Raw genomic sequence first — 72,089 nt, 5'->3', positions numbered from 1 at the left:
TTTCCTGTTCATGCTATTATACCCTATTTCTTTCACACACCTACTCCCAAATTCTATCCAAATAGTCCCTTGCTTAGCCCATCATTTCTCTTGGAAGCTTCACTCACCCTCATTTCTCACTTCTCTCCTCTTTTCTCAAGACATTCCAATCTCTTCTCTTCCTATATATACTCACTTTCTTCCTTTCCCCGATGTTATTGCATTAGGACTTTTCAACTCTAACCTGCAGTAAGAATAACATTAACTTACCTTGTAACATTCGTACCATTTTCGCCACTTGAACTTCATTACCTTATTCGATTAATGCGTTCCATGTGATGCGAAGTCGGTTGTGGGGATACACATACCCGTTGATACAACCACATATGAGATATCATACGCATACGCATATATTTTCTAACGCCTTGCTCACAAGTACATCCAAATACTTTTCAAACCTATCCTAATCCTAAAACAGTGATGCGCCTTCCTTCTCTTTGCCGATCTAGTCCGCTTAATTCTTCACGATCTTCTAGAGCTCGCAACCACTCCGCATACTCCAAATCCCCCTTAGGCTACTCTAATTGCCCATCTTCCTCTTATGTCTAACTTCGAAGGATTTCTAATACACTTCCCAGGGAGGTCACCCATCCTAGTATTTTTCTCACCCCAGCACGCTTAACCTTGAAACTATGATAAAAGTCGGTGTGTTAGTGCTGATATAATTGTACCCACCTTACTGTATGACCTTCATCACCTAATCTCGAGCAAGTTGAGATCTTAGAAAATTCCAAAACATTCTCGTAACGCATCTCCCTCCGAATTAGAAAGGATCTCTTATTCTTCCGACTACACAATTACTACCTTGGCCTTTTTCAATCCTCAATATCCAACTCTCACCTGTATGTATGACTACTTTCCCTCCTAGATTTTAAAATTCCCCATGGTGACGAAAACACCTTAGTCGTCGTTGCTTATAAATACTTGGTTGTTGGCCCCTTTGATTTCTGCTAGCCGTTATTAGGTAATAATCTACAGCAAATGCACATACATAGGAAATTTCAATAAAGTCTCATATGTCTCATATACCTGTAGTTGATCGGTCTTTAGTCTGATCTGGTGATCTATAAAGTGAATTGTGCTCCTCATCATCGTCTACCCACCATCCGCTCGTCTGGCCTTCATCATCTCTCTCATCTGAGTCCGATGAATATATATAACCGGGAAACACCTGGTTTATCAACGGCCAAGATAGGGGGCTGGAGTAATCTGTAACACTTACCGGGGTAGCTGGTCTAACGTAGTGCTCTGCCATAGGAGCAACTGGTACGACCTCGGGGATCTCTTCCTCTGGTGTCCCATACGAATACTCAGACGGATCTGTGTCATAACTGTCCCCTGGGGGGGACCTCCTCCCTGGATGTCAAAACTCTGGAGGAATCGTCGCTGGGTCCTCCGAGGGATCAGTCTCAATGGAATAACTGAGGCTCCTCCTGCTCGGTCCTGGAGCCTGGGGTCATGAATCTACTCTAGGGGCCTTCATAGCACCCCCACTATCTGAAGCTGATCTCTTTATCTCTTATCAGTCCGCACCTACATACAGGAAAAGCAAGCTATAGACTCATAACGTCACATATCAGAATGAACCTGTCTCCTGAGGAGTCACAGTTAACCAAAACATAACAAAATATGCAAACCAACAAGGCTGCCACTATAAACAGGAATATCCAAAACGTACTATGTAAATATAGCTAACCAAAGTCCATATACAACCCACACATGTCTACAGACCTCTAAAAGTATAACAGTAAAATATGACGGGACAGGGCCCCGCCGTACCCCTGGATATGCATAAGTCTACATCAAAGGATCTGTACTAAAACGACTCAAGCTCCTGAACAATGGAGCCCTCCAAGCAGCTGAGTAGAAGTCCTAGGCTGGAGGATCACCAAACTGAGTGTCTGTGCCTACGGGCATGAAACGCACCCCTCGAAGAAAAGGGGTCAGTACGGAAAATGTACTGAATATGTAAAGCATAAGAACATCAAGTATAGATGAATCATGAAAACCAGTAACAATAATTGAATGCATCTCTGGCTAACATCTGAGTCTGCGTAACTCTATATGACTGAAACTGACTCTATGGCGTATGATAGGCTTAGATTATAATATAACTGATAGTGCTGTGGAACGTACAGCCCGATCCATATATAATATAATAATGCCGAGGAACGTACGGCTCGATCCATATATAATATAATAATGCCAAGGAACGTACGGCCCGATCCATATATAATATAATATATATATAAATGCATGTAAGACTCAGAAAAGGATACTCCAAACTCCTCTGGTGACATAAAAAGCTAGTATGATAAGTCTCTGGGAGTTATGGACATAAAACATAGGAGGCCAAGGATACAAATGTCTCTACACTATCTAAGAATAGAGTCTTTGGAACTCGCTTGCTCATTGTGTTCATTCATAAGATAAGGATCATGCCAAAATGAAAGAAAGGGATAGCCTTAACATACCTGACAATCTACCTAATCACCCAACATCCACTCCTCAAGTCCGTATGTCTACAATCACGACGATAATATCACGATTAGACCATTTACACCACTTACTATCTAATTTGTATACGAACGGAACTTAATGAAATTCGGGCAGCATTTCCTTTATAAACTGGAAAATCCCAAGAATCCAATTCAATTGAATCATCAACAACATCAAAAAAAATACCAACCATTATTATACATCATAACTCAGCTGATTCCATCCATTCAATCCAACTAAAACAACCCCCGATCCATAAATCTCAACAAAACAACAAACGAGTTTATAATGCTATTTTCTCCGTTCTAATCCGTTAAAACCTTAATTAAACTTATTAACAATGAAAAAGGTACCTTACTCTTACCTTAAGTATGCCGCAACCACGTCAACACTCTTCTTTTTGGCTGATTTTTAGCTCAAACCGAAGGTAACGCGACGTACAACGCTTTTCTCTTCATGAGCTTCAGGATTCAGGGCTCGGATTTTGATCAAAATGGCTTTCTTAGCCTAGAAGTTCTCTCGCTCTCTCTCTCTAATATTATTGGAAGCTCCTAGATAAAAATTACCAGCCCTCAAAAGCAATTTCCATATATATTAAGGTTAATGGGCCTCATGGGCCGAAATATAAATGTTTGGGTCGGGTCTCAACTTACTGCCCCACCAGCCCAACTTGCATCGTCCATAACCCCTATCCCAATATCATTTTGACGAGCGGTTTGTTTCTTTGGAAACTAGACTCGATGAACTTCATTTTATGCTTTTGAAACACCTTAAAACTCCTCATATACTAAGAGATATGCCTCTAACAATATGGGCTAAAAATGTGGTCCGAGATTTTACTGAAGTTGTTCTGATTCATTTCGTTTAGATTCGTTTAACTTCTAATCCTCTTCCAACCCTCATGTAACCCCTTATACATACATATAAGTACTCATATACATCCATAACAATCCATACACACATCTTGAAGGGTCCGGAGAATCACAATAACCTCAAACATAGCTAAAGAACTCACAAAGCTTTGACGAAACTCCAGCCGCAAAAGTACATTTATAATCTCAAATACTTTAAAAGGGTACTCACATTACCTCGTATACGCACTCATAACACGATTTCAAATCCTTTAGGTTGCCATGTCACCTCGAGATACTTAAGGAAACCATATATATATATATAATGATATTCTTACTAACTCGATTAACTTTCCTTGAACTTTCTTAACTCATTCATTCTTGTCTTAAGTCAAGTAGCACAGACTCTTACAGGGTGTAACAAGACTGTCTATGTACGTATGTGTGACATGTTTTAAAGATAAAAGTTAGCATGCATGACTCCGCCTTAAGAGGCAATCAGTTGCAGGTTATCCCTTTATCTTATATTCTTGCATCCCTTTATCATGTTATTGTGTATGCCTTACATACTCAGTACACTATTCGTACTGACGTCCTTTCTTTTATGGACGCTGTGTTCATGCCCACAGGTAGACAGGGAGGCGGCCCAAATTCTTAGGAGTTATATCAACTTATACAAGAGCACCCCACTACTCCGGAGGTGCATCTTATTGATGCATTCTTTTGTGTTCATATTTGGGTATGGCGGGGTCCTGTCTCGTCCTTATGTCTCAGTACTCCAGTAGAGGCTCGTAGATACGTATGGGTAGGTAGTAAATGTCTCATGAACACACCAACGTATGCTTTGTATATCATTTTGGTAGCTTCGTGGGTTGATGTATATGTATATGTTTTGTAAATGTTAATGACCATCTTATGAAGAGTTTTGTCTTCAGAATGATATATGTCCAGGTTGGGTATGATAGATAGCATTGTGAGTGGTGCTCGGTAGCCAACTCCGGGAACCCATCATGGCCTACTAGTTAGGTCGTGACAGCATTCATAAAGGAATGCAGCAAGTGCAGGTCAGTATAATACAACGGTACTGGTAGGCATCATCGGCCGACTAAGTATAGCTAACACATTTAGATAATAAAGCAGATTAACCAACAAGTATAAGTCAAACATAAAAGAAGCCAAGTATACGTTGTCACCTAAGTAGACCACCCAATCCCAAGTGTGCCAAGTCTCAATATATCAACTCCAAATCCAACATCACCAGTATAACATCAAATCATCTCCAAATGAAGTCATGAGTGCAATGTAATGCAATAATGTATGAATGCAATGTAATGCCATGCAAATGCTGTGTACACATGTACTCCGGACGGAAATATTGACATTTCGGTAGAACAACCCAAGGTGACTCATGAAGTCTAAGTACCACTCATCCCAGATCTTGCCCAACAGACAGACGGGACCCCGAATATTTCCCCACGGGGGGTTTTCACTGGCACCACTCTGGGGGACCCGCGGAGTCCATGCACTCACTCAATCCATGATTTCGGAATGAACCGGATATCGGACTCTAGCGTCACTCAAGTAAAAATCGAGCCTAGCTCATCACAGTGTTTCATCAAGTATCATCAGTATCTCAACAGTATATCATAAAGAATGAGAGTGCGTGCAATGCATGTATGATCATCAATAATCATGCTCAATATCACAAGTATCAACAATGGGTACCCCAACAATATATCCGAATCACAAGCACCAACTGTGGGTACACCAACAATATATCAAAGTCACAAGTACCAACAGTGTGTACGCCAACAACATCGTAATCAATTAGGTAAAACAGAATCCAATATCTACCAATAACTCATGGCATCAAGCCAACACAATAGAACAATCAAATCACAACAAAACGGGGTGTCTAGCCCCAAACACATAATAGGGCCCAACCTAAGGCAATATCCAACCCAACTTCATACTCGAAGGTTCACATGCTGTCTCCGACAATATAATCTAAATATATGCTTCGCTATACGAACCCTCACCAAGGGTAAGCCATAACCTACCTTGGATGGCCGAATCGCAAACACAAACAACTCACTCCTTTGCCTTGCCTTTCCGCTGAGCCTCAGAACCAAAGTAGTCTAAGCATATCCGAAACCTAAATTAGAAATCATGAAGAATGATACTAATATCGCTATCATTCAATTTAGGTCAATTCTAACCCTAGAATTTGGGGAAACGGGGCCCACAAGGCAAAAAGGGATATTCGGAAGCAAAATATCAAATTAAACACCAGGTGATCATAACCCAACCACTAATTGTCAATTTGACTCATGAAATCCCCTAATTTCGAAATTGGAGCAAAACCCTCAAATTTGGATATAAACCCTAACTCTTTGATTCAAGAATTCAGCTCTAATAATGGAAGATAAGTGATTAATAACCTTAGATGCATCAAAATCTAACATAAACCCCATCAATTTCACTATTAATAAGCTTAGAGAGAATGTTCATCAAAACCCAATTTCATCTTCCATTACTAAGGGATTATTAAGAGAAGGGGGAATCTATGATGATTAGGATTAATGAAATAGTAAAGGGATTAGCAAGATTTACCTCCAAGAGTTTTCTCCAAATATCTCTAAGAACAGACCCCAAAGCTCTAATTTCGAAATGGAAATAAATGAGGGACTAAAGGCTTTTAACATTTCATTAATTATACCCACTGCCCGTCACCTGCTTTGGCGATGCTGGGACCGCTCCAGCGGTCTCTTGACCCCTTCAGCGGTCAAACCCAAATGGCTTGGACCGCTCCAGCAGTACTGCTGCCGCAGTGCTGGTGCTGCCAAAGCGGGCACTAGACACCAGAATTTCACCCAAGTTTCACAATTCGATCTGATTTTTTGACTAATTCCCGAGGCCATCTGCTCACATACCATGCACATAAACACACATAAAAACACGCTACGAATGTGCCCGTGGCCTCGGAATTCCCAAAGGAGGTCTCGTTGACCGAGTCAACCCCCGATACCTTATTTCCAATTTCCTAACCCAAGTCCCAAAATACATACGAGTGCATTGGGAATCGAACTAAATACACACACAAATTCTAAATGACCATCCAGACGTCTCGGAATCGACAGATTTTTGAAAAAAGTCTGTTTACCCAAAAGTCAACTTTGGGTAAACTATTTTTCACTTTAAGTTCAATTTCACCAAAAAGTTATCCGAATCTGGTCCTCTTGGGTCAAAACTGATCTAATCTATGCTCGAGAAAGGGCAAAATATCGGAAAGACTATAACTACCAAACGGGTCGTTACATCAGCTACTAATTGAACCGTCGCTCGTCCTCGAGTGAAGAAAAGAAAAGAAGCGGGAAATACCTAAATCAGTAAACAACTGGGGATATAGGCTACGCTTGTCAGACTCGGTCTCCTAAGTAGCCTCCTCAACAGGGCGGTGCTTCTGTTGCACCTTTACATAAGCAATCTCTTTCGACCTCAACTTTCGAACTTGCCTATCTAAGATCGCAATAGGCTCCTCCTCGTAAGTCAAATTCTTATCAAGCAATATAGAATCCCAACGAACAATGTAGGTACCGTTGGCATGGTACTTCTTCAGCATCGAAACATGAAAAAACGGATGAACTCCTGTCAAGCCTGGCAACAATGCCAAATCATAAGCTACATTACCCATACGGTCAACAATCTCAAACGAACCAATATACCTGGGGCTCAACTTGCCCCTCTTACCGAACTTCATAACACCCTTCATGGGTGAAACCTTCAATAGAACCTGGTCACTAATAGCAAACTCCAAATTCCGGACCTTCCGGTCCGCATACATCTTTTGCCGACTCCAAGCTGCCAAAAGCTTGGCCTGAATAACTCTCACTCTATCAAGGGACTCTCTCAATAGATTCGTACTCCAAGGTCGAGCCTCAAAACCATCAAACCAACCAACCGAAGATCTACACCTCCAACCATACAAGGCCTCAAAAGGCTCCATGCCAATACTACAATGATAATTGTTGTTATATGCAAACTCTACCACTGGCAAGTGTTGATCCCAATGACCACCGAAATCAATAACACACACTCTCAACATGTCCTCGAGCACCTGGATGATCCGCTTGGACTGGCCATCCATCTGGGGATGAAAAGCTATGCTAAGATCCAATCGGGTACCCAACTCCTCATGAAATGCCCTCCAGAAATGGAAAGTGAAAATAGTACCCCGATCATATACAACAGATATAGGGACCCCATGCAATCTCATAATATCCCGAATGTACAACTTGGCTAACTTCTCCGCTGTGTAGGAAACCTGAACTGGAACAAAGTGAGCGGACTTAGTCAACCAATCAACTATCACCCAAATGGAGTCAAACTTGCTAAGGGTCTTCGGAAGACCCATGAAAAAATCCATGGTAATCCTCTCCAACTTCTACTCGGGAATGGGCATCCTCTGAAGCATTACACCGGGTCGCTGGTGCTCATACTTTACCTACTGACAATTCCCACACTTAGCCACAAAATCAACTATTTCTCTCTTTATCCGATGCCACCAATAGTGTTGTCTCAAATCACAGTACATCTTAGTCTCCCCGGATGAATGGAATAGCAAGAGCTATGAGCCTCGGACAAGATCAACTGAATCAAATCACCAACACGAGGAATGCACATGAGTCCTCTAATCCTCAAAATGCCCTTAGAATCAATCACGACCTCCTTGTACTCACCTCTCAAAACTCTATCTCGAATCTTGCTCAACTGAGCATCCTCAAACTGATGAGTCCTGATCAGGTCCAATAAGGATGACCTTGCCTCTACACAAGCTAAAATCCTGCTTGGAGCTGAAATATCAAGGCGAACAAAACTGTTGGCTAGAGTCTGAACCTCCATGGCAACTGACACTCAGAAACAATCATTCGAGATAAACTCCCCATACTCACTGCCTTGCAACTCAAGGCATCAACCACCACATTGGCTTTTTCGGGATGATAAAGAATAGAGATGTTATAATCCTTTAGGAGCTCCATCTATCGGCGCTGCCTGGAACTAAGATCTCTCTGGGTAAACACATGCTGAAGACTACGGTGATCGGTGAAAACCTCACAATGAACACCGTACAAATAGTGCCTCCAAATCTTCAAAGCTAAGACCACGACCAACAACTCCAAATCATGGGTAGGGTAATTCTTCTCATGAATATTCAACTGACGAGAAGCATAAGCTATAACTCTACCCTCCTGCATCAACATAACACCCAAGCCCATATGGGAGGCATCACAATAGATAGCAAAATCCTTACCTTCAATGGGTAATGCTAAGATCGGGGCTGTAGTCAAAAGAAGCTTGAGGTTTTGAAATCTCTCCTCACAATCATCTGACCACTAGAAGGGAACATCATTTTGAGTCAATCTGGTAAAAAACGAAGCAATAGCAGCAAAAACCTTCACAAAGCGACGGTAATAGCTAGCCAAACCCACAAAACTACGAATCTCAGTAATAGTAGTGGGCCTCGCCCAATCCCTCACAACCTCAATCTTCAGTGGGTCAACCATAATCCTATCATTAGACACAACATGGCCCAAGAATGCCATAGACTCCAACCAGAACTCACACTTAGAAAACTTAGCAAACAGGATATGTTTCTTCAACAACCCAAGAACAGAACGAAGATGGCTCTCATGCTCCTCTCTACTCTTGGAATACACCAAGATGTCATCAATAAACACAATCATGACGGAATCAAGGAATGGCCTACAGATGCCATGCATCAAAGTCATAAATGCAGCCGAGGCATTGGAAAGCCTAAAAGACATCACTAGAAACTCATAGTGGCCATCTCTCGTCCGAAATGTTGTCTTCGGAATATCCTCCGCCCTAATCTTCAACTGGTGATAGTCAGAACGCAAATCAATCTTCGAAAACACCGAAGCACCCTGAAGCTAGTCAAACAAATCATCAATACGAGGCACAGGGTACTTGTTTCGAATAGTGACCTTGTTCAACTGGCGCTAATCAATGCACATCATCATATTCCCATCTTTCTTCTTCATAAATAATATATGAGTACCCCAAGGTGATACACTCGTTCTAATGAACCCCTTGCTCAATAAATCCTGTAACTACTCCTTAAGCTCTCTCAACTCAGTAGGTGCCATCCGATATGGCAGAATAAAAATAGGACTAGTACCTGGATCCAAGTTAATACAGAAATCAATGTCGCGATTGGGTGGCATAACCGGCAGATTCGACGGGAATACCTCTGCGAACTCGCTCACAATAGGAATAGACTCAAGGGGTGAAGATGCAACTGTCGTATCACAAACATGATCCAAATAAGCTAGACACCTCTTACTTACTAACTTCTTCGCCCGAAGGAACGAAATGATCTTCTTTGGAGCGGGACTAGGAGTACCCCTCCACTCAAGCCTAGGAATGCCCGGCATAGCTAAGGTGACTGTCTTGGCGTGACAATCCAAGATCATGTGATAAGAAGAAAGCCAGGACATCCCCAATATAATATCAAAGTCCACCATATCGAGAAACATCAAATCAACCCGTGCCATACCCTATAAAAGTAATCAGACAAAATCGGTAAACTCGATCAACAATCACAGAATCTCCGATCAGAGTAGACACATGAATAGGTATATCTATGCTATCACAAGGAAAATCCTAACCAACAACATGAAATGCAGATATATATAAATAGGTGGATCCAGGATCAAATAACACATATGTTGCTCTATGACGTACAAAAATTGTACCTGAAATCACAGCATCAGAGGCCTCTGCCTCGGGCCTACCAAGAAATGAGTAACAATGGGTTCCATCACACCCGCCCTGAGATCCCCCCTCTCGCACTTTGAGAACCACCTCTATAACCGTGAGAAGCACTGCGGCCTGACTGAGCGCCTCCTCTCTGAGAAGCCTTATCACGACCACCAGATGATGTCGGAATCCTTGGCGACTGATAATCCCGCCTGGGTCGGGGACATCTCCTAGCAACATGCTCAACCTCTCCACGAAAAAAACAGGTAATAGGAGATGAATGCTAATACACAAAAGCTGAAGACCCGAATGAAGCAGACTTGTCCACGGGTCTGGAGAACGAACTCACAGAAGCTCACTACCTGGGTGGCTCACAGGACGACCGAAATATGGCTGATGTGGCCTCGAAAACTGACCGGCACCCCTTAATCCAAAACTACCATAACTCCCAGTCTGACGTGGCCTCTTGTCACCACCACAAAAAGCACGAGCCTTAATGCCCTCAACCATAGAATCATGCTCGATAATGGATTGGAAGGAAGCCCTCAGAGACTTCATCTGAAGACAAAGAATCTGTAGAGATCCCACTAGTCCCCCAACCAAATGCCTAATCCTATCGACCTCATTAGGGATCAAAGGAGTAGAATAGTGGGCCAGATATAGAAAGCGGGTCACATAAGATTCCAAAGACATGCCCCTCTACTCAAGATGTAAAAACTCCTCCCTACGCGCCTCTCACAAAGACCGGGGCACATACTTCTCAAGGAAGGCCCGGTAAAACCGAGTCTAAGTCAAAGGAGGGGAACCCTCAGGTCTGCAAGCCACAAAATACCTCCATCACGTTTTCGCATCGTCGCGAAACTGGTAGGACACATAATCAACCCCGTGGGTCTCCACGGTCCCCATCCGGTGCAACAACTCATGCATATCCAAAATAAACTCATAAGCATCCTCTGAAGAAGTACTAGAAAACCTCGGCTGCTCTAATTTCCTGAATCTCCTAACAAGGTCCTAATCCAGCGTGGTCATAACAGCACCCTCCATGAGCCTAATATCATCACCAGGAGTGGGTATCGCATCAATGCGAGGAGCCATAGCTGCAGCGGGGTGTGCTACCCACGTAGGTCCCTGCTCAGGGGTCTGTGCCCCAACTCTGGTCTGTTAATCCCCGCCGGGAGTAGTAACACCAGCTGCCAGCTGTTGGGCATCAAGATGAAGTAATACTTTGGCCATAGTATCATGCATGGCCTGATCCGAAGTAACCTCGGGCTATGTCCGTGTTGGGGCCACTCCATCCTCTACGGCCTAGCCTCGATCCGGCTGATACTCAGGCTCGGCAGATGGAGACCTCTCCCACCGCTGTCCCACTACAGGAGCCCTGCCCCTGGCTGGGGCAGCCCTGTGGCCTCTCGCTTTGCCGCGCCCTCTGGCTATCGCTCGCCCTCGGGTGCCAGCCGTAGCTACGTGCTCTGGCACCTGACCTCGAGCTATAGTAGCTCGAGTCCTCACTATCTGTGAGAGAAGAGATAAGAGTCAGATACCTATTCGATCTTTCCAGATACCAATTAGAATAAAGTAGCATGAAAGAATGAAAGAAAGTGAGATTTCCTAAATGTCCTATAGCCTCTCGAAGATAAGTACGGAGCTCATCGTACCGATCCACGAGACTCTACTTGACACGCTCTTGTATTATTGACTGGGTAATCTATGGCTCTGATACCAACTTGTCACGACCTAATTTGCCTAAGCCGTGCGGCCACTTACCTTTTGTACCTCGGTAAGCGAACCCTCAACTCAACGATAAATAAATACATGAATAATTAGATCAAGCAACAGAAATAGAATAAATGCGTAAGTCTCACGATATTATATAATAGAAATAGTGGGGAATAACAAGAATACCCCCAGGGACTAGTCTAAGTCATACAAGAGCATCTAAAAGATTAAATACATGTCTGGAGTAATAATACATAAAATGTCTCTGTCTCTGAATAGGAATAATAAGACATAAAATGATAGAGAAGTCTTCAAGGCAGCGAACGGCCGTGCTCACCCTAGAAACTGGGAACAATGCTGAAGAAGACGTTCAGCCACGAGAGATGGAAGCAGAACCAACTTGATACTCTGCATTCATAAAGGAATGCAGCAAGTGCAGGTCAGTACAATACAACGGTACAGGTAGGCATCATCGGCCGACTAAGAGCTAACACAATTTAGATAATATAACAGATAAGCAAATAAACCAACAAGTAAAAGTCAAACATAAAAAAAGCCAAGTATACGTTGTCACCTAAGTAGAACACCTAATACCAAGTGTGCCAAGTCTCAATATATCGAGTCCAAATCCAACATCACGAGTACAATATCAAATCATCTCCAAATCAAGCCGTGAGTGCAATGCAATGCAATAATATATGAATGCAATGCCAAGCAAATGTTGTGTACACATGTACTCCGGAAGGAAATATCGACATCTTGATAGCATAACCCAGGGTGACTCGCGAAGTCTAAGTGCCACCCGTCCCGGATCTTTGCCCAACAGACAGACGGAATCCCGAATCTTTGCCCACTGGGGGTTCTCACCAGCACCACCCTGGGGGACCCGTGGAGTCCATGCACTCACTCAATCCACGATTCCAGAAGGAATATCGGATATCGGACTCTCACATCATTCAAGTAAAAACTAAGCCCAGCTCATCACAGTGTTTCATCAAGTATCATCAGTATCTCAACAGTATATCATGCATAATGAGAGTGCGTGCAATGCATGTATCATTATCAATAATAATGATCAATAGCACAAGTACCAACTGTTGACACTCAATTTTGTCCCTCCACATCTTAAATTAAATAGCCAACCTTCTTAAATTTCAAACAGAGTGAAATATGTATTGATAAAAGTTAAAAAAATATTTTCTAACTAGTTTTGGTGCTTTTGCACCATTTCATTAGGATAAAATATCCTAATATATACTAAATATATTTTACATAGATTTAAGTATTAATTATGTTCAAAGTAAGTGTTAAATTGATGTTTATTTCAAATTTCCCGAATTAAGTCATTTACGACTTAATTACTTAGTCCGCATTTGCAAAATGGGCATTTTACTTTGTAAAAGTCAAGAAGCTTAATTAATTAATTGGAATTAATTCACCTTCAGCTTTATTTCAATTTTAAAAGGTTGGTTTTTAATTGAAAGAAAATCAATTTCAAATTCAGGTTTCCAAAGACCAAAATATGGACTCTTAAGCCCAAATCATACACACACTCAGCCAATCCGTTGGGCCAATTCGCCTAAATGGCCAGCCCCACATCAATAACCCAGTCCACATCCTTTAATCCCAAAAGCTAACCCCAATCTTCATTTACAGCAAAACGAAGCGAAACCTAATTCCCCCCAAAAAACTCCCACGCCGCCTCCAATCCACGTCCATAGTCGGCTTATCTCCGCCAATTTTGGCGACGTCATCACTGTTACGTCACCTTCTCCACCTTAAACGGTCCACACAAGCTGAGGTCATTTTCACTTCGGGTTTCAATATTTCTGTTTAACCCGAATTTAGGTAATCAATTAAATTTGTGAGTGAGGTGTAGGATATGTGGATAAATTTTAATCTATCTTGGGTTAATGTGAAACGTATAAGAACTCGTGTGTAAAGGTAAGAATATGTATATGAATATATATATATAACAACTTGAGCTAAGATGTAAACGTTGATGAATATAACTAATACGATATTGAAAGAAAGATTATACCTCCACAGATTCAGACCGAAGAGAAAGAAAGACAATGCTTTAATGTATTGTTTGCTATTACAATATTCTAGATCTTAAGAAGCCAACGCTTAAAAGTAGGGAAATGCCCCCTATTTATAGTTTTGCCTTATGGGCCTTGCATACAACATAAAACCCTTTTGGAATAAAGAAAACCCTAAAAGGATAAGGTTGGGTCGTACGGTCTGACACCCGTACGGTTGTCGGAACAATGTGACAGAACGATCTTGGCGCGTGGCAATTTTGTAACTGATTAACCGGACTAACGGCCACGATCAACTCGGTCATGGTAAAACCGGACTAACGGCCACGATCAACTCGGTCATGGAGAAACCGGACTGGCTGTGATGCGGAGTTTGGTCCAGAGATACCGGACCAAACAGATTTGCTTCACTTTTCTCAGATCAGCCGCAGCTGGTGCAATTCCACTAGTCCGAAGGAAAGACTCGGAACTCATTCCTGTCTCTTCTTATCCCCGATCCCCGGTCTCACCGGTTTTGCATACATCCGGTTTTTACCATATACGGATAGTCCCCACACTTCCCGGACCGTAGTTTTACCGGAGTAATGGGAAGTGGATGAGTCATCAAACTGGCGGTTTCATAAGCTCGTTCTTATCTTTTTATTTTTGCGGGAACAGTTATGTCACGTCCCTCTGCCATCAGCCACGTGTCTCATCCCAAACGGCCAACTTCGGTAACCGTCGTAACGTACGTCATTTCAAATCATGTCTCATTAATTGTTAGACACGTGGCATCCCCCGGTTGGCCAACCTCTGCAACCGCTACAGTTACCACGTCTATATAAGGCTATGCACCCCTTCATTTCACCATTTTACTTCTTTCACTTTCTCACTTCTTCACTTTTGATCATCTTCATCTCATATTTTCTGCTGATTTCAACTGTTTTCATCCCTCAACTTGTTTCTTATATTGATTGTAAGAAAACCAACTTTGCCAACCTTTCCTCTACTGTTTTTCGATTGAAAGTGTTGTTTTGTCTCTTCTCTCACTTTGACATTTTGAATTTTTTCAACTGCTTCTTCACCCTCTCTTATTTTTTAACTTGTTTCTTCCCCGTTATAGAATTCACCAAATCTCCTTTTCCCATCTTCCAAATGCCTGCCAACACCGAAACCACCTCACAGGATGTTCTCTCGATTTCCTCTCAAAGAGCCGAGCCAACTTCACAACCCAAGGAAAAAATCGTCGTTGAGCCCACTACTTTGGACATAGTACCATCCAAACCCAAATACAATAAAGAATTTGAAGTCGAGAATCCTTCATCGGTTGCGGATGGGGGGTTCGATGTAAGGTGATATCCTCCGTCCATTACCGAGGATAAACTCGACCAGGTCCGGGCTGATTGCGGATGGGATAACCGTCTGGTGCAAGTGTTCGCCCTCGGTCCTGACGAGTCCATCACCGATCATACGGAAGGCTTCTTGTATGTTTACACCTATCCCTTCACACTCAAGCTCAAGCCCCCAATTGACCCGGTTATTTTGGATATGTGCCGGACATACAACGTGACCTTGACCCAAATTGGTGCGATAATTTGGAGGACCATGTCCTGCCTCCAGATGTTGGCCAACAACATAAATAGGGAATTTACGATGACACACTTCATCTGTTTGTACTCCCCGAGGTTTTTCCGAGGGGGTGTGATAAAGCTCACCAAGCGAGGCCGACACCCGATCTTTTCGAAGATGGACGAACACAGAGACCGAGGTTGGTTAGAATGTTACGTCCGGATGAGGACCTCGGACATTATTCCGGCCGACTATATGCCCTTCCCGGAGAGGTGGAACGATAATCGTAAGTTCTTTAGTTCTTCCTTTAACTATCCTTTGATGATTTGTCAAACACTTGCTCCCTTGAATTAATACGATTTCTTCTCCGCTTTCTTTATATCAGCCGTAGCATGGATACCTCCGGCTGTCCGGAATATGAATGAATAGGTCGGGGCACTCCTCAGCCAACACACCCATAAAGTACGGACATGGGGGAACCAGTCAAGTGGCCGATGGGTTGCTCAAAACCACGGTAATGCTCCGCTTGAGCTGGAATATATCATCTCTTCTACCTCTTTTTTTTCTTTTTTTTTAACAACCTCTTCGGTATTCAGGTTTAACTTGGGGCTCGGTGGAGCTAAGACCGGAGCCAATAGTCGGACCAGTTGTGCCAGTACCTGAATTTGATTCAGCGGGGACATCCTATATTATTGCTGCTGCCAATAAAAGGCGAAGAAAACCCTCAGACAAAGGGCATAAACCGAAGAAGAGGGCAAGAGGCGTCGTTCGGACTCTAAGGGACGAAACAGAACCCAATTTCCTTGTTCGGAGGGTCAGTCTGACACCCTCTGTCGCTTCAGTTCCGGAGGAGGAAACCACCACTCCGTTATTTTCTTCAGTCGAGGAGGGACCGTCAACTCCGGCTTTGCACACAGGTGGGGAAGAAGTTCTTTACCCGACTCCTCTAAGGTCAATTGAATACGTTGACATTTCAGGTGATGCTTCATATGAGGAGACCCCCTTACAAAGGACTAGAAGATCCGGGTTCGCGTCGACTGCTGAGGCCGAACAAAGAGCTGAGCCAGTCCATGAGACCGAGGCTCCAATGGATGCCGGTCCACTGCCCGGTGATGACCCAGGTGCAACATCCGAGGTACCTGCCTCTACCGAGCCCGCTGGGGCCGCTCCAACTTCTCCTGCACGGAGGTTAGATTACCTCGATGACATGTTCTAGAATACCCCACCTACAACCGAGGAAGCAGCCGGCTTCGGACATCTCCCTATCCCATGATTCACGAGGGCAGCTAACCGGTCCACCGAGACTGGTTCAAGGGAAATCCTTGTACGCATCTTTCCGGCCCCGAGCGTGGAACCGAGGAGGACACGGTCGGCCACGATTACTGTCCTTGGGGATTACAGTTTCTTGTCTCATCCGGTAGGAATTGCAAGCTATCTGAGGCCCCTCATCTCGGACTCGTACAAGCGGATGACCGGAGTCCCCTGGCAGAGTCTTATTAACGAGGGCATGCACACAGGCAACTGCGTAAGCTTATCAGTCGACCCTTCATAATCCAATATGAATTTTAGCTTCTTGTTTATTTGAGTTTAACTTCTTATTTCTTTTACAGAGTGTGGTGCTCGTCAACAAGGCCTTCATCCGTGCTCAGCAAGAGGTTGACGACCTTAAGGGCCAGCTGGATGCCCAGGGTCGGGAAACGGAGAAATTCCAGCACCTTTTGCAAGTGAAGGAGGATCAATTGAACCGAGCAGCTACCCTTTCCAATCTTCAACCCGATCTTGAAGCAACGAAAGCCGAAAACCTTCGGTTGAAGGAAGAGTTGGCCGGAATGGTTGAGAAGAACCGGCTCCTGGAAGCAGACAAGGTCGGCCTTAGCCAAGATAACGATGATTTTCTTCGAGGCTCGGCAAACTCGAAGCCACTATCTCTTAACTTCGAAGGGAGCTTGACTCGGTCAAGACTGATGCCGTGAACATGGTCGAGAGGCATAAGCTGCTTGAATCCGAGAATGCGGAGTATAAGAACAAATTGAGGGTATTCTAGCGGAAAGCTGAGGATAGGGCCCGGATATGCGACGAGCTCAAAACCAAATTCGAAGAGACAGCCGAGGCCAATGACATTCTCAAGGCCGAGCTCGAGTCGGCTACTCAAGTCCAAAGAATCCTCGATGAAGAGAATGATGAATTAGTAGCCAAACTAGCCCAGGCTGAGGCCAATTTGGCAGAAGCCCTTAAGAATGTGGAGGTTTCCGAGGCTCATACCACGATTGCGAAGGAGTATGAATGGTGAAAGTCCCAGAGGGCCACCCTTGAGCAAGCCGAACAAGATTTTGGGGACCTCCCGGCCCTAATACTCGAAGCCAAAAAGACCAAGGAAGAAGCCAAGAGAGCCCTCGATACCGATTCCGAGGATTCCAAGCGGACAGTATCCGAGTGTTCCGGTTCTAGCAGCACCGGATAGATCAGGGCCTGCACTTAGCCTTTATTTTCCCTTTGCCTTTTTGGCTTGTTTTTTGTTTTTTAACTTCGTAGGAATTTTAGGTGTAAAAAACCTTAAATATATGGAATGTGCATTTTCTTGCTGATGTTCTTTATTCTTTAATCTGAATGTTTATTATGACTTTTGCTCGAAGCCATTTTTCTTGATTATGCCACGATATTGGCTTTCCACTTCGTCCGGTATAATTTGTTCGGGGATTTGATCGAGTGGTTTGCCCGTGGGACTTATTTATGCTCTGTGAATTCAAACGTCTCCGAATCACATTAGGCATTTTAGGGTCGATATTTTTTGATAGTTCACTTATCGTGGATTAGGTTCGGACACCTGAATCCCAACCTTACCAAATTTTGATATAACAATCCCCATTCGGGGGTGTTTAAAGATTTTGGCTTGGTTCAGTGCGGCCTTGTTGCTTTTGTCGAATTTCGACTATAGTCCCCGATGTACGGTATTTGGATAAAACGTTGCCGAATTTCAGCGGTAATCACTGAGGGAAGGGTGTTTAACAAGAAGACATATCTGAAATGCAATAATCTGAATTTTCAATAATCTTTATATTGCAAGTATTTGCACGTACATGATATGAAGACTTTGTTTGTTTCCTTCTGTTTTTGCCGTAGCAAATACTAAATGGACACGATTCGTTCTGATCATTTGGTCCTTACATCAAAACCTAATACAGAAGGTCCGGTTCTGGACGAGGACTTCGGGGTAATGCCCAACGGCGTTCTCCTGCTTTGTTGAGCTGCTTCATTTTTTATTCATCGGGGTAAGCCTCGATGTGGGTATAGTAGTCCCCTAGTGTTTATCCGAGCTGTATGATCGGGTAAGCACTATCAAGTCCCCACTCGTAGGGTATACCCCCGAGTTTCTGAACACTTGTCCTCGTTTCTATCAAGTAACATGTTGTACTTGTTACCTCATTAAAAACCTTGTCGGAAAACCAGTTTTGGGACAAAACCGTACTAAGGAAAAGAGTGCAACACGTGTTTCCAGACCTAACACCTAACTTCATCCGGTACTCGACTTCCTGCAAAAAGAAAAGTTAACAAAAAACAAACGGAGGGTAATCGTTCGTACCTTAGCAGTAGTATTTCTTCAAATTAGCCACCTTCCAGTTGTTACGCAACCGTTGTCCGTCCATGGCCTCCAGCTGATACGACCCTTTACCCGTTATTCCTGTTATCTTATACGGCCCTTCCCAGTTTGGCCCCAACTTTCCGTCGTTGGGATTTTGGTTGTTCAAAGTAACTTTCTGAAGCACCAAGTCCCCAACTTGGAAATGTCAAAAATTGGTCCTCCGGTTTTAGTACCTTTCCATTCTCTGCTTCTGGGCTGCAATTCGGACTAACTCATTTTCGCGAAGTTCATCCGTGAGGTCGAGTTTTATGGCCATGGCCTCATCGTTTGACCCACCGGTGGCGTATCCGAATCGGAGACTCGGTTCACCAACTTCTATGGAGATGAGGGCTTCGGACCCGTAGACCAGCGAGAAAGGTGTTTCTCCCGTGCTTGATTTTGATGTGGTTCTGTAAGCCCACAACCCTTTCGGCAGCACCTCCCTCCAGTGATGCTTCAACGTGTCAAGTTTTTTCCTTAGATTTTGAATTATTGTTTTATTCGTGGATTCTGCCTGTCCGTTTGCACTTGAGTGATACAGAGTTGATACAATTTTCTTGATCTTCAACCCCTCGAGGAAATCATTGACTTTACCGCCAATGAACTGAGGACTGTGATCACAAGTTATCTCGGCTGGGATGCCGAAACAGCAAATAATGTGGTCCCATATGAAGTCAATAACCTCTTTTTCTCTAATATTTTCGAAAGCCTGCACTTCAACCCACTTGGAGAAATAGTCAGTCATTAACAAAATAAAACGGGTCTTACCTGGTGCCCATGGTAGTGGACCAACAATGTCCATTCCCCCACTTCATGAAGGGCCAAGGTGACACCACTGAGTGTAGCAACTCCCCGGGTTGGTGAATCATTAGGGCATGTCTCTGACACCCATCACATTTCCGGACAAAATTCTTTGAATCCTCCTCCATCCGGTTCTAATAATAACCGGCTCTGATAATTTTTTGGACTAAAGCTTCTGCACAGGAGTGATTTTCGCAGGTCCTCTCGTGGGCTTCTCTCATCACATACTCGGTTTCTCCGGGACCCAAACACTTGGCCAGGGGCCCAAAGAAAGACCGTCAATACAATTAACTGTCCACTAAGCAGAACCGTGCTGCTTTTGTCCTACGTGATCGTGATTCTATTGGGTCACTTGGGAGCTTTCCATCTTGCAAATAGTCAATGTATTTGTTGCGCCAATCCCAAGGTAGACCCATCATGTTTATTTCAGCATACCCGTTTTCTATCGCCGAATTCATCAAGTGCACCATAGTACCGGGGTTGATTTCTTTCCCTTCAACTGAAGAGCCCAAATTGGCCAATGCGTCGGCTTCGCTGTTCTGCTCCCGGGGTACATGCTGCACGGTCTACTCTTTAAACCGGTGTAGTATCACTTGGATTTTCTCCAGATACTTTTGCATTCGTTCATCTTTGACCTCGAAGACGCCATTCACTTGGTTAACGACTAAGAGAGAGTCGCATTTTGCTTCGATTATTTCGGGCCCCATACTCTGAGCTAATTCCAAACCTGCAATCATAGCCTCATACTCGGCTTCATTGTTAGTCAACTTAATAGTTTTAATCAACTGTCTAATGGCATCCCCGATGGGAGTTCTGTCACGACCCAACCGGAGGGCCGCGACGGGCACCCGGTGCTAGCCCACCCGGGCACTCCCTTAGCTTACACTTACTTACATCTAGGTGACCCACATAATAAAACATATATTTCTATTCATCAATCATACTGGTCCCATTGGACAACAATACCTTTATATCATCATTGACATCTATGCCCATATCAATCTACATAGGCCGACGAGGCTAACAAAATGAAATCCTAAATATAGGCCGACAAGGCCAAACATATCTAACCATATACACATGTCTACGAGCCTCTAAGGAGAGTATGTCATGTCACATAAGCGGGACAGGACCCTGCTATGCCCATAATTATGTACACAAAAGAATAAGTACCCAAAAGCTATAGCTCCGAATGAAATGGAGCTCCGCTATGAAGCCCCTGAGAATATAGCTATGGATCAAGTCTGTCTCCCTGGGCACCTGCAGGCATGACGCAGCGTCCACACACAAAAGGACGTCAGTACGAAGAATGTACTGAGTATGTAGAGCATAATCAATATCAATATAGAAGCATAATAAGCAACATAAGAAATAGCATAAGATGGGAGATAGTGGAATCATCGTCATAAGCACTTACTTGCCTTACATAGGAACATTCCATTTCGAGTGCGTGATTTTTTACATACATCCGTATCCATATCCATATTCATATCCGTACTCATTTACATATTCTTATTCATATTCATATCATGAACATATTCTTATTCGTAATCGTATCATATTCGTATTCATACTCATATCTATGTCATATCATTTACATAGCATACCTGACCACGAAGGTTCGGTGTTTCACGTACCCGACCATAGCTAGGCTCGGTGATCATACATACCTAGCTAACCAAGGCTCAGTGTTACACATATCTGGCCCTACCAAGGCTCAGAGTTACACATACCTGGCCCTACCAAGGCTCAGTGTTGTCCGTACCCAACTGCAGTGGTGCGCGCGCATTGTCATATACATATATATATATATATATACATCTATATATTCTACCCGGCCATATAAGCTCGAGGTTTCATAATAGCCATACATAGGCACACATACATATAATCTCATTGGCATCATTAGCATTATCACTACTATCATCGTCATCATTATCGTCGTCATCATTACCATTATCGTCGTTCATTACGTCAATCCTTATAGGATTATTCGTCATATGAGGAATTTAGTACAATCGTAATACATATCAAGAATTATAAGCTTTGTAGATTTTTGAAGATAGAATCATTTGGAGAGCATCATAGGCTCATAGAAGAATAGATATTTGGCCAAAGAACCATGCCTTATGAAAGAAGAGTTAGCCTTACATACCTTTCCGTTCAACTATTTACCACTTCCACGTTCTCCTCCGAAGCTCACGTTTCTACCTTCATTAAAGTCATACTATCATTAGAATCGATAGCTAGCATACACGCCTAAAACTAGAGAAAATCGGACAGCATCACCTTTATTTATACGACATTCCTCCATACCGTATATCAACTCCCAACCGTCAATAATACATTCACAATATCATAACAATAGCCTTTATTCATCCACATTATCCACATTTCTCAATTCACTTTCAATCACCCATATCCATGGTCATAACACACGACTATGTTCATTCACATACATAGCCTATCCCATGTCCTTAACATCATTTGTAACATATTTATATCACAACACATTAAGAATCATGACTCAATTCAAACTATTACTCAAAATGGCACTATTCCACATTCATGACCCATTTTTCTATACCCTTCTACAATCCAAGTATTTCAACTCTCAAATACCTTAAACAATATAGAAATACCATAAATCTTACCTTAGATGTTGTAGGAACAAGCCTTGGTTGGTAATACTTCACTTGAGCAAAAAAAACCCTAGTTCATCTCCAATGAGATTTCTTGACTTGAATGATCTTTAATGGGTTTTCTTGCACTTAATTCACTTAGCTTATGTTGTTGATCACTAATACCTCTTTAATTCTTACGGAATAAATGTAGAGAGATGTTTTAGAGAGAAGGGGTGTGATATGGAAGTGAAATGAAATAAGACTTGGTCCCTTATTTAATGATCCAAAACTGATCCCGACTAGGTATACGGACCTACATACGGTCCGTACATATTATACGGGCCGTATGTTTGGCTGTATGTTTGGTCCAGATAAGTATGCCATTCTGGGCTGATTATACGGTCCTAACATACGGACCGTAAAATTTATACGACCAGTATGTTTGGCCGTATAATTTATACGGCCAGATTCCGAAGCTCGTTTTCGTCGACTCGTTGATCTCCAATCCTTGTGGGACCTTCTTAGCACTTGCTTAACACTTCAACACCAATCTAAGGGACTTTATCACTCTTCTCCAAGACATCATTAAGTCCTCATTAACTCGTTACTCGTGATTCCTTTCAGATACCTATCGTATGCCTTGCCTTTTCTTGGCCAACTTTCTTCCCCTATCTCTAACATCTTTGAAATCTTAACTAGGGTCATCGAATGTCATTTCTTACTTATGGAAGTATTGTATGCTCGTACTCTTCAATAGCCTATTCACTTGTGCATCAACGAAAAACTTTTCAAGGTGTAACATTCTCCCCCCCCCCCCCCCCCCCACTAAGAACATTCGTCCTCGAATGTTAAGCACTCGGAAATTCTATGAAAATTTCGCCAGACTTTCCCCTATAATATGGCACTACCATCCTGTCATAACAACCCACAATAACAATGCCTCACAGGGCCACAACATAATAGCAATAGAATTTGGCCACACACGACCCAAAAGCATAAAAAGGAAAACATACACGCCTTAGGATCTTGACATCTCATCTTGGATTTCTTCTAGGGGCTGAAATAAATACGGGTATCTAGATCGCATACTTTCTTGCGCTTCCCATGTCATTTCTTCTTGTTTACTGCTTCTCCATAAAACTGTAATTGAGGCCACTTCTTTGTTTCTAAGCCTCCGTACTTGCCTATCTAGTATGGCAATGGGTACCTCTTCATAAGTCAACTTCTCTGTCACTTTAACATCATTTATTGGCACGATCCTAGTAGGATCTCCAACACATTTACAAAGTATCGAGACGTGGAAAACTGGGTGAACTGACTCTAAATCAGCAGGTAGATCTAATTCATAGGCCACTTTGCCTACTTTGCACACAATCTCATAAGGCCCAATGTACCGGGGACTAAGCTTCCCCTTTTTGCCAAATCTCATTACACCCTTCATTGGTGACACTTTCAAGAATACCCAATCTTTCACTTGGAACTCTAAGTCCCTTCGACGATATATCCGCATAGGACTTTTGACGACTTTGGGCTGCTAACAACCGATCTTGTATGAGCTTGACTTTCTCTATGGCTTGCTGGACCAAGTCTGGCCCTATCAATTTAGCCTCTCCTGTTTCAAACCACTCAATTGGGGATCTACACTTTCGCCCATATAACGCTTCATATGGTGCCATTTGAATGCTAGAATGATAACTATTGTTATAAGCAAACTCAAGGAGTGGCAAGTGATCATCCCAATTACCTCCAAAATATATCATAAATGCCCGTAACATATCTTCAAGAGTCTGAATGGTACGTTAAGCTTGTCCATCAGTCTGCGGGTGAAATGTCGTGTTATGGCTCACCTAAGTCCCCAAACCCTCTTGGAAAGACTTCCAGAAATTAGCCGTAAACTGGGTTCCTCTGTCTGAGATAATAGATACTGGAACACCATGAAGTCGCACTATCTCTTTAACATATAACTTTGCATAATCTTCTGCCACATACGTCGTTCTGATTGGCAAGAAATGGGCTGACTTTGTGAGTCTATCCATAATCACCCATATGGAATCATACTTACGTCGAGAACGGGGTAAGCCCGTAATGAAGTCCATGTTAATTACTTCCCACTTCCAAGTTGGAATTTCTATAGCTTGCAACAATCCGCCCGGCTTTTGGTGCTCGATTTTCACTTGTTGACAGTTGGGACATTGAACCACGAATTCCGCTACTTCCTTCTTCATCCCATTCCACTAATATATAGACTTAAGATCATGATACATTTTCGTAGCACCGAGGTGAACAGAATAACGGGAACAATGAGCTTCTCTCACTATTTGGTAGCGTAAACCTGCCACATCAGGAACGCATAATCTGCCTCGGCATCGGAGAACTCCGTCTCCTGAAAGCTCAAATGATGACTCCTCTTTCTGAGGGAGGTTATCTCTGTAATTTCTTAGCATGGAATCTTCGTATTGTCGCTCTTTCACTTCTACTACTAGCGACGAGACTGCTGAATTCTGAATAGTAGTTCCCCTGTTACCTGGGTCCACTACTCGAACTCCTAGGCTAGCTAACTGCTGGAGCTCACGATCCATTTCCCTTTTCTCTGGTCGTACACCACATAAACTCCCCATCGATCTACGGCTAAGAGCATCAGCCACAACATTCGCTTTTCCGGGGTGATACAAGATATCAATATCATAATCCTTTAGCAGTTCACACCATCGTCGTTGCCGCAAATTCAACTCTTTCTGTTTGAAGATATACTGAAGACCCTTATGATCTGTATAAATATCCACATAGAGACCATATAGATAATGTCTCCATATCTTTAACGCATAAACCACTGCAGCCAATTCTATATCATGGGTTGGATAATTCTTCTCATGTTTCCGCAATTGCCTCGAAGCATACGCAATTACCTTACCATGTTGCATCAATACACAGCCTAGCCTAATACCTGAAGCATTGCAATATACAACATAACCTTTCAATCCCTCTGGAAGTGTCAGGACTGGTGCAGAGGTCAATCTATCTTTTAGCTCTTGGAAACTACGCTCACAAGCATCTATCCATTGAATCTTTGCTGAATTCTGGGTCAACTTCGTGAGTGGGCCTTGGCCAAGTCTTCACGGCTTCAATCTTTTGGCTATCCACTCGAATACCATCGGCTGCAACAATGTGCCCCAAAAACGTCACTGAGTTCAACCAAAACTCACACTTAGAAAATTTTGCAAACAACTCTCGAGTTTGAAGAACTCTAAGGACAGTGCGCAAATGTTCCGCATGTTCCGCCTCGGATCTAGAATACACCAAGATATCGTTGATGAATACAATCATAAATAGATCCAGGAAAGGCCAGAACACATTGTTCATCAAATCCATAAATACTGCCGGTGCATTAGTCAGCCCAAACGACATCACTCGGAACTCGAAATGACCATATCTTGTTCTGAAGGCTGTCTTAGGGATATCTTTCTCCCTAACTCTCACTTGATGATACCCGGACCTCAAATCGATCTTTGAAAACCACTTGGCACCTTGTAATTGATCAAATAAGTCATCAATCCTCGAAAGAGGATATTTGTTCTTAATCGTCATCTTATTCAATTGCCGATAGTCAATGCACATTCTCAAGGAGCCATCTTTATTTCGGACAAACAATACGGGTGCTCCCCACGGGGATGAACTAGGCCTAATAAAGCCTTTCTCAAGCAAGTCTTTCAATTGCTCCTTCAACTCTTTTAATTCTGCGGGAGCCATTCTATAAGGAGGAATAGATATAGGCTTAGTGTCTGGCAATACATCAATAGCAAAATCAATCTCCCGCTCAGGAGGGAGACCTGGAAGCTCTTCCGGGAACACATCCGGAAATTCATTTACTACAGGAACTGACTGAAGAGTTGGCGATTCAGCTTCTACATCTTGAAACCGAACTAGATTATAAATACATCCCTCCGTAATCATTTTCCTTGCCTTTAGATAGGAAATAAACCTACCTTTTGGTGACGCAGTATTCCCTTTCCATTCTAGAACTGGTTCTCTTGGAAATTGGAAATGAACCATTTTCATTCTACAATCAACATTGGCATAGCAAGAGGCCAACCAATCCATGCCCATAATAACATCAAAGTCCACCATTTTTAACTCATGCAAGTCAATCACAGTACGACGGTCACAAATCACAACTATACAGTTTCTATATACTCGGCTAGCTATTACCGATTCTCCAACGGGTGTAGACACCTCAAAAGGTTTGATCGACTCCGGTTCGACTCTAAATCGACCCGCAACATACGGAGTAACATACGATAATGTGGAGCCCGGATCAATCAAAGCATATACATCATGAGAAAATACCGATAATATACCTGTGACCACATCAGGAGAAGACTCAAGATCTTAGCATCCGGCCAAAGCGTAAATACGATGCTGAGGACTGCTAGAACTGGGGGCTCTCCCTCTGCCTCTAACATGGCCGACTGGCGCATGTGAACCTGGCCCCATAGGGCGTACAGATGATGAAGATCCAGCTACCGACCCTAAAGGCTGGGTCCTACATCTACCATGAATCGAGGGGCAATCACGCATAATATGGCCTGGCCGGCCATATGAATAGCAAGCCTCTGAACCCGATCGGCACTGACCCCAATGTAACTTCCCATACTGGGAACATCGCGGTATGGGTGGCCTTGCCAGACCCGAATCACCTCTGAACTGAGACCTCGAAAAACTCTAACTCGGCCCGAAACGAGTAGATCTATCAAATCTCTAGCCTGAAAACCGTGGAGGTGCACTGGTCATAGAATAGCCCGAATGCCTAGAAAACTGCTACCTGTGCCCGCCTCTAAAGTCGCTCATCGGACCCGAAGATTTGGCCCTCTTGCTATTTCCCCTATCATGCTCGTGTTCACTTCTTTGCTGCTATAGGCTTTCTTCTAAGTTCTGAGCATGGGCCTGAATGCGTGAAATATCCATATTGTCCTGAAGACACGCAGTCAAGCACCTATCCATCAAATGTGGCCCTAGGCCCCTCAAAAATCGGTGCACTCGGTCACCCATATCTGCTACCATGGCTGAAGCATACCTAGCCAAGCAATTGAAGCGGAGACCATACTCTAAAGCACTCATGCTACCTTGCCTCAGATTTAAGAACTTATTGGCTCTAGCTCGCTGAACTTCTAGAGGCATATAATGTCGGAGGAAAGCATCAACAAACTCTTGCCATACCGGGGGAGGTGCATTGGCCCCCCGTGAAGCCATCCAAACCGTGTACCAATGGATCGAGACATCTCTCAATCTATATGATGCTAACTCCACCGATTCGGTGTCCGAAGCATGTATCAACCGAAGCGTCCTTAACATACCATCGATAAAATCTTGAGGATCCTCATCCGGCTTTGATCCAAAGAATTTCGGAGGGTTCAAGGTAATGAAGTCACGGGCCCTTGCACTAACAGCCCTATCACCTTGCCCCGTGCTTTGTCGCTGCGTTTGGGCAGCAACCATTTGAGTAAGCAAATGTATGGCCTCTTTCACATCTTGGCCTGAAGCATCCGGTGGAGGAGCCGGAGGTGCTGGAGCAAGGGCTGAGGCTCCCTCACGCTCCTCTAATATAGGTATTGAATGGGAGGATTGAGATTGAGCCGCACTCTGGGACTCACTTTCCTCTACTACCGGTGGGGGTGCTCTTTCAGCTCGCTTTTCTGCCACCGTCTTGCCCTTTTGGGCTGTTGTAGCCTTTCTCTTTACAGGCATTTCTGAAATACACAACACACGGTTAAGGAACAAGAAGTTCTTATATCATAGCTCTATCGCACGATTCTTATGAAGAAAGAAGGTAATTTATTCATAAAAGGCCCGCAGCTTCTTGTTTATAAGTGTGGCACGCAACACACCCATAACCAAGACTCTACTAGACATGGCTCATAGACACACCCTAGGACAGAACTGCTCTGATACCACTTTTGTCACGACCCAACCGGAGGGCCGCGACGGGCACCCGGTGCTAGCCCACCCGGGCACCCCCCTTAGCTTACACTTACTTACATCTAGGTGAGCCACATAATAAAACATATATTTCTATTCATCAATCATACTAGTCCCATTGGACAACAATACCTTTATATCATCATTGACATCTATGCCCATATCAATGTACATAAGCCGACGAGGCTAACAAAATGAAATCCTAAATATAGGCCGACAAGGCCAAACATATCTAACCATATACATATGTCTACGAGCCTCTAAGAAGAGTATGTCATGTCACATAAGCGGGACAGGACCCCGCTATGGCCATAATTATGTACACAAAAGAATAAGTACCCAAAAGTTATAGCTCCGAATGAAATGGAGCTCCGCTATGCAGCCCCTGAGAATTTAGCTATGGATCAAGTCTGTCTCCCTGGGCACCTGCGGGCATGACGCAGCGTCCATATAAAAAGGATGTCAGTATGAAGAATGTACTGAGTATGTAAAGCATGATCAATATCAATATAGAAGAATAATTAGCAACAAAAGAAATAGCATAAGATGGGAGATAGTGGAATCATCGTCATAAGCACTTACTTTACGTACATAGGAACTTTCCATTCGAGTGCGTGATTGTGTACATACATCCGTATCCATATCCATACTTACATTCGTACTCATTTACATATTCTTATTCACATTCATATCATGTACATATTCTTATTCGTAATCGTATCATATTCATATTAATACTCATATCTATATCATATCATTTACATAGCATATCCGACCACGAAGGTTCGGTGTTTCACGTACCCAACCATAGCTAGGCTCTGTGATCATACATACCTGGCAAACCAAGGCTCAGTGTTACACATACCTAGCCCTACCAAGGCTCAGTGTTACACATACCTGGACCTACCAAGGCTCAGTGTTGTCCGTACACAACTGCAGTGGTGCGCGCGTATCGTCATATACATATATATATACATCTATATATTCTACCCGGCCATATAAGCTCGGGGTTTCATAATAGCCATACATAGGCACACACACATATAAGCTCATAGGCATCTTTAGCATTATCACTACTATCATCGTCATCATTATCGTCATTACCATTATCGTCGTCATCATTACCATTATCGTCGTTCATTACGTCAATCCTTATAGGATTATTCGTCATATGAGGAATTTAGTACAATCGTAATACATATCAAGAATTATAAGCTTTGTAGCTTATTGAAGATAGAATCATTTGGAGAGCATCATAGGCTCATAGAAGAATAGATATTTGGCCAAAGAACCATGCCTTATGAAAGAAGAGTTAGCCTTACATACCTTTCCATTCAACTATTTACCACTTCCACGTTCTCCTCCGAAGCTCACGTTTCTACCTTCATTAAAGTCATACTATCATTAGAATCGATAGCTAGCATACACGACTAAAACTAGAGAAAATCGGATAGAATCTCCTTTATTTATACGACACTCCTCGATACCGTATATTAACTCCCAAACGTCAATAATACATTCACAATATCATAACAATAGCCTTTATTCATCCACATTATCCACATTTCTCAATTCACTTTCAATCACCCATATCCATGGTCATAACACACGACTACGTTCATTCACACACATAGCCTATCCCATGTCCTCAACATCATTTGTAACATATTTATATCACAACACATTAACAATCATGACTTAATTCAAACTATTACTAAATATGGCACTATTCCACATTCATGACCCATTTTTCTATACCCTTCTACAATCCAAGTATTTCAACTCTCAAATACCTTAAACAACATAGAAATACCATAAATCTTACCTTAGATGTTGTAGGAACAATCCTTGGTTGGTAATACTTCACTTAAGCAAAAAAACCCTATTTCATCTCCAATGAGATTTCTTGACTTGAATGATCTTTAATGGGTTTTCTTGCACTAGATTCACTGCTTATGTTGTTGATCACTAATACCTCTTGAATTCTTGTGGAATAAATGTAGAGAGATTTTTTAGAGAGAAGGGTGTGATATGGAAGTGTAATGAAATAAGACTTGGTCCCTTATTTAATGATCCAAAACTGATCCCGACTAGGTATACGGACCAACATACTGTCCGTACATATTATACGGGCTGTATGTTTGGCCGTATGTTTGGTCCAGATAAGTATGCCATTCTGGGCTGATTATATAGTCCTAACATACTGACCGTATAATTTATACGGCCAATATGTTTTGCCGTATAATCCCCAGTGATTCCGAAGCTCGTTTTCATCGACTCGTTGATCTCCAATCCTTGTGGGACCTTCTTAGCACTTGCTTAACACTTCAATACTAATCTAAGGGATGTTATCACTCTTCTCCAAGACATCATTAAGTCCTCATTAACTCGTTACTCGTGATTCCTTTCCGATACCTATCGTATGCCTTGCCTTCTCTTGGCCAACTTTCTTCCCCTATCTCTAACATCTTTGAAATCTTAACTAGGGTCATCGAATGTCATTTCTTAATTATGGAAATATCATATGCTCGTACTCTTCACTAGCCTATTCACTTGTGCATCAACAGAAAACTTTCCGAGGTGTAACAAGTTCTAAGGACGATTCCTAGCTCGAAACCTTTGACGTTTGAGGCCCCATCCGTATGTAACGACCAAATACCCGAAGCCTTTCCCAAGGTTGGCAGAAGCTCTTTTTCAACCTCAGGGACCATAGCCGGGGTAAAATCTGCCACAAAATTGGCCAAGATTTGGGACTTAATGGTCGTTCAGGGTTTATATTCGATATCATATCCGCTAATCTCTACGGCCCATTTAGTTAGTATACCCGACAATTCCGGTTTATGCATGATGTTCTTTAGAGGGTAAGTAGTCACTACGCATATCGGATGGCATTAAAAGTAGGGTTTGAGTTTTCTAGAAGCACTTACCAATGCCAATGCCAACTTTTCAAGGTGGGGATAACGGGTCTCCGCATCCCCTGAAGTTCTACTCACATAATTTATAGGGAATTGCATACCTAATTCTTCTCAGACCAAAACACCACTTACCTCTACCTCAGATACGACAAGGTAGAGAAATAACTGTTTGTCCGCTTTCGGTGTGTGCAATAAAAGCGGGCTGGAAAAGTACCTTTTAAACTCTTGCAATGCTCTTTGGCATTGCGGTGTCCAAACGAAGTCATTCTTCTTCCTTAATAAGGTGAAGAAACGGTGACTTTTATCCGAAGACCTCGATATAAACTGACTCAGCGCTACTATCCTTCCGGTGAGTCTTTGCACTCTTTTGACGTTATTTACCACCTCAATATCCTCGATGGCTTTGATCTTGTCCGGGTTAATCTCAATTCCCCGGTTGGACACCATGAAACCCAAGAACTTGCCCGACCGGACACCGAAGGCACATTTCTCCGGGGTTAAGCTTCATGTTGTATTTATGGAGTACATCGAAGGTTTCCTGCAAATGTGTTAAATGGTCCTCTGTTTCCAGGGACTTGACAACCATGTCATCAATATAAACTTCCATTGTGTTTCCTATCTGTTCTTCGAACATCCTATTAACTAGGCATTGGTAAGTTGCACCGACATTTTTTAATCCGAAGGGTATGACATTTTAACATTAAGTCCCGTACTGGGTAATAAAGGATGTTTTCTCTTGATCCTCCGGGTGCATCCGGATTTGGTTATACCCGGAGTAAGCATCGAGAAAACTCAACATCTCATGCCCGACCGTCGCATCGATCATTCTATCGATGTGAGGCATCGGAAATGAATCCTTCGGGCATGCATTGTTTAAATCCTTATAATCAACGCACATTCTAAGTTTATTGTCTTCTTTCGGCACCACCACTACGTTAGCTAGCCGATTAGGGTATTTTATCTCCCGAATAGAGCCTATTTTCAAAAGCTTTGTTACCTCATCCTTTACGAAGGCGTGCTTTGGTTTTGCCATAGGCCTCCTCTTCTGCTTCACCGGGGGAAATCTCCCGTCGAGGCTGAGCTTATGAGTTGTTACTTCCAGTGGTACACCTGTCATATTTATATGGGACCATGCGAAACAATCGGCATTAGCTTGAAGAAACTTAATTAACTTGTTCCTGAGCTCCAAGGTTAACCCCGTGCCCAGGTATACCTTTCTATCCGGTAGATATTCGAACAAGATGACTTGCTCTAGCTCCTCCACTGTAGACTTGGTTGCATCCGAGTCATCCGGCAAGACGAATAATCTGGGTCCACAGAAATCATCTTCTTCATACCCCGGGTCCGACCACTGCTGCTCCGTTGTCGAACCCGTACACTTTAGTTGCTATTTAGAGTCCTTGCCACCGATTGTCTCATCCTCTTTTGGATCCGATTTTTTGGGAATAAGTGGAGTCTCCTCAACCGCAAACATCTCCCTTGCAGTGGGTTGTTCTTCTCGGATGTTTTTTATCCCCTCCGGTGTTGGGAATTTCAGCAACTGATGTAATGTCGATGGGACAGCTCTCATGCTATGTATCCATGGCCTACCGAGCAAAGCATTATACTTCATGTCTCCTTCAATGACATAGAACACCGTCTGTTGAATGGTGTTGTCAATGTTGACTGGCAAAGAAATCTCCCGCTTCGTGGTTTCAGTCGCCATATTAAACCCACTGAGCACTCGAGCCACCGGTACAATCTGATCGAGTAGTCTCAGTTGTTCGACCACTCTCCACCAGATGATGTTGGCCCAGCTACCTGGGTCAATCAAAATACGCTTGACTTGTGATTTAAAAATAAGAACAGAAATTGCCAAAGTATCATTGTGCAGTCTAATGATGCCTTCTGCATCCTCATTGTTGAAGGAGATGGTACCCTCGAACACGTAATCTCAGCTCCGCTTCTTACGTACAATGGAGATCTTTGTCCGTTTCATCACCGGCCCACGAGGGGCGTCTGTACCACTGATTATCATGTTGATTACATGTTAAGGTTCCACTGGTTCGGCCGGTTTGTGGGACTCCTTTTCCTTGTAATGGCTTTTAGCTCGTTCACTCAGGAATTCTCAAAGGTGGCCATTTTTCAGTAACCGAGCCACTTCCTCCCTCAATTGGCGACAGTCTTCAGTTCTGTGCCCATGAGTTCCGTGGTACTCACATATCACGTTCGGGTCCCGTTGACCGGAATCTGATCTCAATGGTCTCGGCCATCTTGCTTCTCCGATACGACCTATGACCTAGACGAGATCCGAGGTATTGATGCTGAAGTTGTAATTCGATATCCTCGGCAGGTCTTTGTTGGTAGCGGAACTCCCGGCATCACTTCTAAATGATAGACCTCGACTGTTCGACGGGCGCTCGATCCGTTTATTAGCCCCACCAGAGAATTGACTGGGACCAACTCTCGATTTTTTTGACCTGAAGCTTGGCTTTTCTGAATGAGAGTATGGCCAGTACCTTTCCCTCAATGGTCTTGACTCCGGCTCGTAATATTTCCTCGATCTCTCAGAGCTTTTGCTCTTTTTTACAGGTCTCGGGGGGAGCTCGAGCTGGTCATCTTCTACCCGAATCTTTGATTCATACCTGTTATGAACGTCAACCCAAGTCACAGCTTCATATTCCAAAAAGTTTTCTTTCAGCTTGAATGAGGTCGTCGAGCTTCGAGGATTAAGCCCTTTGGTAAAAGCCTGTGCAGCCCATTCCTCCGGAACCGGAGGGAGCTCCATCCATTCCCTTTGGAAATGGTTCACGAACTCTCGTAGTAATTCATTGTCCCTCTGGGCAATGCGGAAGATATCCGCCTTCCGGGCCTGCACCTTCTTAGACCCGGCATGGGCCTTGATGAACGCGTCCGCTAGCATTTCGAAGGAAGTGATTGAATGCTCGGGCAGATGGTCGTACCAAGTTAAAGCTCCCTTTGATAGGGTTTCCCCGAACGTTTTCAACAACACGGACTCAATTTCATCCTCTTCGACGTCATTGCCTTTTATGGCATAGGTGTATGAAGTCACGTACTCCAGTGGGTCCGTTGTGCCGTCATATTTTTGGATATCCGGCATTTTGAACCTTTTCGGAATCAATTTCGGAGCCGCACTTGGAGGAAAATTCCTTTGGATATACCTCTTCGAATCCGGTCCTTTTAGAATAGGCGGAGCTCCCGGGATCTGGTCCACCTGAGAGTTATATGTTTCCACCCTTTTCTCAGTTGAGTCTACCCGCTTTTCCAATGTTTCGAGCATTTTCAGAACTTCGGTGGATGAACCGGCTCCCAACCCATTGCTTTCGACTATCCGTGTTTCATCCTTTCTGGGTGCGGCGACGCCCTTCGACCTCTCCAGGGCCGCTTTGTCATCTTTGCTTTGCAGCTGGGCTATTGCGATTCCTTGTTCGGCAATGGCGGTTCTCTATTCTTGCAACATTTCAAAAATTAAACGTAAGTTAATCTCATCCGGGGTATCCGGTACTTTTCGGCCTTGTGCGCGGGGTAAAGTAATTGAATTGTGAGTATTTAAGGGATCAGTGGCCAGCTGGGTGGCATTCTCCTGGTTCACGGTGTTCTGCCGGTTGAGGTCTTCCCTCGAATCAACCGAATTTGGGTCGATGGGATCTGCTGGAAAGTCCCTTAACCCACTGTTCTCGTTTTCGGCAACGATCTCGTTGTTAACATGACCAGATTGTCCACTGCTTGCCATTTGGTCCGTTTTCATAGAGATGAATAAAATTGTCTTTAATCTAACGGGTAAGAGATAGAAGCCAAGATTAAAAGACCACTATTATCCTTGCCCCACGGTGGGCGCCAAACGGTTTACCCCGAATTTAGGTAATCAATTAAATTTGTGAGTGAGGTGTAGGATATGTGGATAAATTTTAATCTATTTTGGGTTAATATGGAACGTATAAGAACTCGGAACTTATGCTTATCTCTTCTTATCCCCGGTCTCCGGTCTCACCGGTTTTGCATACATCCGGTTTTTACCGTATACAATTTCTTTTCGATTTTTCTTTAATTTCCACAGCATAATTCAAATTTCAAATCCTTTTTGAATAAATTTCATTTCAAATCTGAAAATATCCAAGTCTCCCATCGTTATTTTTGTCCAAACCCAACCTTTTAGGGTTCTATTCATTTCCAGATGATGGTTTTCGCCCCCATAATCTCTGAATTTTTCATTTTTTACACAGCTACTAAGTTGAGTTCTTGAGTTGCCAGACCAAGTTTACTACTTTCATTTTTTCTTCTTCGAGTTCGTGTGGTGAAATCGATCCTCGACGCTCGTCGCCTCATTCGCTGCACTGCAACAGGTAAAATACTTTTTTCTATCCTTTTTGTTGTTCGCTACTATTAAGATAAATTTCTCTGTACCATAGAATACATTATTTGCATTTTTTTTTTTTGCTTTGGGGATGAATGCATATGCTTAGATGTGAAATCCTTTGAGTTCGAAGTGTTTGGATGAGACGAGTTTGTTTATAACTTTTCCAGTACTCTCCTTCGTTCAAAATGAAGTCAGTTTAAGTAGTTTGGTGGGGGATTGAATTAAAAGTGACAAATAAGTTTGTCAATTAAGTGTGAGTACTTCAAGTTTTAAAAATTACGTAGAAGGGACAATTAACTAATCAATGCTAATGAGATCAAACTTCATTAATAAACTTTTTTCAGCAACCCCAAACTTTTTACTTTTACACTTTTACCTCTATACTTATTATATCAAAATAAGGTAAAAAACGTACCCGCCATTTTTCTTAGTCTTCTTCCCATGTCTAGCCATTGATGCTCAACCTATTTTCCTCCTCTTCCTCTTTATTTTTCTTCTTCTTCTTCTTTAGGAATCTAACTCTCCCAAAACATTTTTAAATAGTAGATCCAAGATTGTATTTGTGTTTTTGTTGAGAATATTTGTAGAGAAAAATTGTGGGGAAAATATCAAAATATTATTAGGTTTGTTGGACTGCATTTGCTTCGTTCTTGAGTTTGGAATTACTTCAAAGGACCATTCATTTATTGTTGGTAAGTGAAAAAGATTAATTTTTGTACATCCTTCAGCTGGGTTTAGCAAACCCAATTTGGTTGTTTCTATCAACGACTTTCGTAGTTGTCCGGACAACTCCGAAAGCTGTTGACTGAAACAATTGAACATTGTCTAACAAATATAGAAATTTCCCTAATAACTACTACAGTTGCCCGACAACTGTGTGTAGTTGTTGGACTACTGAATAGTTGATAGGACAACTAATTCGATAGTGGAACAACTTTTATAGTTGTCACAACAAATAGTTGGACAATCATAGAAGTTATCCCAACAACTACTAAAGTTGTCCGACAACTGTGTTTAGTTGTTGATTAACTGATTAGTTGTCAGGACAACTAGTAAAATTGTGGAACAACTTATCAGTTGTTAGAATAAATAGTTGAATTTAAAGTCGTCCCCCAAAACTACTAAAGTTGTCTGACAGCTGTCGATGGTTGTGGGACAACTAAAGAGGTGTAGGGATAAGTAACCAAGATTTTTTAGCAATTTTGAAGATGTTTGATGAATAGCTCTCTCTTGTAAGACCACTAAAATATGTATTTTTGTGATATCTTCAGGTATTGTGAAAAATCAGTGGAAGACCAAACAATATTAGGAGTTGATTTTGGTAAATGGGTGGAGAATGCTACTCGGTATACTTGGCGTTCAAAGGGTCGAGAGACAATACCAATAATGATAACCAAGCATGCTACGCATGATGAGTTGGTTGAGATCATCGTTTCTAGGTTTGGGTTAACTTGTGATAAAGATAGTCTTTCCATTAGTTACATGCTTGGCTTTGCTGAAAAGCAAAAAGGATGTCCTGCTCCGATAAGGAATGATCTTTATTTGCGGTTTTATTTTTGTGATCCAAACAAGCCCATTCTAAGGGTATCTGTGGTTGAAAAAATGGTAGAGGGAACATATTCAGTGCAAATGGAACCAAATATAACAAATGATGAAGAGCATCTTGCGGCTATGGATATTCCGATAAATGAAGGAGATACACAATATCCTTTACCAATGCAAGGCAGCCACGTAGATGATGACGACACAGGTTTTTATAAGTATAAGACTTTCAAGGACAAACACGAATTAATTAGTTTGTTGAAGCTTGCTTCCGTGAAGAAAGATCAAAGATTCAAACCAGTGAAGAATAGTAAGATGTATATTGTGTTAGATGTGTAGATCCGGGTTGTGATTGGTGGTTACGAGCTACAAAGCTTAAAAGTTGTGCTAGATTTGAAATTGTCATTTACCATAATAATCACTCATGTAGGGCGCAACATCTTACAAGCCATCATCCACATGCTTCAGCGGACGTCGTTGGCCAATACATACACCATATGTTCTTGAACGGAAAAGGTCCATCCACAAAAGAAATAAGAAATGCAACTCAAGCTGAACTAGGTTGTAAGATTAGTTACTGGAAGTCATAGAAGGCCAGTGAGATAGCTAAAGCTATGATAAGAGGGACACCTGCCCACGGGTATGCAGTTCTAGATGCTTACAGTTATATGCTTCGGAATGTAAATGAAGGAAGCAAGACATCGCTGAAAGTTGATGACAAAGGGAGGTTCAAATATTTCTTTGTATCCTATGGATCTTGGATTAGGGGATTTGTGCATATGAGAAAAGTGTTAGCCGTTGACGGGACATTCTTAAAGGGGCCTTACGAGGGAGTTTTGCTATCTGCTGTGGCACAAGATACAGAAAATCATATTTTTCCTGTTGCATTTTGTGTACTAGATAAGGAGTGTGATGCTTCATATGAATACTTTTTTGAGAAATTGCTAGACATAGTCCCCAATACTACGGAGTTGTGCATCATTTCTGATAGGCATCCAAGCATAGGAAAAATGGTATCAAAGATTTACTCTGAAGTACACCACGGATGTTGCACGAGGCATCTTGCTGAAAATGCAAGAAAAGAATTTCATTGTAGGGATTTTCTTGGACATTTTTATCATGCAACTAAAGCATACCGTAGAGATCTGTTCAATGACCATTTTGAAGAAATCAATATATCAATGCACAAGTCGTCGATTATCTTGAGAATGTTGGCTTTCATAAATGGAGTAGAGCATACTTCCCAGGAAACAGGTAAACTATCTTACTGGTTCAAATTTAAATATTACAGGTCCACAACAATTATTGCAGTTGTTAAAACAACTGCAACAGTTGTTGGAACAACTTCAACAGTTGTTCTAGCAACTGTAGTAGTTGTGGGACAACTAAAGAGATTTGTTCCAGTAACTGCAATAGTTGTTGGGAGCCTGCAGTCCTTTGTATTCAGATTCTTAATAATTTTGACCTTTATATTTCAGGTATGATGTGTTGACGTCAAACATTGCTGAGTCTGTTAACTCAATGTTTAATATAGAAAGAGAATTCCCCATTACTGCCCTATTCGATGCTATAAGTAGGAGGTGGTCAGAAATATTTCATGAGAGGCGGATGTCATACGTCAACTTAACAACTATCTTTGTCCCATCAGCTGAAAAGAAAATAATGACTAACAAGAATTTGGGAAATAAGTTATTAGTCCATCGAATAGATGAAGACATGTTCACCATTACTGGGGAAAGTGGGGTCTCAATGATTGATCTACGAAGAAAAACATGTTCGTGTCGAGAGTTTGACTTGGACAAAATACCATGTTCACATGCTATGGCAACGCTTAGAAGTAAATTCGGAGATGAATATGGAAAGATGATTTATGAATACTCTTCTTCGTATTATAAGGTAGAGTCATACGTGCTTTTATATACAGACCCAATTTTTCCAGTACCAGCTGAAGAATTTTGGAATGCTCCTCCGAAGATTTTACAAAGACAAATACCTCCACCTGAAAAGAAAACCAAACGGGGAAGGAAACGAATGAAGCGGGTACCTGGAGTTGTGGAAGGATTTTCAAAGATGAAGTTTAATAAATGCTCCGTATGCAAAAGATTTGGCCACAAAAAAAACTACATGCCCTACAAGACGAGATGGAGATGTAGGAACAAGTCGTGGTGTAATTTCATGATTTTATGTTGTATTATTTACTATCCATACTTGACATTGCTATTATTAGTGATTTTGTTTTAACAAACATTGTTGAAGTATATTTTTGAGCTTGTGTTAATCGAGACATTTGATAAACTATGTTGTGTTAACGAACTCATTCTATTAAAGTAGCCACCACCTGCTAATTGTTAGAGTTTTCTCAGCAACTTCAGTTGTTGTCCCACAACTACTGTTATAGTTGTCGAACAACTTCTATAGTTGTCGAACTACTACTGAAGTTGTTGGAATAATTCTTTTAGATGTAAGCCCACAGCTTCAGTAGTTGTCGTACAACAGATTGAGTTGGTGGAACAACTTCTGTAATTGTTGCACAACTACTGAAGTTGTTGGAATAATTCTTTTAGACGTAAGCCAACAACTTCAATAATTGTTGTACAACTAAAGCAATTGCTGGAACAACTACTGAAGTTGTCGAGCAACTGATTAAGTTAGTGGAACAACTTCTATAGTTGTTGGCACAACTAACGTAGTTGATGGGCATAAACTATGAATTATTAAGGATAAACCAAGTGATTCAATGACAACCGAAGATTGATTGAGCTATTTTAGGAATTATTAAGGATAAACCAAGTGATTCAATGATAATCGAAGATCGATCGAGCTATTTTAGGAATTATTAAGCATAAACCAAGTGATTCAATGATAACCGAAGATCGATCGAGCCATTTTAGGAATTATTAAGGATAAACCAAGTGATTCAATGATAATCGAAGATCGATCGAGCCATTTTAGGAATTATTCAGGATAAACCAAGTGATTAAATGATAACCGAAGATCGATCGAGCCATTTTAGGAATTATTAAGGATAAACCAAGTGATTCAATGATAACCGAAGATCGATCGAGCTATTTTAGGAATTATTAAGGATAAACCAAGTGATTCAATGATAATCGAAGATCGATCGAGCTATTTTAGGAATTATTAAGCATAAACCAAGTGATTCAATGATAACCGAAGATCGATCGAGCCATTTTAGGAATTATTAAGGATAAACCAAGTGATTCAATGATAATCGAAGATCGATCGAGCCATTTTAGGAATTATTCAGGATAAACCAAGTGATTAAATGATAACCGAAGATCGATCGAGCCATTTTAGGAATTATTAAGGATAAACCAAGTGATTCAATGATAACCGAAGATCGATCGAGCCATTTTAGGAATTATTAAGGATAAACCAAGTCATTCAATGATAATCGAAGATCGATCGAGCCATTTTAGGAATTATTAAGCATAAACCAAGTGATTCAATGATAACCGAAGATCGATCGAGCCATTTTAGGAATTATTAAGGATAAACCAAGTGATTCAATGATAACCGAAGATAGATCGAGCCATTTTAGGAATTATTAAGGATAAACCAAGTGATTCAATGATTCTTTTAGATGTAAGTCAACAACTTCATTAGTTGTCGTACAACTAAAGCAATTGCTGGGACAACTACTGCAGTTGTCGAACAACTGATTGAGTTGGTGGAACAACTTCTGTAGTTGTCGGCACAACTAAAGTAGTTGTTAGGCATAAACTATGAATTGCTGGAACAACTTAAGCAGTTGAAGGGACAACTAAAAGAGTTGCTGGGACAACTGAAGCGGTTGTTGAGCAACTACATAAATTATAGGAATAATAATTAAATAAAGTACAAAAAGCAATCCCATACACAACCAAATAAAAAATTACCATAACAACTAAATAAAAAATTAACACAAGAACTAGTTGTCCATTAACCGAAATGGCCATTAAATAAAGTACAAAAAGAACTAGTTGTCCATTAACCGAAATGGCCATTAAATAAAGTACAAAAAGAATAACTAGTTGTCCATTAACCGAATTGGCCATTAAATAAAGTACAAAAAGAACTAGTTGTCCATTAACCAAAATGGCCATTAAATAAAGTACAAAAAGCAATCTCATACACAACCAATCCCCTAAGGTTTCAATTCCTTCTCAAGCACTGCAACAGCATGTCTTAGCCTAAAATTGTCCACTTCGTTGTCACTGAGATGTGTCATATCAGTCCCAATAAGAAGGTGATCAATAAATGAAAAAGAGTACGGTCCACAAGCCTGCCTAGACATGTTTCTCGGGATATCCTTTAGACGCTCATACGACCATGCTTTATTTAGTAAATTTTTAGGGAAATAGTTGAACACTCCACTTTGCTTGAGTAGTTTAGGCCACAATTGTAGAATAGGTTGGATAAATGTAATGAAAGTCTGCTCATCACACTCATCAGTATTGCAATCATAGACTTGAATCAAGACCTTCTCCATTAGAAATTCAAGTGCAATAAAGTGTTTACACTTTATGTTCATCACAATTTAAATTCTTTTTGCTCCATCCCACTTCCGACCATATGGGTAAGGTCTTATACCAGATCAATATTTAAGTATGTCACTGTCAATCTCAAACAATGAGAGTACCTCATTCATTGGTGGGGCACCGTTCACCAAACTCTTATCACTCAAAATGTTGTAAACATCATGCAAGTTGTCATAAAACTTTAAATCCAAAATTAGATATGTTTGGTTGTAGTGCCTGGGGAACCAAATCTGTCTATTGCGCATCAGGGAAAAAATCTCATTAACATGCTTCAAAAGATAAAATCAATAAATAGTTCAATGTTAGTAACTAACAATGAATTGTAGTTGCCAAACAACTATTGCAGTTCATGGACAACTGTTGCAGTTGTGGGACAACTGTTGTAGTTGTCCTACAACTCCAGTAGCTGCTATAGTTGTTGAAGAACTTTAATAGTTAATAGTAGGCTATGTAGAGATTTCCACAAGAAATATCAGTTAATGTTAAAATATATAAAAGAAAATGTCCAATAGAATTTAGCCAAGAAAGCTCCAAAACGTCTCTATCAACTTCTCCATAACAAGAACCAATCAAGAAAAGAAATTTAATGTTAAAATATGTAAAAAAAAAAAAAAATTAGTGATGTTACCTTGCACTCAAACGAGAAATTTGGATCAGTCATGTTCTCCAAGTCTTGGTAATTCAATTCATCACTTAGGTACATTCTTCTTTCTTCTTCCTTCTTACTAAGGAAGTCTTTAAAGGCTTCTATCTTCTCCGTCGCAAGAGGTTTGTATAGATCCACCCTTAATTTATTTTTCGTCCTCCCATTCTTGTCTTTGGTATTTATGGCCAACCTTCTCCTTAATTCGGGAGTATAAGGAGATCGCATTACGTAGCTCGGAAATCTATTCCTCTTTGGCTGCTGATTTTCCAACTTCACTGACAATGAATTTAGTGCCTCCAAAAGAGCATTATGCTTATGACAACATTTTTTGCATTCGCAGCAACAAGAGACCTTGGAGATATTCACACCTGTTGTTTTTGTCACTCCAGGAGTATCTACGTCCATACCAAGATCGGCTGCATACGAGTCTCCTCCTCCTACTCCACCAAAAGATCTACGATTATTAAAGTCCATGTGTGGACTAATGGTTTGGGTAGTAACTCTCTGATCAACACCATAATCTCTCACAACACTCTCCTCGCCACCAGCTCTCTCAAGACTCTCATCACCACCAACTATATCTAGTTTTATAGTTGTTACATGTGCCAACTCAGCTTTTAAAACATCAATGTTTGGATCCGGACCATCTTCAAAAGGCGTAATATCTTGAATATAATCCTTCCTTTTCTCTATGTTTGTTGGAAAAAGAAAAGGGTGCACAATCTGATTTTGCATCTGCATTTAAGATAACAAGTTTGAATATTCAGTAAAAGATGCTGCAAAAGATAAAATCAATAAACAGTTCAATTTAGTAACCAACAATGTTAGAAACCAACTGTTGGAGTTGTCCTACAACTGCTGCAGTTGATGGATAACTGTTGCAATTGTTGGACAAATGCAGTAGTTGTCCTACATCTGGAGTAACTGTAGTAGCTGCCGTAGTTGTTGAAGAACTTTAATAATTGGGACTATATGGAGCAGTTTGGAAGTGCAGCGGCAGGAACATATATAAACCATCACTGGATGAAAGTGTAGTTTTATATATGCTGGATGGAAAGGGCATATACTGCAGAGTTATCAGAAGTTCAGAAATGCTTCCTACTCTTTAGACCACTGATCCTTTATATCTAGGACAAGATTTGGTTCAAATTTGATGATAATTACTATCTCATTTATCCAAAAATCACAGTAAATTATATGGGAATAATATGCACTAAGTTGAAACCAAGATATGCATCAGTGTACTTTTGGAACAAAAAGTTCAATTATCTAACAACTGTAGTTAATGTCCCCACTATTGCAAAACACAATTGAAAGTATTTAGATATATAATCTTACCTCTTTTCTTGTCTGAACAAGAGGATCAATATTTGTCGAGTTAGAATTAGCCTTTCTCGATAGTTTTGCAGACAACCATTTAATCATTCTTGGCATTGCCTCTCAAGTGAAGGCTCCTTAACTAGCCGTTGAACTGCCGGAATAGCTTCAAATGCCCAAGCCTATGTAATAAGTAAGATGATGTTTAGTGTACATAAAAGCAAAATAATAATATAAAATCAAAACCATAAAATGAACATTTTAGTTACTTACTGCGAACGCCCATGGAAAGCCATAAAGATTATATTGGTTTTTGGTTGGATCCAATTTTTTTAAAAGATATTCAATAGTAAGCGAAGCTTATTCGACCCCATGGGTATGAATCGAATAACTTTTGGTTCGACGCCATTTTTAACCAATTGGTGTCTACCTTTTTTTTTAATCTTTTGCACACAATACGCTATGCAAGAACCAAACGACACTCACAGCCACCTTTTGTTTTTTTGTCAAGTTTGAATCCTTTAGCTTCTCAATGAGACCATCACCATCAATAGACTTCCCCACTATATCTACCAAACTTGTACCCTTTTCTTTAACCTTTGCTAACTACTGACTAAGAGGGGGGGGGGGGGGGGGGGGGGAATGACACTGAAGTCCTGTCACGATAGCGAATTCATTGATGCCGAAACAAATAGGCAAGCCATTGTAATCACACTAAATTTCTTTTTTCTTCTCACAAGAAATTCGGCGAAGAAGAAGGTCGTGCACCAACTTCATTGGGAGAAGTATTGCTACATATTTCTTCAAGTTTAAAAAGTGACCAAAACAAGTTTTTTTGATACCATTCTCAATACCTTGATCGATCAAAACCTTTCTAAACTCAACAAATTGAGTTCCAAAGCCGACTCTCACATTGATCCTTGAATCAGAAGGACCATTCAAATTCAAGTGGGTCTCAAATACATATTTTTCAATGGAAATGGTCTTCACACATTCTGGAACAGAAAGAGCATTGGGATCACTATAATTATTTGGTGATCCAGTACCCTTTGAATTACCACCACCAGTATCATTAATTTATTCTGCAATGGCTACTGATTGAGCATCATTTTGATCAAGTTGTTGTTCTTCTCTATCTTCTGTTCTTTCTAATGTAGCTGATGTACTATTCTCAGTTCTGTCTTCTCTAACCTGATTACCATCCAAGTCACCAACCGTAGTTCTATCTTTTTCTTCTTCACCCGAACGCTCAGTTGCACTCTCACCACTTTTTTCCTCTTCTCACCCGAATGCTCAGTTGCACTCTCACCACTCTTTTCCTCTTCACATGATTGCTGAGTTGCACTCTCACCACTCTTTTCCTCTTCACTTGATTGCTTGGTTGCACTCTCGCCACTTTTTTCTTCTTCACCTAACTTTTCACCATTATTCTCAAGTGTTTCTTTTTCACCTGTGTAAAGGTACCACCATCTCCAAAGGTGCATAAGCAAAAGCCTCTCTTGCTCGAGTTGTTTCATCAATTAGTTGTTGTACTGATGTGGTAGCCCTTTTCTTACGTGCAGCACTTTGTTTCATAGTAGCAGCTAAGCTTCTAGATTTTTTACTAGCATCAGGAGAAGGTGACCTAGTTCTCTTTCTCTTATGTTGGCCCATTTTATCTTATCTACATGAAAAAAGTTAAAATTAGTAAATGATACAATTTAATGATACAAAAAAAAAATGAACAACAATACATTTGTAGCACAACTTCTAAAGGTGTGTCAACAATAAACAAAGTTGTCCTACGCCTAAGCAGCTCATCGGAAGAGCATTCACAGAATAAGTTGTTAAAAGGTGTCTATTAGAATCGACAAATTGGTTAACAACTTTTGCATTTGTTCCAACGACCTAACAAATGAAAAAGTTGTTCCAAAAATTGCAAAAATTGTTGGGGACATGTTGTATCAAATTTGAACCAATTAAATTTTCTTTTTAATACAACTAATATAATTGGTGCTAAAGTTCAACCCATAATAATATAGTTGGTGCTAAACTTAATTCAAGAACAATTTTCCTTTTAATACTACCAAACTGAAGCGAATAGCAGTGAAACAAGTAATGAGACATAGAAAATTTTTCGTGATAATAGCAAAATCGTAACCAACAAGAGCAAAATCAAAATTCTATAATCTTTATCTTCTTCTTCATCATTAAACCCTAGTTCTAACCGTTTGAAATAAACAAGATAAAGTAAAATTTACCTGATATTACAGCAAGCAAGATGATAATCTTGAAGTGAAATTTTAATCAAAATATCCAAGAGAAGAACAAAGATTGGAAAGGGCCGTGAGAGTTTTTTTTGGAAAAGGGTCTGCCTTGTTAGAAAGGTGGGACGTGAGGAAGTGAAGATAAATTTGGGGTTTTCTCAAAGTTTTTGATAATATAGTTTGATCCATTTTTAAAGTTTTCAAAATTACAAAAAGGTTCATTCCTTCAAATTAATTCTTTAAGTGGGCAAAAAAAAAAAAAGAGATTAAAAAACTGGGACCCATTTATCCCTTTTTTTTAATTGCAAACTTCAGGGTCTTTTTTACCTCAATCCCTCTAGTTTGGTACTGGTTTGTTAGATTATGTGTAGCATACATGTTATTTCGCTTGGATGTTGCAATGGGTTTTAGATTTCAGTTCTTATAGGATTTAGTTTACCTTGATATTATTTTACAAGCTAATTCACTCCATAACTTGAACGATACTTTTCTCTTCTTTTTTTTTCCTCCTTTTCCCACTCTGTTTTTCCTCCAGGTCATTACAAGAATGAAAAATGATTTAATTAAGTTGTTCCCAAAAAGTTATTTGATAAAGTTGAAGTGATTAATATCTTGTTTGAGGATTTAGACTTCTCTTTCTTTTTCTGGAAAATATGATTTACTGGTTTAACTTTCAAATATGTTTCAAGAAAGTTTTACTAATCCCTCTGTTAAGTTTCCCTTTGAAATGTAATTCCCTTCCACTATTTTTTCTCTCTTTTGTTTATTTAAGTTTTAGATTAGTTGATTAGCTGGTTTCATATTTGTGTGCAAAGTATGCCTGAGTATCTATTTTAGATTAGTTTCAAGTTGTGACGAGTAGTCGATAGTTTATTTTGGGTCATGAATTTATCACACTCAGTTGTTCTGCCATTCCTTGGTGTACCTCCGTCTTTAAGATTCCGTATTTACTTTTTGTTTCATGTTTCAGTTGGATAGGTAAGCTCATGGTTCAGTTTCCGCATTTAGATTTAGAGTTAATTAAATTGCTAAATTTACGGAATTTTTATGTGTTTGAACTCTGCATAATATGTAGCTATGGTTCAAAAGTTGATCCTTTGCCTTATTTGTTTAAGTCTAGTTCTGTTTGTTTGGGATTTCAAAATATTTTCCAGTTAAGTTTGACTTAGTTGTTAGACCTGTTCACATGGATTGAATCTTGATAGATTACATGTTTATTTTAAAAATATGTAGCAACTCTCATTGTTTCAGATTTCATGATAAGTGCTATGTTTATTTTTCCATATAAAATTCATATTATATTGTAAGGATGTTGTTATAGTTCATGTTTTCTCCCAAGATATGCATATTTTGGATTAGTTCTAAACCACCCTTAGCATGTCCAAATAGTTCAAATTATTTTTCCCCTTTTTACATGTGTATGATTGAGATACTGAACTTATATGCAGACTTTAACCTTAATAATGTATCATATGATTTTGTATTGATGTTGATGTAAACTCAGTTTGTTGAGAACTCTATTTGATTCATTATTTTCCGTCGTTTAAGTATGAGGCTGAAAGTGTATGGTTTTAATATCTTGTTTGGTCACTGTTTTTAGTAGTAAACCTGGTCTGAGTGTATTTCCTTTCGAATTTAACTTGACAAATCCCTATAATTTGGTCTGATGTTGAGAGTTGTCTTGAGAATCTATTTTGGTTGGGATTACCTTTCCTCAATACTATAGAGTACATTTTCCAGAAACTAAACGAGAGGATTATCCCTTAATGACATATGACTGCCCCCTTTCTTTCCTATACATGCTAGTGTAATCTGAACCAGTGAAATTAAAAGCGCGCTTAAGGCGCGCCTAAGCGCAAAAGCGCGGCACAACACAACTTTGGCGCTCCACCTAACCTGAAGCGAGGCGCGTGTGGTCAGAGAGCCTTTAATTTTATTTTTTTAAATTACAGTAGGTGTCTGTCACAGTTCCCTAAGGGAGTAAATTAGAGTTTTCAAGAAAAATAGAAAGAGATGGAATATTATAAGAAGGCAGAGAAGTTTGAAGCTCAACAGAATAAGACAAGATCAGCTTTTGGACAACTGAAACGGCAAGCCTTCATCACAGGTTCTACTCTTCTCTGCTTCTTTGTTTTTTCTTGTTTACGTATGACACTGACTCTCTCTATTCTACTCATTCTTTTATTATTCATTCTTATTATTAATATATAAGAGAGATATATAAAGACAAAAAAAAAAAAAAAAAAAAAAACCTCCATTAAAATATGTGTATTTTACTGAGGTGACTTTTTTTCTATTTGGTCTTTTGCTATTTTTTTTTTTCGATTAAGGTGGATCACTGGTATAGTTGAAAGAAATGGGTTTGGTGCTTAATTTCTTTATTTAATCATTTTGTCTTTGTAGAAAATTTGTAGAATTAAATGGGACACTTGTCCTTGTTTGGTGATTCATGCTATTTATGTAACACCACCTGTAAAGAGACTTAAGAGAGGATAAAGATACAGCTTTCTCAGAAGTCATGTCATAATGGTGGACCCCAGTGGTGTGCACTTTATGTTCTTGTTGCATATATTTATTTAACAATTATAATTACATGCAAAATGTCATATATTATTTTTTACTCTATTTCAGAATTCAAATGTTAAGAGGATCTGTCTACCTTATATTTTTGTTGTATATTATTATTTAAAGTTATAATTGCATGCAAAGTGCAGTGCATGTGACTTGTAAATTTTATTTCACAGTTAAAAATGGCAAAGGACTGTCCAGCTTTATTTTCTTGTTATGTATATTATTTAAAAATTATAATTAATTGCAAGATGCCTTATATTATTTATTTTTTCCCGAATTAGAATGGCAGAGGACTTGTCTAAAGGCAATCGAAGGGATCCTGGCTGGAAATATAATCATTTGCAGAATCCTAATGACACTACAAGAGTCACATGCAATTTTTGTGGAAAAACAACCAGGGGTGGAATTAATAGGGCAAAACAACATTTGATTGGGAACTTTAGGAATACAGCAAAGTGTTTAAATTGCCCACAGGAGGTTAGAGATGAATTGAGAAATTACATGGAGGAGAAAATTAAGAAAGGAAGTCTATACTAATGAATTTTCTGGATTTGATGAGTTTGATTATCAAGACGATGTCGGTGGAGAAGATGAAGTCCAAGAGATCATTCATAAGAAAAGAGGTGGAGGAAGCTTTCCTAGTAGCACTAGTAAGAAATTGGCCAAAGGAAAGGGACCCATGGATGTGTTTCTACAAAGGCAAGGAACACTTAGGCAAGAAAATATCAAAGATTCATATGATAAAGAAGCAAGAGCAATGACAATTCAAAAAGTTGCTCTTCTTTTACGATAATGGGATCCCATTCAATGTTGCTCGCTCAAAAAGTTTTAAGGAAGCAATTGAGGTTGTAGGAAGGTATTGTCCAAACTTGAAGCCTCCAAGTTACCACGAATTAAGGGTTCCGTTACTTAGGAAGGAGGTTGAGTTGACCAATGAGATTATAAACAAACATAGACAAGAATGGCTGAAGTATGGATGTTCCATTATGGCAGATGGATGGTCAGATAGAAAACAAAGAACTTTGATAAACTTTTTGGTGAATTCTCCGTATGGAACAGTGTTCATGGAGTCGATAGATTCTTCCTCATTTGTTAAGACTGGAGAGAAGTTATGTGAATTGCTTGATAGATACGTGGAGCGCGTTGGAGAGCAGAATGTGGTTCAGGTTATAAGTGATAATGGCAGCAACTTTGTGTTGGCTGGTAAGAATTTATTGTTTTAAATGTTTAAGTTTTATGTTTTACTTTCTAATATCAATCAAAGTTCTGATTTCTAATTGTTAACATGTCTACTTACTTTTATTTCTACAGGTCAGCTCTTACAGAGAAAAAGAAGACACATATATTGGACTCTGTGTGCAGCCCATTGTATAGATCTTATGTTAGAAGACATCGGGAAGATTCCAAACATTAAGAAGACCCTTCAAAGAGCAATCGCCCTTGTCGGTTTCATTTATGGGCACTCAGGAGTCTTAAATATGATGAGAGATTTCACAAAAAATAAAGAGTTGGTGAAATGTGGGATTACTCGATTTGCAACAAGTTTTTTGACTTTGCAACGATTGCATTGTCAAAAAACTAATTTGCGAGCAATGTTTACATCTGACAAATGGATGATTAGTAGATGGTCTAAGTTACCAAAGGGACAATCTGTAGCTCATACCGTCTTGATGACAACATTCTGGAACCAGGTTGTGTATATTTTGAAAATCATGGGGCCTCTTGTTAAAGTGTTGCGATTAGCTGATAATGAGAAAAAACCCGCAATGGGGTACATTTATGAAGCCATGGATAGAGTTAAGGAGGCTATTGCAAAGGCATTTGAAGGGAATATTGCAAAGTACAAAGATATCTTTAAGATTATTGATGAAAGATGGCAATGCCAATTGCATCATCCATTACATGCAGCTGGGCATTATCTAAATCCAGAGTTCTTCTATCAAAATCCAGCTATTGAAAATTGTACAGAAGCAACAGATGGGTTGTATGCTTGTATTGAAAAATTGGTTCCAAGCACTGAAGTTCAAGACAAGATTATGTCGGAGATACCACTGTACACTAAAGCTGAACAACAATTTGGCCTTCCGATTGCAAAAAGATCTAGAACAACAAGATCTCCTGGTAAGTGAAAATATTAACCTTTAAATTGCTAATTATTAGTTTATGTTTAAAATTTTACTTAATACTTCCATAGTTACATACTTACATTAACTTAGAAATAATGATTGTAAACATAACACTTTTTACAGTTGAATGGTGGAATTTATATGGTAATTCGGCTCCTCATCTCCAAAAATTAGCTATTAGAATTTTGGGTTTAACGGCTAGTGCTGCTCGATGCGAGCGTAATTGGAGCGTATTTGAGCATGTAAGTACTCGTAGTGGTATACTTATTATTTATTCATTTTCTTTGTATAGTTAATCAATTAGACTAAATTACTAACAATAAAATAATTCATGCAACAGATCCATACCACAAAAAAAGGAACAGACTGGAGCACCAAAGATTGAATGATCTGGTGTATGTCAAGTACAATCGAGCTTTAAAAGCCCGTTATGACTTGCAGAGTGTTATTGATCCAATCTCTTTGGATAACATTGACCATAGTAATGAGTGGTTGGTTGGGAGGATGGGCGTTAATGTAGAAGCAGAAGATGAGTTGGTATTTGGTAATGATAGCTTGACTTGGGGTGATGTTGCAAGAGCGTCGGATAGTGAGGACGTCTTGACATACACAAGGCGACAAAAGAGACCGTTAGGAGTTACGACAGCTAATGCCTCAAGCTCGCGAGCTCCACATGTTGAGTCTCTTGACATAGAAGATGAGATTATTTCTGATGAGTCAGGGGAAGAAGAGATTGGAGGCTATAGTTCTGGTGATACCAATGAGGATCACCCTATTGAGGAAGATTATATGGAGGAATATTATTTTAGTGATTAGAAGTAGAACCAAGATTGCGTTTATCTTTCCATATTAAGACTTAAGTTGATGATTTGATGAACTTAGACTTAATTATAAGCAATTGAGGAAGGTTATATGGAGGAATATTATTTTAGTGATTAGAAGAAGAAATGTAGAATCAAGATTGGGTTTATCTTTCCATATTAAGACTTAGGTTGATGATTTGATGAACTTAGACTTCATTAGAAGCAATATCTATTTATCATTTATGTCTATTATGTTCTCTAAATATTACATATATATATATATATTTTTTTAAATTTTCGTAGTGCGCTTTTTTTCAGTGAAGCCCGCGCTTTAAGTGTGCTTTGCGCTTAAAGCTCCAATAGGGCTTCAGCGTTTTTTTGCGCTTTTCGCTTTTGACAACACTGATCTGAACATTTCACAAAACAAAGAGAATCAAGTTTAACTTCTGTCAGCTTGTTTTTCGGCCTTTAACTCCTTTATTTGTAAAATAAAAAATGAGTATTTAAGCACTTATTCTTCATTTTGTTGTTGCATTAAAGAATATGGTAGGTTTGTGGCTTGAGTTTTCACTGTTCTGTCACAATAGGAATTATTATGAATCTTGCAAAAGGTACATGCTCTAGTCTGTGTTAATGTGTGTTTGGGGCTGTTTTCTCCTGTTCTTATAGGAAGTTTAAGTTTTGTTTTATATGTGATCACAAGGTTAGATTAAAGAGAAGTAAAGCATGCTAATCGAGTAATACCTTTCCTTTGTGTTTACTCTCGAGAATAATTCAGTAGTTACATAAATAAGTATATGTTTCTTGTTAAAAATGAGCTTTAAATGTTGGGGAATAATGGAAATTAAGCTTCCTAAGTGACTAAATGAACAGTTAGTCTAAAATTACTCCTCTGTTGCTTTTAAATCAGTGAGTACATTTCACCTTCACTCTAATTATGCTTTGGCCTTAAGTTTTGGATAAAACATGGACAAATCTGTAGCTAACCGAATCAGCTGTTTCATGAGTTATGTTCAGTCACCTCTCGTTAGTAGTTACATGTTTTAAATAACCTCTCTTTGAGTATTTTGGTATAAAATGTGTTGAAAGAATGACTTTGTTCCATTAACTTGTTCTAAGGATTAGTCTTTGAAGCTATGTGTTTGGTTTGAATATGTTAGGTGCCAGTGCATTATTTTCAGTTAATAAAGAGTCTTGCTAAATGTCCTAATCTGCCCATGTACTTTCTCTCATTTATTAAGTGTTAGCATTTCGAGTCGAAATAAGTAAATACAGGTCGTGGAACATTTGAATATTCACCGAAATCCTTAAAGTTGGTCTATTATGTCTAAAATGTATTAAGTTCTGAGTAGCTACAAGCATTTGATAGCATGTCCATTTTACATGTTGAGTTTCATTAGATACAACTAAGTATGACTTTAACTTATGGTGTAGAAAACTTTTTTTTCCCTTAACTAATGATTGGTTTAAAAAACTCTAAAATGGGAATCAGATCATTTCCCCCCTTCATGTTAAAACTTTTGATAATTGTGGATCCAGTTCCTGTTAATTTAAAGTCAGCAATAGAAAATCTTAAAAGGGACTGTTTAGCTTAAGTTGAGCAGTCTTCATTGGGTTATTTTGGTTCAAGTTTCTCCTGTTCTCTCCTAAATTGTACTTTAGGGGGCTCTACTTATTTGTTGTTTTGTCCAAATTCTCCAGCAAAATGTTTCCAGACATCTTTGAGTTTAATTACGTTTGAGAATTTATTGGTGTGTGTTAATGAGTTGTTTTATCCATGTTGAGATTGTCTTGATCATATTGTAGACCTCTAATTCTTTTCCTCCTCTTTTCTATGCATGAACCTCGACGAGTCCAATGGACTTCTCTTCATTAGGTGTTGGGCTAGGCCCAACATAATATTTATCGAGTTAGCCCACACAACAGTCCAATGCAGCAGCAGCAGAAGGACGGAATCGCAAGAATGGGCTAAGCCCAATTAACTAAACTTTTTCTCTCAACTTTACTTCTTTTTGTGTGTTTGAGTTGTAAAATTGACTAACTTTTTTCTTTTACTTTAACCCAGATGTTTATCCCACCGGAACATGAAAGGCATAGTCGCTAAATCAATTGAATGGCATTTTCTTATATAATAATTTTTCATCACTCGCAGCGTTCAATTAAATGAATAGCTTTTTATTTGGAATGGTTTTAAAGATCAGGATTAATTTTGGTGCCAGCATTTCTTTAACTGCCTTGTACCAATTTCAACATGACAAAATGAGATTTCAAAAAGAACTGAAGGCTGCTTTCAAGAAATTTGGTATATCTTTTGTCAAAGAGCTTTTTTTTTTTTTTTTTTTTTTTTTTTTTTTTTTTTTTAAAGTCTAGAAAAAATGAGTTTTAAATGATCACAATAAGATTTCAAAAAAAAAAAAAAAGATGAAAAACATTTTGTTAAAGTGACCAGAGATGCTCCTCGGATAAGTACCTACCGCATTTCAAGATCATCACCAAATATTTTGGACAACAGAAGCAGTGTGTTTCAGAGATATTTTATTTGTTTTAAGTAGGGCTGGACATAAATATCGAAAATTGAAAAATCAGACCGAATCGAACGGAACTTCAAAAAATCGAAACCGAAAGAACCGAACCGAACGAGTTGGGTTCGGTGTTCGGTGTCCACCTTCAAAAAATCGAAATCGAAATAGCCGAATCGAAGTATCATAAAACCGAATCGAAGAATCGAATGCATATCGAAATTTAATGCATTACTCAAAAAACTTAAAATAGTTCAGGCCCATTAATTTTAAGCTAAAAAAAAACAATTTTAACAAGCTTTCTTTTGCTTTTGTATCCCTAATTTTTCACTTCAGTTAAGAAAATCAAATATCGTTAAAAAAAGGAAGGTGATTAGGATGTGTCTTTACGATTAATGTATGTCCTTTATATGTTTTCTTAGTTATTCTTACTGTATGTATATAGCACCTAGTAATCCTATATCATGGTTATGGTTTTCTGTTCTTGTATATCCTGTTTGTTTGATTTTGATTTTAATTTATAAGTTTTATGTTTTATTACTTTGAAAATATGAATTAGTGTAAATAGAACCTCTAATATCATATCAAAAAAATCGGAACCGAACCGAACTAGTTTGGTTTGGTGTTCGGTGTTCGGTGTCCACCTTCAAAAAATCGGAACCGAAATAGCCGAGCCGAAGTTTGATAAAACTGAATCGAAGAACCAAACGCCCACCCCTAGTTTTAAGTGACAAAGCTCGAGTACTTGTCAAATGACTTAGGAGGTTTTCTCTTTGGTTATAAACAAGGAAATCCATTAATGGAATGAGAAGTTGAGTTATATTTATAATTCAAAGTCTTAATAAATCGTATGCATTTTAAAGAGATTTATTCTTTCATAATTAGCTAAATTATAGACTTAATTCATTAATTGAATTAAAGGTATGATTGTAATGCTAAAAATGATTTTCAAAGTCAAAACACTTGTTTTAATAGCTTAATGATCTCTTGTATCTTTTGAGTTATAAATAGGTGAATTCATTAACGAATTACGAAGTTGGATTATACTTATAATTCAAAGTTTTAATAAACCGTACACATTTCAAGGTATTAATTCCTTCATAATTAGCTCAATTATAGAATTAATTCATTAATTGAATTAAAGACATAATTAAATGCTAAAAATGATTTTTAAAAGTGAAACGCCTCTGAAGTTCGTTTTTCCAAATAAAAATATACTTTCTTTCTTTTTTCTAATTAATTAGGCATGAATATGCTTCTTTCAAATTTTATACATATGACTATTTGAACACATTTTTTAAACAAGTTATACGAATTTTTATCCATAAAATGTTAGATCCGTAGGTAAACCGTATTGGATGGATCCTTAATACCAGGGTGCTTAACACCTTCTCCGGGGGATCACCAGAACCCTTACCCATTTCTCTGGATTTTTATTTAAAGGTTTAGTTTTTTCAAAAAATTACCTTTAAATTAGTTTCTTAATTTCCATTCAATGAATTAGGTGGCGACTCTATTTGTTCACGACAAAGAGCCAAAGTTATGAGAAGCTTTTATGCACGAGCGTAATAGCGGACCGTAACACCAACAGTGGGTACGCCAACAATATATCCGAATCACAAGTACCAACTGTGGGTACGCCAACAATATATCAAAGTCACAAGTACCAACAGTGAGTACGCCAACAACATCGTAATCAAGATGGTAAAACATAATCCAATATCTACCAATAACTCATGGCATCAAACCAACACAATAGAACAATCAAATCAAAATAAAACGGGGTGGCTAGCCCCAAACACACAACAGGGCGCAACCTAAGGCAATATCCAACCCAACTTCATACCCGAATGTTCACATGCTGTCTCCGATAATATAATCCAAAATATATGCTTCGCTATACGAAGTCTCACCAAGGGTAACCCATAACCTACCTGGATGGCCGAACCGCAAACGCCAACAACTCACTCATTTGCCTTGCCTTTCCGCTGAGCCTCAGAACCAATATAGTCTAAGCATATTTGAAATCTAGATTAGAAATCATGAAAACTGATACTAATATCACTATCATTTAATTTAGGTCAATTCTAACCCTAGAATTTGGAGAAACGGGGCCCACAAGCACAAAACGGGAAATTCGAAAGCAGAATATCAAATTAAGCACTAGGTGATCATAACCCAACCAACCACTAATTGTTAATTTGACTCATGAAATTCCCTAATATCGAAATTGGAGCAAAACCCCCAAATTTGGGTATAAACCCTAACTCTTTGATTTAAGAATTCAACTCTAATAATGAAAGATAAGTGATTTATAACCTTAGATTCATCAAAATCAAGCATAAACCACATCAATTTCACTATTAATAAGCCTAGAGAGAAAGTTCATCAAAACCCACTTTCATCTTCCATTACTAAAGGATTATTAAAAGAAGAGGGAATCTATGATGATTAGGATTAATGAAATAGTAAAGGGATTAGCAAGATTTACCTCCAAGAGTTTTCTCCAAATATCTCCAAGAACAGTCCCCAAAGCTCTAATTTTGAAATGGAAATAAATGAAGGTCTCAAGACTTTTAACACTTCATTAATTATACCCACTGGCCGTCACCCGCTTTGGCGACTCTGGGACCGCCCCAGCGGAGCCGCTCCAGCGGTTCCTTGACCGCTTCACCGTCAAGCCCAAATGGGTTGGACCGCTCTAGCAGCAGGGTGACCACTGCCGCAATGTGGCGGCACCAGACACCAGAATTTCACCCAAGTTTCACAATTCGATCCGATTTTTCGACTAATTCCCGAGGCCATCTGCTCACATACCATACACATATAAAAACACACTACGAACGCGCTCGTGGCCACGAAATTCCCAACGGAGGTCTCGTTGACCAAGTCAACCCCCGATACCTTAATTCAAATTTCCCAAGCCAAGTCCCAAAATGCATCAGAGTGCATTGGGAATTAAACCAGATACACACAAAAGTTCGAAACGACCATCCGGACCTCTCGGAATCGACAGATTTTTGAAAAAGGTCCGTTTACCCAAAAGTCAACTTTAGGTCAAATATTTTTCACTTTAAGTCCAATTTCACGAAAAAGTTGTCCGAATCCGATCTAGACACCTCGGGAAGCGTGTCAACGGTCCCCTCGGGTCAAAAGTGAGCTAATCAATGCTCGGGAAAGGGAGAAATGCCGGAAAGATCGTAATGACTTGTTTAGGTCGTTACGGTGGAACCCTTTCTAGCCAAAGACCTACGGCAAAAACATCGAATACGAGCGCGACAAAACCCAAACCCAGCTAGAACTTTTCGGAACCTAGCCAAAACTTGTGGGAAAGTTCAAAATCATCATATTTACTTGTTGGAACTCCCAAAACATTGACACGGGGTCATCCTAACCCGACGTTGACTGTGGTCAACTCTAACTCGTTAACTTAACTAGCTTCCCATCAATGACTCAATTTAAATTCGAACCTTGCGGGAACCAACCCAATGACTTCATTAAGTCATAGATCATACTAACGGGACTCGGGGACGGTTCAACAAGGTTAAATGGGTCAAAATGAACGACTAAACGGGTCATTACAAAAAATATAGAAAGGCACGACTTTCTTTTAGATGAGAAAGTGTTTTCTTAATTATGACGAGAAAAGTCTTAAAATTATATCATACCACCTAACTAAAATCACAATAAATAAAGTTAAAAGCCAAGAATATTCAAATAATTAACAAATTCAGTGAACACAATAAAACATCAAATGTAGAAAGCTAAATAATTTAAATTTAGACTCAACAGTTTATATTTTGAAATAAAAGAGAAGAAACTCAAATTCATATGGCGTGTAAAACAAAAAATAATTATTAGTAAAATTATCAGTAGATTTTATGGTAAAACAATAAAATAACTTTTATATTTATATATTCGTTGAATTCAAAGTCATAATTTAGTTTAAATATGATATTATTTCTACTATAGGTAAAAATCTTAAATGGAGAAAAGAAATTAAAGTACATTAGAAAGAATTGTACAAAGAGGGGTGGGTGGTAAGGGGTTTGGGGTGGGGTGGGGTGGGGGGTGAGATAATATTTTGAACTAATTTTGATAATATAATTAAGTAATTAAATCATACACAAATAATTATTTATATGTAATTTATATGTGGCTTCACTTTTATTCACTTAATGAAAAACATATTAGAGATGTTTGATTACAAGAAAAAGGTGTTTTAGGTAGAAAATAAGTTAATATATTTTTTATTATTGGACAAAAGCTAAAATTTGTAAATTTTTCCTACAACCGTAAAGTTATTTTATTCGAAAAGGTTCTTGAGAATTTTATCATTTGTATCCGGTCAAATAATATAACGACCCGCTTGGTCGTTATAGTCTTTTCGGCATTTCTGTCCTTTTTCCGAGCTTGGTTAGCTCATTTTGACTCGAGGGACCGTTCCCTTCCCGAGGAGTCTAGATTTGATTCGGGCGACTTTTTGTAAAATTTGGGCTTTAAGCGAAAAAGTGTTGACTTTTGGGTAAACGGACCTTTTTCGGAAATCCGTCGATTCTGAGATGTTCGGATGGTCGTTTAGAACTTGTGCCCATATCTGGTTCGGTTCCCAATGCACTCGGATGCATTTTAGGACTTGGGTTGGGAAGTTGGTATTGAGGTATCGGGGGTTGACTCGATCAATGAGACCTCTGTAGGAAATTTCGAGGCCTCGAGTGCGTTCGTAGCGTGTATTTATGTGGGTTTGTGTATGTGGTTTGTGAGCAGATGGCCTCGGGAGTGGTTCGGGATTTTGATTGAGACTTAGAAAATTAGTTGGGTTTCTGGTACCTAGTGTCCGCTAATGCGGCACCAGTGCCGTCCCAGCGGCACTGCTGTTGCGGCGGGGTAGCCGCTGGGGTGGCCAAGTGTGATTTGGCCTAGACAGTCCCAGCGGTCTGTGAGGGCGCTAGGGCGGCGACGCTGTTGTGGCCCCGATACCGTCGTGGCGGTATCGACCCTGTTATTTCATTAAATGTGTATTAAATAAGCCCTTAGTCTTATCATTTATTCCCATTTCGAAAATAGAGCTCTTGGGGACTATTCTTGGAGATTATTAGTGAAGGTTCTTGGTAGTAAGTTCTCCTAATCCTCTTTACTATTTCCTTGTTCCTAATCATCATAGATTCCTCTTTTTTTTTTAGAAGTTCCTTGGTAGTGGAAGATAAAAGTGGAGTTAATGAATGTTCTATCAAGGCTTATTAATGCTAAAATTGATGGAGTTTATGCTAGATTTTGATGAATCGAAGGTTGTTAATCATATCTCTTTCATTATTAACATTGAATTCTTGAATCAAAGAGTTAGGGTTTATACCCAAAATTGGGGGTTTTGCTTGAATCTCGAAATTAGGAGAATCCATGAGTTAAATTAGCAATTAGTTGTTGGGTTATGATCACGTAGTGCTTAATTTGATATTTTGCTCCCGAATTTCCCGTTTTGACTTTGTGGACCCCGTTTCCCCAAATTCTAGGGTGAGATTTGACTTACATTGAATGATAACAATCTTAGTATCATTTTTCATGATTTCTAATATAGATTTCGAATATGCCTAGACTTCTTTGATATTGAGGCTCAGCGGAAGAGCAAGGCTAAAGAGTGATTGATTGGTGTTGCTGTTCAACCATCCAGGTAGGTTATGGCTTACCTTTGGTGAGACTTCGTGTAGCGAAGCATATATTTAGATGATATTGTCAGAGAAAGCATGTAAATCTTCGGGTATGAAGTTGGGTTGGATATTGTCTTAGGTTGGGCCCTGTTGCATGATTGGGGCTAGCCACCCTGTTGTGTTGTGACTTGATTGTTCTATTGTGTTGGCTTGATGCCACGTGCTGTTAGTAGATATTGAAATTTGTTGTTCCTTCTTGATTGTGATATTGTAGTATCTTACGAGTGACGTTGACATGAAGATAAAAATCTATATGATTTGTGTAGTTTTTCATGATATTGTTGTCGTACCTATGTTGGTACTTGTGACACTGATATATTGTTGGCGTACCCCTTTGTTTGTACTTGTGATATTGATCTGAATATTGATGTTAATACATGCATTGCACACACTCACATGATATACAGTTGATACATTGTTGGTACTTGATGAAACATTGTGATGAGCTGGGCTCAATTTTTAAATGAGAGTGACGTGAGAGTTCGATATCCGATGTTAGTTCCAGAGTCGTGGATTGAGTGAGTGTATGGACTCCGTGGGTCCCCTAGGGTGGTGCCGGTGAGAACCCCCGTGAGGAAAGATCCGGGTCTTGTCTATTTATTGGGCAAAGATCAGGGACAAGTGGCACTTAGACTTCGCAAGTCACCTTGGGTTGTGCTACCGAGATGTCGATATTTTCGTCCAAAGTACATGTGTACACAACATTTGCATGGCATTGCATTGCATATATACATTCTTGCATTGCATTGCATCACGACTTACCTTGAGATGATTTGGTATTTTCTTGTGATGTTGGATTCGGACTTAACACATTGAGACTTGGCACATTTGGGATTAGATGCTCTACTTAGGCGATGACGTGTACCTGGCTTCGATTATGTTTGACTTATACTTGTTGGTTTATTTGCCTATTTGTTTTATTGTCTGAATTATGTTAACTATACTTAGTCGGCTTATGATACCTACCAGTACTGTGGTTTTGTACTGATCTGCACTTGCTGCATTCTTTTATGAATGCAAAGTACCCGGTTAGGTCTTCCTCTGTTTCTCCAGGCTGATAGTTGCCTTCAGCATTAGCATCGAGTTTTCCAAGGTGAACACGAGTCGTTCGCCGCCTTGAAGACTCCTCTTATCATTATGTCTTACTTTTCTGTCACACCCCGATCTTACTAGGGTGTGATGGGCACCCGACCCCATATTCGGAGCCGAGCGAACCCACTGACTCTTATTACATACTTAATCTCTTTAGACTCTTACATCAATAAGAAATGAAAAACATAGTTAAGCTTTCAGGATCTTTCTTTCGTTGTTCTCAAATCAAACAAAATCTGTGGTCATGTGGAATCTGTAACATAATATATATAGACACATCGGCTGATGAAACCGCTTTTAATACTGACATACTACTTCTACGACTCTGTCTGCAAAGTCTCTAACATTAATCGGACATCATAGCACACATACTCTGACTCGGCAGCACTCCAGGGACAAGTGGAGCTTGCCAACTCCGCTGGAACATCTTCTATAATAGCTTCAGCTCATCTGGGTGTACCTGCGCGGCATGAAACGCAGCCCCCGAAGAAAGGGGGTCAGTACGAGCAATGTACTGAGTATGTAAGATATGAATAGTAACATAATAAGGGATGTAAAGTATGAATAATAGCTGAAGGGAAATATAGAGCATATCATAAGATAAAAGAGTAACCTGTACATATGAGGGTCTCTTAGGGCGGATACCATGCATCCTAGCTTTCTTTCGAAAAACATATAAATATTTGCAAGTAAACTGCCCGACCATATAGGTACGGTGTAATGCTGCCCGGCCATTTAGGCACGGTGTAATTCCAAGCCTCTCGCCCCTGGGGTAATCATAATCTGCCCACTGCAGTGGTGTGTCTGCCCGTCCGCCTATTGGACGGCACGGTGTTATACTGCCCGGCCATGTAGGCACGGTGTTATTAAAATACATACATAATTATAAAGCATGCATGAGAGCCCAAGGAAAGTCATGTATCTTTCGGAGTGACGTAAGGTCGGTAACCTCCGATTACATTATGGATTAATCATCATGGCTTTGTCTCACCTTGAAGGAACGATTACCATAAGATGAGACTAGCAACGAATAACAGCGTTAAGAGGACATAGAATAAGATCATAATCATGTTTTGAGTTAATCCGAGTTAGTATGAAAAAGTTATGGACGTTTGAAGTACAAAACCTTCTACGAACTTTTCAGAAGCCATTTTTGGAAAATCAAAGCAATGATCACATCAAGTAACTTTCAAACATGAAACCATTCTTATCATAGCCATCATAGAAATATTCTTATCCCTGACATCATCAATGTCGTTGTAAACCATATCCATCGTTATTGTCATAAAAGCTTACAATACCATAAACCTTTGTTTTGGAAAAATACGGACATTCTTGGAAAACATTGACGGCTTATCGGGAAAGAATCATGCCTTGAAATCATAAACATCTAATTTTTGAAAACAAGGAGAACATGGAAGCAACTATGCAATCATAACATCGGAATCATGCCTTTGAAAGAAAGGGACGAGCCTTAACATACCTGTTCCGCGTCCTATTAGCTACGCTTAATCGTCCAAGCTCACTATCGCTAGTCTACATTCAAGAAGATTGACGCAATCATTAGATTCATCACCATATACCTGTCTTAATCCTTCAAATGAATTCATTTATAATCTGCCGAAATTTCGGCAGCATCTCCTATGTAAATACACCATCCCCGAGAATATGACTCGGCCCAAATCATCAATCAACAATTCGAGAATTCAACTCGGCCAAACTTCCTTTCCACTCATCTTCATTCTCGGCTAGGGGTTGAAATTGCCCAAATGAATAGTTTGCTTGCTTCAACAATCTCTCCATGTTAAAGAGGATCTTCCAATTAGTAGAAATACTAGAAGGAATTAATTTTTCCTTGACCCTCTCCATGGTTCATGTTCGTCCACCATAGCCGAACACCCTCTCCTCTTTTTTTTTTCTTTCTCTCCAACTTCTAAATTAAAATTAATGAATGAATGGTCCTCTCTCATTTATATATTTAGCTCCTTCCAATACCAAAGGGACACATGTCCCTTCTCCACCTTTCTTGAAATTTCTTAAAATAACCAAGGATGATCACTTGTCTTCTTGTGCAAGCTTTTGTCCAAATATATTTATAATTAGCCTTATTAAATAAAAATGTTGCCACATACTTACATGCCACACGGCCAATTGGCTTCTTCATGAATTTTCAAGACTTCTTGTGAAATTCCCATTTTTCCCTTAGCCTTCCGCAATATTACCATTAGCCATTTTGCGAATTTCCCTTTTTACCCTTAACCTTCTCATTATTTCCATACTAATAATGTTCATAAATAATATTCATAACCAACTTGTACATTAAAATAATTTTGGACAATGGTCTTGCCCTTCACTTACCACAACTTCCTTGAAATATCCGAATGCATAAATTACGGGATATAACATCCTCCCCCCCCCCCCCCCCCCTTTAGAACATTCGTCCTCGAATGTTCAACTGGTCTTATGGGGTGTTATAGTACTTCGGGAGGGTCCCTTCTATAGTTGTCCTTTTCTTCATGCCCATTCCTTATCCCTTACCCTATTTTCCTTATACTCGAACTGCTGGGTCTTTACACGAGTCCTCATTCTACATCATGAGTTTCTTAATCCACTGCGCCACCTCATTATCCTTGTCCTTCCCAGGTCATTTCTTGACACAAGTATACTTGTCTTTGATTTCTTTGTATTGGCGCTCGTTTCGTCCATCGTTATTTCTTGTTGGCTCTTCGGTGTGGATCCCCTACAAACATGATTGAATACCGCTTCACGTTGATGATTCATACAATTTCATAGCATACATTCTCATGCTCCGTACGATTAATGGTTCGTGAACTGTTTTCTAGTGTCCGATGAACTCTTTTGTTTCATTACTGCGTTCTTTCTTCCTCTCAAAATTCTCAGACTACCAATTTTGATACTTTCGTTATAATAGTCGTCGTCGTTCGAAACATTCTTTACTTACTCCCGATGTGCCGACATATTTTGAACTTTGGCCCCGAACTAATAAGTTTCTTTTTCTGGTACTTGAAAATGTTGTGATCCCTTTTTGGCCTAATATAATAAGGTCTCCCCCCCCCCCCCCCTTTAAGGGGCTCCTTATATGCCAACAGTCCTTTTATGAAGTCTTCGTTTATGCCTTATTCCTCATCTTCCTTCCAACTCTGTGTCTATCATATCGAAAACTTCTTATCCTAAGTTTTCCTTTTGCTTTCTTCCTATGCCATCATTTTGTCCATATTTCTCAAGTGTCCCGCTACTTTTGTTCTTTGCACAGAATCCTTACAACTTTCACTCTCCCTATCCTTGTTCATCGAACCTTTAGTTACATTAATATAGCTACACATTTATTCTTTTATAGATCTCTCACCTCAACATCATCGCAAGCCTAAGCATTCTTTCTCTTACTTCACATTCCCTATCCTAGTCACTATTCCTTTAGCCCCACTTATCAAAATCGGTTCTTGAACCTCATACACTCCTCTCCTGTTTCATTTTACCACACTCTATCCCTTTTCACATGGATACTTTGAGTTCTTACCCAAATAGTCTCGCGCTTTGCCGGTAATTTCTCTCGGGAGCTTCACTTACTGAGGTTTTTTACCTTTCACCTTCTTCCGACACTTTAATCTCTTTGTTTTCTATTTACTCACTCTCTCTCTTTTCCAAATATCGTTGTATTTAAGTTTTCCAATCTTAACCTGTAGTGAAAATGACGTCAATTTACCTTGTAACACTTATATCATTTATTCTTGCTGTCACTCGACCTTCGGTACCCTTACTTGATTAATGCCTTCCTTACCGTAGCGCCGGTTGCTGGAGCTCACATGTCCACCGATACAATCACATATCATATGCATTCATATATATATAATTACTATCAACTAGCCCACGAATACTTCCAAACGCTATTCAAGCCTATCCAAATTTCTAGAGCTGTGACGCACTTTCTGTCTCTTCTCCAGTCTAGCCTACCTCGTCTTACGCGACCTCTTAAGGTTTCCAGCCATTCCGTATACTCTAGTTTCCCTTAGGCTACTCTAACTTCTCATTTGTCTCTTATGTCTGGATATATAGAACTTCTGGCATACTTCCCAGGGGGTCACCCATCCTGAAATTGCTCCCACCTTAGCACGCTTAATCTCGAAACTTTCGTGGGATTCGGTGCCTTAATGCTGATATAATCGCGTCTGCTTCCTCGCATGACCTTTATTACATGATTTGTGGCTAGTCGAGGTCTTACAGATTCCGAGACATGTTCGTAACACGTCCTTTCCTTTTACAATTACTATTTTACCCTTTTCAATCTTCAGTATTCACCTCCCACCTGTGTGTAAGACTACTGCCTGTCCTGGGCTTCCAGATTCCCGATGGTAGCACATATACCTTTATCGCCGTTACTTATGAATGCTTCGGGTATCAGCCTATTCAGATTTCCACTCACCATCCTTACATGATAATCTACGGCAAACTGATTGTCAACTTTCTCTGAATCCCTCAACTGACCTTGGTCCTACTAAGCCTCAAACGTCATCCATTTTAATCCTTCAGACTGCTATTCGTCTTTATTACAATCATCTTTCATGACATGCCCAAATTCGTAGCTTTTCTAAAGTATCACATCCCATTTATTGTCTATTTACAATATTTTCCTTCCACGCTCTTCCTGTTAGGTGTTCCAGATCAAATATCCTGATTTTGGAAAGGATTCTGACCGGGTCTCCTTTACCATTCCTACTATTCAAAATCTGTACATAGCAAATATCGACAACATCTCACAGATCATACGGTTATATATCACATTCCAACCATCCAGAGCTTTCTGTTTCGGGTAACAGAACAAATATATCCAGACTTACCCTTATGACCTTTCCATACCGTCACTTGCCTTCTTCCGTCGTATGTAAGGCTCACATATGGAATTTCATCTTCCTACGACTTGGCTCTATCGCACGATCTATGACAGAAAGAAGGTCAACAATCCCTAGATGCCCCGTAGCCTCCTGTTTATAAATGTGGCGCGCTTCACACCATAAACAGGACTCTACCGGACACGACTTTGCAGACAACCCCTAGGACAAACCTGCTCTGATACCACTTTGCCACACCCCGATCTTACGAGGGTGTGATGGGCACCCGACCCCATATTCGGAGCCGAGCGAACCCGCTGACTCTTATTACATACTTAATCTCTTTAGACTCTTACATCAATAAGATATGAAAAACATAGTTAAGCTTTCAGGATCTTTCTTTCGTTGTTCTCAAATAAAAAAAAATCCGTGGTCATGTGGAATCTGTAACATAATATATATAGACACATCGGCTGGTGAAGCCGCTTTCAATACTGACATACTACTTCTACGACTCTGTCTGCAAAGTCTCTAACATTAATCGGACATCATAGCACACATACTCTGACTCGGCAGCACTCCAGGGACAAGTGGAGCTTGCCAACTCCGCTGGAACATCTTCTATAATAGCTTCAGCTCATCTGGGTGTACCTGCGTGGCATGAAACGCAGCCCCCGAAGAAAGGGGGTCAGTACGAGCAATGTACTGAGTATGTAAGGCATGAATAGTAACATAATAAGGGATGTAAAGTATGAATAATAACTTAAGGGAAATATAGAGCATATCATAAGATAAAAGAGCAACCTGTACATATCAGGGTCTCTTAGGGCGGATACCATGCATGCTAGCTTTCTTTCGAAAAACATATAAATATTTGCAAGTAAACTGCCCGACCATATAGGTAGGGTGTAATGCTGCCCGGCCATTTAGGCACGGTGTAATCATCATTAGCCCGCGTCGAGGCCTCCCGCGTCTGGGGTAATCATAATCTGCCCACTGCAGTGGTGTGTCTGCCCGGCCGCCTATTGGACGACGCGGTGTTATACTGCCCGGCCATGTAGGCACGGTGTTATTAAAATACATACATAATTATAAAGCATGCATGAGAGCCCAAGGAAAGTCATGTATCTATCGGAGTGACGTAAGGTCGGTAACCTCCGATTACATTATGGATTAATCATCATGGCTTTGTCTCACCTTGAAGGAACGATTACCATAAGATGAGACTAGCAACGAATAACAGCGTTAAAAGGACATAGAATAAGATCATAACCATGTTTTGAGTTAATCCGAGTTAGTATGAAAAAGTTATTGACGTTTGAAGTACAAAACCTTCTACGAACGTTTCAAAAGCCATTTTTGGAAAATCAAAGCAATGATCACATCAAGTAACTTTCAAACATGAAACCATTCTTATCATAGCCATCATAGAAATATTCTTATCCCTGACATCATCAATGTCGTTGTAAAACATATCCATCGTTATTGTCATAAAAGCTTACAATACCATAAACCTTTGTTTTGGAAAAATACGGACATTCTTGGAAAACATTGACGGCTTATCGGGAAAGAATCATGCCTTGAAATCATAAACATCTAATTTTTGAAAACAAGGAGAACATGGAAGCAACTATGCAATCATAACATCGAAATCATGCCTTTGAAAGAAAGGGACGAGCCTTAACATACCTGTTCCGCGTCCTATTAGCTACGCTTAATCGTCCAAGCTCACTATCGCTAGTCTACATTCAAGAAGATTGACGCAATCATTAGATTCATCACCATATACCTGTCTTAATTCTTCAAATGAATTCATTTATAATCTACCGAAATTTCGGCAGCATCTCCTCTGTAAATACACCATCCCCGAGAATCTGACTCGGCCCAAATCATCAATCAACAATCCGAGAATTCAACTCGGCCAAACTTCCTTTCCACTCATCTTCATTCTCGGCTAGGGGTAGAAATTGCCCAAATGAATGGTTTGCTTGCTTCAACAACCTCTCCATGTTAAAGAGGACCTTCCAATTAGTAGAAATAATAGAAGGAATTAATTTTTCCTTGACCCTTCTCCATGGTTCATGTTCGGCCACCATGGCCGAACACCCTCTCCTTTTTTTTTTCTTTCTCTCCAACTTCTAAATTAAAATTAATGAATGAATGGTCCTCTCTCCTTTATATATTTAGCTCCTTCCAATACTAAAGAGACACATGTCCCTTCTCCACCTTTCTTGAAATTTCTTAAAATAACCAAGGATGATCACTTGTCTTCTTGTGCAAGCTTTTGTCCAAATATATTTATAATTAGCCTTATTAAATAAAAATGTTGCCACATACTTACATGCCACACGGCCAATTGGCTTCTTCATGAATTTTCAAGACTTCTTGTGAAATTCCCATTTTGCCCTTAGTCTTCCGCAATATTACCATGAGCCATTTTGCGAATATCCCTTTTTACCCTTAACCTTCTCATTATTTCCATACTAATAATGTTCATAAATAATATTCATAACCAACTTGTACATTAAAATAATTTTGGACAATGGTCTTGCCCTTCACTTACCACAACTTCCTTGAAATATCCGAATGCATAAATTACGGGACATAACATTTTCTACTCTGAGACATAGATAGATTGATATATTATTATATTATTCCAGACTTGTATATATTCTTTTAGATGCACTTGAATGACTTAGATCAGACCCTGGGGGTGTTTCCTTATTTCCGCACTAGTTTCATTATATATTATTGTGAGACTTACGTAATTATTCTTTTCTGCTTGCTTGATTTATTTTATTCGTGTCTTTACTTATCGTTTGGTTAAGGGTTCGCTTACCGAGGTGAAAAGGTAAGTTCCCGCACGACTTAGTCCAAATGGGTCGTGACAAGTTGTTCTCAGAGCCCTAGGTTTCCCGTTCTATAATACAAGAGTGTGCCTAGTAGAGTCTCGTGGATCGGTACCATGAGCTCCGTACTTATTTGCGAGAGGCTATACGACATTTAGGAAATCTCACTTTCTTTCATTCTTTCATGCTACCTTATTCTAATTGGTATCTGAAAATATCAAATTAGTATCTGACTCTTATCTCTTCTCTCATTGATGGTGAGGACTCGAGCTACTATGGCCCGAGGTCAGGTGCTGGAGACTGCAGCCACGACGAGCACCCGAGGGCGAGCGACAGCCAGAGGGCGCGGCAGAGCTATAGGCCGCGGGGCTGCCCCAGCCAGGGTGCAGGGCTCCTGCGATAGGACAGCGACACGAGATATCTCCATCTCCCGAGCCTGAGTATCTGCCGGATCGAGGTCAGGCCGCAGAGGATGGTGTGGCCCTAGTACTTATACAACTCGAGGTTATTTCTGATTAGGTCATGGATGATACTATGGCTAGGGTGTTACTTCATCTTGATGCCCAGCAGGCTACCGCTGGTGTTACTACTCCTGGTGGAGGTTCACAGACTGGAGTTGGGGTGCAGACCCTGAGCAAGGACCTACTCGGGTAGCACACCCCGTGTTACATCTCGAAGATTTTGGGTTATTGTATTATGAGAAGACTAACACAAGCCTAAAGGGGACATGAAGTCCTTGTGAGATTAAGGAGAGTAATTGATAACTTTAAGCTCATACCATAACATTTTGAAGTCATAGGAGTCGGTGGAATTATGTTCGTCGAAAGAAATAGAATGTAAGTTATGTTTGGGACGATTTCACAACAATTAAGTTAGGCTTTGTTTAATAATGACTTGGGGAGGAGCTAAAGGGCCCCTTAGATGGTTAATGAGGTGTTACACAAGTGTAAAGAAGGTTCTATATGGATTGGAAGTCAAACGAATCGAAACGAGTAACTTATTGAATAGGGACACTTTGACGAACCGTATAATATTTGAAGGCCCGTCAAATGGTGGAGCACCACCGTATAATATCCACAGTGAGCCATGTTGGGTTGGGTAGCTTGACGGTGCACTTTGACGGACCGTAGGAATTTTGACGATACGTCAAAGTGAGTGTAGGATTGCCCGATGGGATTTTAAGTCACACTTTATATATTTCGTTTCATTTTATTTGGACACATTATTTCCCCAAAACAGATCCTTGAGCTCTCCAAAACCCTCTCTCTAGGTCTATAAATTAATCCAAGCCAAATCCAAGAGAATCAAGAGGTTCAAGTGCTAAGAAGCTTGTTAGGGTTTGTGGAACTCAAGATTTTTCTTTGGTGTTGATGTTGGAGACTTCACTTTAGAGGGGTAAGTTGATCCAAGACTTGTTCTGAGTGATTAAGGTAAGTTTTTACATCTCTTTTATATGGTTAAGGTTGTTTGATTGTTGTTCTACATGGTTGAAGGGAGAAAAAGTGAAAATGGAGTTCAAGTATGAATTTGATGATATTATGAGTTATAGGTTAACTTGAATTGTGATTCTTTACATGCTATGAGTATAATCTTGTTGTGGATGTTATCAATGATGTAGAGGAAGTATTGCATGTAAGTATATATGGTGTTGTGTTGTAGCTATTTTTATGAATGATCATGAAAAGGAGTTTTGGGGATTGGATGATGCTTAACTTGAATGAAGTCCCTTAATTATGGTATTGTTGATAATGTCGTTGTTGTTTGGGAGTTATTTTAGAAATTAGTAGAAGTAGATGAAATAGAGAAAATACTGCCCAATTTTCGCTAGCTTACGAATTATATTAGTTTGCACTCAAGAGTGTCGTTAAGACTTAACCTTGGTATGAATCCTTTTAAATGTAGATTTCTCAAGCTTTGGAGGTGAACGTTAAGTAGTTAAAAAGACGTAAAGGTATGGAAGGCTAATCCTTCTTTCTTAAGGCATGATTCCATTGTTATATACCTTCACGCGAAATCCATAATGTCCTCCATGATGACTCAATTTATAGAAGTGCTAAAGCTCACAAGTCTTGATACTCTCCTGATATCGTTGATCTCATCCTACGATAGTTGATACTCTAAAGAAGGATATATTGATGATGATGATGTTGACACTACTTATGTACTCCTAGGTGTATATGTATGTATATATATGTTTGGCCATTATGTAACACCGAGCTAATATGGCCGGGTATGATAGTCATTGGGCGCACACCACTGCAGTTGGGTATGGACAACACCGAGCCTTGATTTGGCCGGGTATATGTGACACCGAACCTCTATGGTCGTGTATGGTACTACTATATATGTATGCGTATGTATGGAAGGTCTTCATTAGAAAAAGGATGAGTAAATATGATGAACATATCTAGAGGTATAAATGACTTTCCTATCTCATGGCTCTTCTATCTCATGTTACCCTTTATGCTTGCTTGTATTGTGTTATTGCTTATGACTTACATACTCTGTACATTGTTCGTACTGACGTCTTTTTGTTTGTGGACGCTGCGTCATGCCCTTAGGCTGCTTATCCAGAGACTGCTTAGAGGAGCTCCATTTGATTAAGAGTTGCAGTTGTTGGTACTATTCTTTTGTGCACATTTATGGGCATTGCGAGGCCTTGTCCCGTCTTTATGATGTTACATACTCTTTCTAGAGGCTCATAAGCAGTTGTGTATAGCTAGATGTCTCTTAGCCTTGTCGGCTCATATTTTGTATATCATTTTGTTAGCCTCGTCGGCTTGTGTACATGTATATGGGCATAGTTGATGATATCGATATGAAAGTGCTTTTGCCCGATACGATTTGTGTTATTGATGCACAGGAATTGCGAGTTAGCGATGTGGCTCACCTAGCTATGTTGATGAAAGTATGACGAGAGGTGCCCGGGCGCCCATCATGGCCCTCAAGTTGGGTCGTGACAAAAGTGGTATTAGAGCAGTTCTGTCCTAGGGTGTGTCTACGAGCTGTGTCCAGTAGAATCTTATTTATGGGTGTGTTGTGCGCCGCACTTATTGTTATATCCCGCATTTTACGTATTCAGATAATTCAAGATAATTGCGGGAATTTAAGAGCAAAGCTATATTTTTGATCTTGTTAGCACACAAGTTGTTTATGAAAGTTATTGATGTGGAAATATTAAGAAATGCTAGGGGCGAAAAGGGAAATTCGCAAGATGACTCATAGAAATACGGAGGAAGGCTAAGGGCAAATTTGGAATTTGGGGAATAATTTTCATGAATTACAAAAAAAAAAAAAGGTGGGCTTGAATTAAAAGGCCAAGTGTGGCCGTCCACCATGGTGTGGGCTTAGGCCCAAATGAAGGCTTAATATAACTAGTTAAAAGATGACTAAGTCATCATTTATCATTTCCAGCATAAGAAAGTTCAAGAAACCTTGAGAAAGAAAGGCCACTCCATTCGGCCATACTTGGAAAAAAGAAGAACCTTGAGAAAAATTGTTCAAAAATTATTTTCCTACTA

General features: G+C 40.0%; 3 protein-coding genes across 3 annotated transcripts; 2 read left to right on the top strand and 1 right to left on the bottom strand.

The window, feature by feature from the left end:
• The first annotated feature begins 37,920 nt into the window (after positions 1-37,920).
• Positions 37,921-42,279, top strand: LOC132639378 (uncharacterized). Its single transcript, XM_060355829.1, has 4 exons — positions 37,921-38,738; positions 38,785-39,381; positions 40,934-41,011; positions 42,174-42,279. The coding sequence occupies exons 1-4, from the start codon at positions 37,921-37,923 to the stop codon at positions 42,277-42,279; spliced, it is 1,599 nt and encodes a 532-aa protein (XP_060211812.1).
• LOC132642441 (uncharacterized) lies at positions 41,232-46,189 on the bottom strand. The gene is made up of 4 exons (XM_060359638.1): positions 46,051-46,189; positions 44,084-45,473; positions 43,832-43,992; positions 41,232-43,228 (listed from the first exon to the last, which is right to left on the bottom strand). The coding sequence occupies exons 3-4, from the start codon at positions 43,925-43,927 to the stop codon at positions 42,437-42,439; spliced, it is 888 nt and encodes a 295-aa protein (XP_060215621.1). The 5' UTR covers positions 43,928-43,992; positions 44,084-45,473; positions 46,051-46,189; the 3' UTR covers positions 41,232-42,436.
• Positions 46,190-46,386: 197 nt separating this feature from the next.
• LOC132642440 (uncharacterized) lies at positions 46,387-51,230 on the top strand. The gene is made up of 5 exons (XM_060359637.1): positions 46,387-48,163; positions 48,909-49,830; positions 49,939-50,748; positions 50,877-50,995; positions 51,094-51,230. The coding sequence occupies exons 2-5, from the start codon at positions 49,614-49,616 to the stop codon at positions 51,136-51,138; spliced, it is 1,191 nt and encodes a 396-aa protein (XP_060215620.1). The 5' UTR covers positions 46,387-48,163; positions 48,909-49,613; the 3' UTR covers positions 51,139-51,230.
• The last annotated feature ends 20,859 nt before the right edge of the window (positions 51,231-72,089 follow it).

This window comes from Lycium barbarum, chromosome 5 (genome assembly GCF_019175385.1).
Source record: "Lycium barbarum isolate Lr01 chromosome 5, ASM1917538v2, whole genome shotgun sequence".
In the NCBI taxonomy this organism is placed as follows: Eukaryota; Viridiplantae; Streptophyta; class Magnoliopsida; order Solanales; family Solanaceae; genus Lycium; species Lycium barbarum.
The sequence above is the reverse complement of the archived record's forward strand: the minus strand, read 5'-3'. Positions and strand labels throughout refer to the sequence as shown.

Coding starts and splice junctions, on each gene's coding strand:
- LOC132639378 (XM_060355829.1), top strand. CDS start 37,921: ATGATAAGAGGGACACCTGCCCACGGGTATGCAGTTCTAGATGCTTAC. Junction 38,739..38,784: donor ATAGTTGTTGGGAGCCTGCA/GTCCTTTGTATT, acceptor TTTATATTTCAG/GTATGATGTGTTGACGTCAA. Junction 39,382..40,933: donor GAAGGATTTTCAAAGATGAA/GTTTAATAAATG, acceptor CAACTTCATTAG/TTGTCGTACAACTAAAGCAA.
- LOC132642441 (XM_060359638.1), bottom strand. CDS start 43,927: ATGCCAAGAATGATTAAATGGTTGTCTGCAAAACTATCGAGAAAGGCT. Junction 43,229..43,831: donor TTGTTCAGACAAGAAAAGAG/GTAAGATTATAT, acceptor TCTTAAATGCAG/ATGCAAAATCAGATTGTGCA.
- LOC132642440 (XM_060359637.1), top strand. CDS start 49,614: ATGGCAGATGGATGGTCAGATAGAAAACAAAGAACTTTGATAAACTTT. Junction 50,749..50,876: donor TAGAACAACAAGATCTCCTG/GTAAGTGAAAAT, acceptor CACTTTTTACAG/TTGAATGGTGGAATTTATAT. Junction 50,996..51,093: donor ATTGGAGCGTATTTGAGCAT/GTAAGTACTCGT, acceptor TTCATGCAACAG/ATCCATACCACAAAAAAAGG.